The sequence below is a fragment of the Brachypodium distachyon genome, chromosome 1, assembly GCF_000005505.3.
Source record: "Brachypodium distachyon strain Bd21 chromosome 1, Brachypodium_distachyon_v3.0, whole genome shotgun sequence".
Taxonomy (NCBI): Eukaryota; Viridiplantae; Streptophyta; class Magnoliopsida; order Poales; family Poaceae; genus Brachypodium; species Brachypodium distachyon.
Window position 1 is genome coordinate 37,497,777 of NC_016131.3, and position 72,089 is coordinate 37,569,865.

The 72,089-nt window shown below is 44.9% G+C and overlaps 1 protein-coding gene and 1 long non-coding RNA gene across 3 annotated transcripts; one reads left to right on the forward strand and one right to left on the reverse strand.

Moving 5' to 3' along the window:
• Positions 1-23,977: 23,977 nt before the first annotated feature.
• On the reverse strand, positions 23,978-33,087 carry LOC100844962 (TOM1-like protein 9). 2 transcript variants are annotated; one of them, XR_001405482.2, is made up of 11 exons: positions 32,846-33,087; positions 31,635-31,713; positions 30,139-30,237; positions 29,952-30,065; positions 29,261-29,421; positions 28,667-28,748; positions 28,308-28,393; positions 26,273-26,452; positions 25,597-26,096; positions 25,143-25,273; positions 24,430-24,747 (listed from the first exon to the last, which is right to left on the reverse strand). XR_001405482.2 is itself a non-coding variant. In XM_003563789.4 (10 exons), exons 1-10 carry the CDS (start codon positions 32,947-32,949, stop codon positions 24,161-24,163), a joined length of 1,992 nt encoding a protein of 663 aa, XP_003563837.1. In that variant the 5' UTR covers positions 32,950-33,084; the 3' UTR covers positions 23,978-24,160. The 2 variants fall into 2 exon arrangements, 1 of the variants encoding a protein (XP_003563837.1); XM_003563789.4 differs by lacking the exon at positions 25,143-25,273 and having other exon boundaries at positions 23,978-24,747; positions 32,846-33,084.
• Positions 33,088-34,374: 1,287 nt separating this feature from the next.
• LOC112270186 lies at positions 34,375-36,396 on the forward strand. The gene is made up of 2 exons (XR_002962571.1): positions 34,375-35,440; positions 35,782-36,396. It is a non-coding gene; the product is annotated as an uncharacterized LOC112270186 (long non-coding RNA).
• Positions 36,397-72,089: the final 35,693 nt, after the last annotated feature.

Below are 72,089 nucleotides of genomic sequence, written 5' to 3' on the forward strand. Positions count from 1 at the left end.
AAGTGGCTCAAGACCTTTTTCTATGTCAAGAACTCCTCCGACACCGACAAGATCAACTTGCCGGGATTCGTAGTCGGCCCTCCGGAGGAGGAGAAGAATTGGAAGTATGATCCGAAGGACACGCTTCCCGAGATCACGAGATTCACACCGGCCTCCTCGAGCTCAAGGCAGAAGGGATGACGGCCAATGATGATGAGGACATCCCACATGTTGATACAACTGCAGCACCTACAGTCACATTACAAGGACCTATCACAAGAGCTCGCGCACGCCAACTTAATTATCAGGTACTTTCGTTTCTTGGAACGATTCTTCACATACATGAGAATATGATGCTACCTAAATCAGATGTGTTTGTCACACTTAGGAATGATGGACCTAGCATGGATGAGAGGGACAAGCATTGGAGCATGATCATGCATGGAGATGAAGGCAGCAAGCGTGTGAGGATTGAAGATGGCGCCGCAATAGGAGATTTCATAACGTTGAAGCCACCATAATGAGAGATGAACACGTGGGCGAAATATAGAGCTTTTCCCTTCATATTTTCGTCCACACAATTATATGGTGCTGCGTCACCTTTTAAGTTTGGGCTAGGCCCATGTAATTTTCGTCCACATACATGGGCTGGACTTTTAGAGTCCGTATAGGTGAAGGAAACCAACCTAGATGGGTTTCGGCCTTCTTTCCCAAGGCTGGCCGCATACCCCTCTAGTCCTCCATATATACCCCCGTTAGGTCTACGTTTAGACTCGGATTTTGTTTAGTTTAAGACTTAGCTATTTGCTACTCTACGCCATAGGCACAAGTGTCAAATCGACCTTCTGTACTACGGGCTTTCAGGACCTAGCTTGCACCTCAAGGATCAGCGTTGGACAGCAAACCATGGAGGTGGCAGCAAGGTGGCGGGAGCTAGCTCAAGTGATGATTTCAGAACATTGAAACTGCCATAACGAGAGATGAGAAGAAGGCCGCATCCTCTTCATCCATGGGATTTCGGCCAAGTGGAGGATTCTCCCTCCAATGGGTATCTATGGGCCAAAGATGAGGGTTATAACCTTGCTTTATTGGGCCTAAGGCCATATAATAGGGTCCAGCCAATTTTTAGATGTTTTCGTTGTGTTTTAGGAGGATTCCTAGGCCGTTTCGGAGTCCCTCAAGGGCCTGTCCGAAAACCACCTAGTTCCCCTCCTATTTATACCCCATGAGCCCCCCCATGGAGCCTTGGGTTTTGATTAGATAAAGTTTAGCCTTTGCTACTTTCGTGTAATCGCGTGTGTCGGTTAGACCACCTGTTTTACCGTCATCAAGACTCCAACTATATTGAGTATTCAGATTTGTGAACCTTCATATCTCCTATTCGCAATTTCAGATTGCTTTTCATCTTGTTCTTGCTTGTTCTTCGATTGCTTGCAGGAACAAAGACCTTTGTGGTCAGGTTGATCGTGCCCCCGCGGGATAAATAACCTTCTGAAGTTGGTGTATCGATCGCTAAGGCGCTGCCTCCTAGGTTGTAGTCCGATCGTCAACGTCACCTCCTACCAAATCGATAATTAGGTATCTCATCGAAAGATCGAGACACCCTCGAGGCTATCAGATTGATCCTTTGTGATCAGGTTGATCTAGCTCCGGCGTGGTCAATAACCTCGGAAGTTCGTGTAGCGATCGCTAAGGCGCAACGTCTGGGACGTTTGTAGCCGGTTCGTCAACATCGACATCCACCCAAAAATTGATAGTTATCTTCTCATCGAAAGATCGGTGTCGCACCAATGGCACCCGGGGTACCACCGCTGCGCAACGCGTGGGCCCCTCCCCAGGGTTCTCGGGAAGGTCTCATCCCGGGGAGCGCCGACGTGCTTCCCGCCAAGCTACCAGCCCGAAAGGGCTAGCGGGGCTTCGGGGAATATTCCCGCTTGGGCACCTCCCGGGACTGCTTCCCGGGAGGGGGTTCCCGGGTGCGCTGGGCCCGGGGGCTTCCCGAGTCGACTTGCGGGGACTGGGGGCTCCCGGACGCGTGCCCCCGCCTCAGGTCGTGGGGCCCAGTGGACAGCACCGCGCGGGCGCGTGGCGGGCGCGGAACGCGCGGTCCCACCAAGGCAAGGGGTAAGGCGCGCGGCCCAGTAAACAAGCCGACCGACGGGTAGTTACCCGTCCGATCCAAGGAACAGTGATTGTCCAATCCTACCCTGGGGTCTTAGGCCCCTAGCAGCGGAGGTGGCACCCATGCATGCCACCAGCTCACCGGGGAGAGTTGCGTGCCTCCTCGTTGGACACTTGTAGCCCATGCACCATGGCACATGTGGCATCCCCTTGTGTATAAAACGAGGACCCATGCCAACGGTCAAGGGGGTTAGACGGTTCGCGGGACAGACAGTTGGTAGGTTGGCGAGTTGGTCAATTAGTTCCAGTAGACAGCCAGCAGAGAGTAGTGAGGGGTACTTAGACATTGAGAGGAAACCTGGGAACTGGCCCGGGCAAAAAACTTGCAAACGTTTGATCCGCAATCAATATCAGTTCAGACAGGCAGGACGTAGGGTTTTACACCTCCGGGTGGCCCGAACCTGGGTAAAAAACGGGTGTGCATTTGTTCTTACACTAGTGCGCACTCTTAGCACTTTGTCTCACCAGCCCCGTAGGGCCTCATCGGCCGTGCCGGCGATAACCGGGTCTCCGCCCCAGACTCCCCCACCGAACCTAAAAGGGGGACGTGGCTGCACGCCCCCGGTGTCGGAGCACCGAGCGATGACAATCGGGCACCTTTACCCTATCAGATGACTTGCTGGCCACCTTCGTGTACCGGAGGCTGTGCCCGCTCCAACACCGGACGCACAAGATGTGCTTCTATGGCGGTCAGTTCGACCCGAACCGGGTGTCAACCGTCCGGCTTGACTAGGTTGAAGTCCGGCGCCGGGTTAAGGCAATTGCGAAGACCAGTATGCCGGAGCGCTGGGAATGGGGTATGCCGGCATACAGCCGGAAGCACCGTCCGCCCCCTGTAAGTTTTTGTTTATATGTATTTTCTGTTCTCATCTGACATATGGTTATGCCGGCTATCCTTTGACAAAGACTCGTCTCGGTGCAACTTAACTCTTTTGTGTAGAGGTTCACCCTTCAGCGCAAGGAGGACGGGAATTCCCCTGACAAGCGCTTCGGGAGCCAACGCCGGACGATCGATCATGAAGATCCAGACTCAGAGGATCACATGCCGATCGCTCATGCCGGCCCTCGTCGCGCCGAAGGTAACATCTCCTGACATCTCCTCATAGTTATTATGACACTTATCATCAGATTGCTCACACTTGCATTAATCCGGGGACAGCCGACTTGGCCGATCCCGCAGCTGCTGGACACAACCCTCTATGACTTCGCTGTTGTCCACAACCCGGCTTCATGGCAAGCTAGAGATTGGGTACGAGATTGCTGGACACATGAAAAGCGATTGCGGAAACAAACAAAGAAGCGAGCCGAGATGCGCGTTGTTTTACTTAACCCGGCATTTCATTCCGGTCTCGGGTATTTCCAAGCGAATTTGTCGAGTTTAATTTTTTGAAAGGGTTGTTCTATGACTTCGCGATTCATACGTCGAACGCCGACATGGCAGACAAAAGAACCGGAGTCATAAAATTTCACCAACAGAAAAAATAGACTCGGGGACTCGGTTTGGAACTCGGTAATTAAAAGACCTGAATAAATTAAAAGTATGATGCTTCACAAACAAAAGTGTTATAATTCGGTTACATCTGCACCCGGCATCTCGGGGATCTGATAATCTTAAAGTATTTTTTCTAAACATGCCTAAGAAGAAACGAAAGGATTGTTGGCGCCGGAACTCGGCGCATCCGTTGTAGTGGAAGCCGACTCGACGACTATCTCTTCGTCGGCTGCCTCCTCATCTTCTTCTTCAGCCATCTTGACTTCGGCCTCTGAAACCGGGCCCTCCACAAACTTATGCACGTCGGCATATTGGATGAAGGAGTAAGCCCGCTCCTTCCGCTTCGCGATGAGTTCCGGATCTGAGAGGAAGGGGGAGCCGACTCACATCGAGCAGCACGTCGAGGTTGATGCCGTCGTACCAAGAGAGTACGAACGACAACGCCTCGTTGGCGCCTACACGAGCGGCTGACTCCCGCCATTCGTTCAGCCGGTCCTCTACCTCCAGAAGGCGCTTGGCCAGCTCCGGGATGCTGGTTGGGGCTTCTTCTCCCGGCCACAACGCTCGGAAGGCCTAGATCCTAGCATTGAGCATATTCACCTCGAAGGACTTCAGAGGCTTTACCCAGCTCGCAATGCTGACCAAGTAATCCTCCAAGTCATATTCGAAGGGTGCTGCCTCGGCTGGATCCCTCCTTTTGCAGGCCTTGATCACGGCAGCTTGGGCAGTTTCAACAGATTGTGGGAAGAATTCTGACAAAGGCAACCAGATAGTAATGAGTCTCGGCACCCTATTGCTACTTTCGGACATGTGATCATGAAGCGATCCTCCCCGTTACTAGGGTTCGATCTCTGTGCTTACTATGCTAGTCCCTGGATCGACTCACTAGCACACACAGTCTCATGATGAAATATACAGAAACAAAGGTCAAAAGTACTTTATTACATCGCATCATCCAGGATTTAAATGGTACATACAACCTCGCATGAACTCTTGGGCCAGCATAAACAAATACTGTTTCAACATCATAAAACATTGTTTCAAAATACTGCAGCGGAAAAAGGTAGAACATAAGGGCCACAACTACTCCAAGGTGAGAGCATGTTGGAATGTAAGGACATGACCCACAACATAATGACGAACCTCACTCATCGTCGGATCCACCTGCATTGTTAATTGCAGCCACTACGTGGTCAATACATTTGAATGTATTGGCAAGTTCACCAGAGTTATAATGGACCTACCAAGTACATGCATAATTTGGCTATGTAGAGTTTGGCTGTTTGCATAAAAGCATCATAGTCCAATCCTATCATTTTTAATCAAATATTTTTTGAATTCTATTGGACACGGGGTAGAAACACCCATGCTCCTATTAACATAGGCACATTGAGTAGAAACATCAATGCTCCTACCCAGTTCAATCCATTCGTTTTATTATGAAATTGGAATGAGTGAGACATTCCTTACAGCCCCGATATTTAGTTGCTCATAATTGTCCGTAACTGGGGACGCGGCTAAGTACTTAGTTTGACACTTTCGAGAGGTGGTACACTTTACCCACAAGAAATCGACGTGTTAATCCCTTGCTGTCCTTAAGGTAGAGTAGCAACGGCATCGACTACAGGAATTTTCAGAACATAATCCCCCAGACCACCTGAGGGACGTGCCCCCACCTACACTGTTACATACCGATGTCACCTTGGATCCGGGTTCATATTTCTTACATCCATCCTGGCACAGCCCATAATACCATGTGGTTGTACTGGAAGCTACTAAACAGAAAACTAGTCCAGTCTCTGGTTACCCCAGGTGGCATTCCTCGGTTGCAACGCATGCGCTCCCATAGAAATGGCGAGACGACTCATAGAAATGGACCTGACGCCGCATACATCTCCACTTCCTCAAAGCAGCCCACCCAGGACGGTTCATTGAATTACTTGTTTTGCCATACACTAGGAAAACCATATTGTAATTCAATAATATCACATTGTAATAATACCACCCTCGTATATTATCATAGCATAGCATTTTACTACTACGATGGCAATTGGTGGTGAGGTCATGGCAAAGGTATCCTATACTACTAGGAGAATCATAGCATAGCATAGATACAATAATAATCCTAACAATGCAACTAATAAAATCTAGTGCATAATAAGATAATAGGTGAATGATCAAAGTGAACTTGCCTTGATAGTAGTTGGTAATCAAACACTCTTCTCAATCACACAGTTCGCTCTCCGAGAAAACTAAACAATACAAACAATACACATATAAACATACAATACAATCAAATGGAAAAGAGTATGCCATGATGCAATGCAAAACATGTGACATGATTGGGTTTATTTTATTCGAGTGATCTACTGGTCCAAAACATTCATAATTAAGCATATGTACTTAGGGTTTTAAACAAATAGCAAAGGCTAGGATTTAAACCCTAAAATAAGGTTTTATTGGCATCAGCCAAATAAACTAATTCAAAATATTTATTTCTCTGTCCCATTGGATAGAGGACAATAAAAAAAAATTTGGGCACTGGTTTCATTTGAAAAGGACTTCTAAATAATTAGTTATGAATTAAATGGCATAAAACCCTATTTTGTAATTTGAGTGTGATTCAAATATTCGAATTCAAATTTCAACAGTGCCAAAAGATTGTATAGGTTGAGAGCTTTCCAAAAAGGCCAAGTTTGTCAAATTTGGCCAAAGGGTTTAAAAGTTATGATCATTTCAAGTTACAGGGGCTTTATTGCAAAAGTGTCATTTAATTAAACCGGGGGATTAAAATTACATTTTTATTTTTATTATGCAGTGCCACGTGGCGCAATCCTAATTGTGCGTACCCGTTCGACTAAAATGGAAAACGGGATCTAATCTTGACCTCCTTCAACTCCGGCGGGCTCTAGGGTTCCGGCGGCGGCGCAGGCTCAGGCGGCGGCGGCGCGGGCGGTTCCGACGACGCGGGTGGCTCGGGGAAGACACGGGGGCGCGCGGCTCGTCGAGGCGGAGGCGTTGGTGGTGGCGGCGCTCCTCGGGGACGTCGGACGCCACGCCTAGGACGGCGTGAAGGAGGCGGCGAGCGGCGGAGCTCGGGGCGGGTCGTCAGGGGCGCTGCCATGGACCAAAAACAACGGAATTTGCATCAGAAGATGCGCGAGAGAGAGAGGGGAAGAGAGGGGTATGTGGCCTCGAGGTTTACTCACGGAGCTCGGCGGCGGCGACCAAATCAAGCGGCGGTGCGGGTGAACTTCGGCGAAGAATTGGGTGGTGTGGGCACAACGATTTGGGGCGGCAAGAGGGGGGGGGGCAGAAGCGGGGAGCTCGGGCTTTAAACGGATGCAAGCGGCGAATTTAGGGAAGGCCGGAATCACCGGAGACGGCAATGGCGCCGACAAGTCCGGTGCGAACTCGGCGGAGCTTTCCTTCGGGACGAAGCCTGACAGGTGGGCCCCACCTGTCAGCGTCTCAGCGTGCGCGCGGGCGGCTGGGCGGGCTGGGCCAGTTCGGGCGCGGTCGGTTCGGGGCCGGTTCAGCCCAAGCGGTCGGGCCGGTCCGGTTTCCTTTTTTTTTCTTTTCTTTTTCCCTTTTTTCTCATTTCTTTGATAACTTTTGATTTAGAACTCCAAATTGGTCCAAATAAATTCCAGAAAATTTGTAAAATCATGTTCTATCATGATTCAACTTTTGGGAGCAATTTCCCTCAAAATAAATATATAAAAATACATTTGCCCTATAAATGCCTTTAGGGCTATATAACTATTTAAATAAAATACTTTTTCAACTCCAAATAATTATCCAAAAATTATGGGATAGCTTATTTATGCAATAAACCCCTTTATAAATAAACCTTATTGGTTTGAAGATTCAAAACACAAATGGGTGTAAACCCTAGGGTTTAAATTGAAATAAAATCTTTTCAAAGCTTTTTGAGATTCAAAATTGAATTCAAATATGCATTTGTGGCATGATGCTCATGGATGCAATGCATATGAAAGAATTTGAAATTTTGGGATGTTACAGATCAGGGGAAGAAATTTGTATAAGGGCAACTTACTCGTCAGCATTGCGTCAATTTTGATGAGGTCATGCCGGCACACGCGGAGCAGGCGGGCGTTCTCGGCCTTCTCCTTCTCGACAGTACTGGCGCGGGTCTCGACCTCAGCGATGAGATCCTTGAATTTCTGCACCTCGGCTTCTAGGTGGATCTTCTCGTCAGTTTGGGCAGAGAGGGCTGAGGTCAGTTGACCTACCTCGGTCATGTGCGCCTCCGCCTGAGCTTCGAGCTGCGCCTTCAGCCGGGCTACTTCATCCCGGGGCTGCTCTTCCAGCCGAGTTTTCTCATCTGGTTAGCAGACATATGTTACAGAAGCTTGAGTTTAAAATAGATCAAACCCAGGATAAGGACAAGCTTATACCTTGTACTTCAGCAACACGCTTCAGGAGCTCAGATACTTGAGCATTGTCCCCGGCTGTAAACAAGAGCAGGTCTCAGTTCTTGCGGTGCATTAATACTTGGACAAAGTCTTTATGTCGGTGAAAAGGTCGGTAAAAATGTACTTACTCTGGCTCTGGCGATCGGCTACCAAGGCCTTGTGCTCTGCCTCCAGCTTCTTATGCTTTGCCAGCAGCATCTTAAAGGTGGTGGTGCGCTTGTTCATGCAGGTCTACAAGATAATAATCAACAGTTAATTCTATTGCAGTGGGAAGTCAACAGTTTTTAAGCTTCAGGCTGACTATTCTAAACCCGACCTGAACCTCAGGAAATAAGTGTTTGAAGTTTTTAAGCTTCAGGCCGACTATTCTAAACCCGGCTTGAACCTCGGGGATTAAGTGTTTGAAGTTTTTAAGCTTCTGGCCGACTATTCTAAACCCGGCCTGAATCTCGAGGAATAAGTGTTTGAAGTTTTTAAGCTTCAGGCCGACTATTCTAAACTCGGCCTGAACCTCGGCGAATAAGTGTTTGAAGTTTTTAAATTTCAGGCCGACTATTCTAAACCCGGCCTGAATCTCAGGGAATGGTGTTTGAAGTTATTAAGTGTTGCAGAGTGTTTGAAGTTTTCTAAGATAAGCTTCAGACCGACTAATTCTTACTCGCCCTAAACCTCGGGGACTAGGAGTATGGATACTAGAAGTAGAGTAAAAAACTTCAAGAGAATTTTTTCGTGCTTCTGCAGCTCGGCTGGACTCAAACAAGGCCACCCTTGCCTGGAACATCCGGGCCGACACAGACTCCGAGGTTGCCACAGGTGCGGGCCCCACTAGAGGGCTTTGCCGCACCGTCTGGAGGGTGCTAGAGGTCACCTCATAACTGTCAGCGTTGTTCCAGTCCATTACGAACTGGCCCAGCGACCCCCAGCTATGCCTGCTGGTCGTCCTGAGAGGAATTCCCCGGTGCCCCCGGGTAAACTGCGAGCTGGAAGAACTCGGAGGCGCTTGTCCCGCTGGGATAGTGGAGCTCCTAACTTTCTTAGCTTGTGCAGCCGCAAGTTGACTAGCTTGCAGCTGCGGCGGTGATGACGGCAGTGTCAGAGTCGTCTGCGGTCCTTGAGTTTCTTGGGGCCCCGTTGCCAGCTGCTGCGAAGTCTCCATGACCAGCGGCTCCGTCTATGTCTCAGTTGCCGCCGAGGAAGGAGCAGCCCCGACTGCCGAGGTCCCGGCTGCGGACGTCCCGGCTTGGGTGACGCTCGAAGCGTCGATGCTCGGATCCGCAGCAGTCTCGGCCTCTCCCGTGGCCTGAGTGGTGGGTTCAGCACGAGGAGAGGGAGCCGCCGGGATCTCAGACGCGATACACGTTTAAGATTGCGTGGCCGTCAGAGCCTCCCTGCAGGAATGAAAGTTAGTTATTTTCATGAGAATTAAGAAGAAAACCGACATCAAGGGTTGGGATGTTGTAAGCCTTACGCAACGACCATGGGTTTCGGCCTTGGTCCACGAGAGGCAACCTTCTTCTGCTTCATGGTTTGCGGAAGATCCCTCTCGGCTCCGCGTTTTTCAAGGGTCGGTGCAACAGCCGCGGTTGGATCCGATGCCTAAGAGATTGGCAAGATGAGGTACCACATTCTGATAGTGTTGCTCCCAAACAAGAGAGACCCAAGGAACAGAAGCCCTATTATAGAACTTGTAAAGTTGTTTCATCAGAAGAGATTCATTCTGCAGCCGAAGATTCAAGATTCCCAAACCACCTTTATCCTTTGGCCTGCACACCATCTCCCAAGAAGCCTGTTTCTGGAAGAACGACTCCAAAGACAGTGCCTTCTAGCACGATCAATAGTTGGAATAACCCCTTGGTGGCAATTGTAGGAAGCACATAAAATAGGTTGGCAAGGAGGAAAACACAGAGTTCACCAACTGAAGCTTACCACCCTGGGAAAGGAAGCAAGCACTTGCCGTAAGCCTTCGCTCCACCTGATCAATGAGAGGTGAAAAATCCTGAATGCGAGGCTTAGTAACCCCCAAACGTAAGCCCAAATAGGTGAAGGGCAATGTACCCACCACACAACCAAAATTGGATGCAAGCTGACCCACCAGATCATCACCAACATTAATGGGAATTAGAGATGACTTATGATAATTGACCTTTAGGCTAGTGGAAGCAGCAAAATCTTCCAACAGAGACTTCAAGTGATCAAGTTGATCAGGACACGCCTTCATGATCAATAAAGTGTCATCAGCGTATTGAACAATTGGAAAATCATCAAGCATAAGCCCAGGTATTGGCAAAGACAAGTGACCATCTCTAAAAGACTTGTTAACAATACTCTGAAGCAAGTCAGCACCCAACACAAAGAGCAAAGGTGAAAGTGGGTCACCCTGTCTGACCCCTCGTTTGCAAATAAATTGCTTCCCTGGTGTACCATTCAGCAAAACTGAAGAAGACCCAGAGGATAAAATTTCCTTAACCCAGGTAAGCCATTTTGAAGGAAAACCCTTCCTCTTCATCACTTCCAGAATAGCAGAGTGTTCAATGGTATCAAAAGTCTTCTCAAAATCCATCTTCATAATAATGATTTGGCACTTTGACTTGTGGCAGTGAAACAGATATTCAAAAGTCCAAGTGATATGGACATGCTAACCATGGATACAACCTTTGGTGCCCTCAATTCTATAATATTTGACAAAATTTATAATCAGGTGAATTCAAGTAGTAATTGTTTTCATTGTCATATTTATGAAGAGGCGGAGCTACTACTATCTTGTCTCGTTTTATTACGTAGGCATGTTGTCGAGCTTTTCAAGTCCAAGGTGAAGATGAGATACGATGGAGGCGAACGGGAGGGCCAACAAGAATCAAGCATTCATACAGCTGAGAGGGAAGGATTTCAAGTGTACTTTGCAACAAATCAAACGGCACATGATTCGGAGCTTGCTAGAGAAAGATATCACGAATTAAAGTTGAATCCGATTCGGGTTCGAGCTGCCAGGAGACCCGAATTTGTTTTAATCACCCAGGACGTATCCGGAGTCCAAATCAAGCAAACAAGTACTTGTTGGAAAGGTAATTACAAGACCTTTCCAACGGATCTGGCCCCACTAAGAGATTCGACTCGTGCTGACCGTGGCGGACAAAACAAGCTGACGGATCTGTTTTTTTGTTTCCTAAAGAATTGTAGTTTGTTAGGAAAGCTAGAGATAGAGTTGGATTTCGGACTCCTTATTCAAGGTGGACGAAAATATCTCTCCCTCCTCCTTTATATACCCCATGACCCCCCTAAGGAGCCTTGGGTTTTGATTAGATAAAGTTTAGCCTTTGCTACTTTCGTGTAATCGCGTGTGTCGGTTAGACCACCTGTTTTACCGTCATCAAGACTCCAACTATATTGAGTATTCAGATTCGTGAACCTTCATATCTCCTATTCGCAATTTCAGATTGCTTTTCATCTTGTTCTTGCTTGTTCTTCGATTGCTTGCAGGAACAAAGACCTTCGTGGTCAGGTTGATCGTGCCCCCGCGGGATCAATAACCTTCTGGAGTTGGTGTATCGATCGCTAAGGCGCTGCCTCTTAGGTTGTAGTCGGATCGTCAACGTCACCTCCTACCAAATCGATAATTAGTATCTCATCGAAAGATCGGGACACCCTCGAGGCTATCACGTGGTATCAGAGCTTAAGGTTGCTCGGTGAGATTTTTCCAGTTTATCCGTAGTTTAGATCTGTTTTTACCTATCGTCCAGAAAAAGCCAAACAAAAATTAGAATTAGTAACCTTGTCCTAAAACCAATCTGAGCCTTGCAATTTTCACATTAGTATTTGCATTGTTGAATCTTTGCTGCATTAATCGTGTCGAGTTGCTGGATTAGATTGGATCGTTTTTCAGATTTTTTCTACTAGATCAAACTTGCTTTTGGTTTTCTTGTTCTTCGTGTGACGCAAGTTTCCTTCATCAATCTTCCGCCGCCAAACTTCCTGCCACACCACCGCCATAATCTTCCGCCGCCACCATATCTTCCCCCGAGTCCCTCTTCGAGTCCTACACCGAGTCCCTCTTTAAGTCCTACACCGAGTCCTTCTTCCAGTCCTACACCAAGTCCCTCTTCGAGTCCTACATCGAGTCGGGAAGTTATAGTTTTCAGGCGCGAGTTCGACTCCGAGTCCAATCAAGAGTGCTTTTGGAAAGTGTTTCATAATAGATCGAATTTTGTTTAGAGATCAAGTTGTTCGGAAAGTTGTGAAAAAAAAAGAAGGGAAAAAAAAAGGAAGAAAGAAAGAAAAAAAAACGAAAAAAAAAAGAGAAAGAGTTCGAGTCAGTTTCGGACCCGAGTCCGGGTAGAATTTTAGTTTCGGGTGGGTTTGACCCGTGTTCAGTAAAACGGACGTGTCTTTTGCATAAGAACTCGGATTTGAACGTTCTTTGACTTTTTAGAAATCTCACGACGAAGCGCATCAGGAAATATCCAGGGCGTTGCCCTGCACTTTGACCCTAAAATTCGGCCTCTAAGGGGGACTTTTCGAGCTCCAAAGTTTCTGCACCCGTTTTACGGCACCGGGGCAGCGCAGTATATCTCAGTTTTCTCCACCGTCCGACCTCCGTTTCGAGTGATCTTGCACTTGTTGGAAAGCTTGTTTTGATACGCTTCTAACCCATATTTTCTCATATTTTTCTGAATTTTTCTTACTGCAGCCTTTGCTGTTCTTCGACAGACCGACGTACAGTTTTCCGGTTCTTCTTGTGTGTGAGTTTCTGGGGTTAAAAAAAAGAAAAAAAAGAAGAAGAAAAGAATAAGAAGCCAAACAGAAGGCCACAAAAAGAAAAAAGAAGAAAAAAATCTCAGGGATTTACTTGTTGTGCCATCTTTTGATCTTTCTATTCTATCTTCTTCAGTATCTAGGCTTAGATTATTTCTGTAATTCGTTCTTATCGTCTCCAGCAGCTAGGACTAGCATTATTGAGCATATTTTCAACTTTGCATTGCTGATTTGATTATTTGCTATTCCTTGCTACTCACAAAAGCCTTCAAGCTCCACAGATTCTACACCTAGGTTGGTTTGTTACCGAGGCATCGATACATTTAATCTCCGGAGGTGTTGGTTACGCCGCTGGCCATCACCTTTCTGTTTTGCATGGTAAGAACTTGTAAGAACTTGATTTTTAGCTTGAGAGTTGAGCGACTTGTAGCCACATCCTAGTAGTTGATAGGAACATATTACTGTGATTTGTTTCTTGTTTTCTACTAACCATGACAGGACTTACACGAAGCATGGCAACTAGACCGATGCTATCCCGTGACCGCGATGAGTGTTTTTCACCACGGCCATCCTCCACGTCTCTTGTTGATAATGCCACGGCAACGGTACAAAACAATCCTTCTAATACAATTAAATTGTGTGTACGTTTCTTTGAGGGGGAAAATGATGCTGAAACGTATATAGATTGGGAGCTAGCTTTAACTGAACAATTCACATGCTTCCATGCACTAGATAGTCGTAAGGTCCAAATTGCTAGTAGTAAATTTCGTTTTGATGCATTATCATGGTGGTGTGAGATAGTTAGAGAAAACAAAATACCTCACACTTGGATTGATATGAAAAAAAATCATGAGAGAAAAATATGTTCCTCCAAGTTATGCTTATGAGTTGCGTTCCAAATTACGACGTTTGACACAAGATGATAAAACTGTTGATGATTACTACCATGAGTTCAAATTTTAACCTTGCGATCTGGTTTAGATGAAACTGAACAAAGAAAAATGGATAGGTTTTATTGTGGGCTTAACTTTGATATTTCTTACATAATTGAATACGGAAAATACGACTCTCTATTGTGTTTGCTTAATCTTGCTCGTGAAGCGGAGAGGAAATTGGAGAGAAGGTGTACAAGAAACGTGTTGAGCCTACAAGGTAATGATAAAGATGATTGTGTTGCTGAACAAAATATGACATGTGATGAAATAAATGAGATACCCGTTGAATTTTCTGCACCATGTGAAATTGTTGATTTACATGCTGATTTGAGTGCACCTACTGCTGAAATTAATTCTTCTAATGATTTGAGTGCACATATTAATTTTGATATTGATGAGAATGAATCATGTGAGGAAATAACTAATGTTTTGGGAGAAACATGTGATGTATATAAATTTGGTTTAGGTTGTGTCAACTTAATTACAGATGGAGTGATTGAGAACGATCCACCTATTAATTCTTTGTGTTATATTGCACTTTATAGTCCCATGTATTTGTCGCATGCAATGGATAAACTGTGTGAGTTAACCATTTCGAAATCTTTTGCTGTTCACGGATACACAATTCATTTAATTGGACAACATGATGTGAACAATAACATTTTGGTGCATGAGATTTGCATTACTTGTGATAATTTTCCTCTCTTGGGAGAAAAGAAATTTTTGCACATGCTTAATCGTTTTGATAGGACCTCCAATATAGGTGTTGATTATTTGCCAAATAGTTATTTACATGCTTGTTTGAATATTAGTGCTTTGACTTGCTCTAAATTTCAGCATATTGTAGTAACTAATTTGGATACTATTCATTATTATTCTCCAATGTTGGGATGGTGTAATGGTGAGCGGTGCAAACCAAATACAAGAAAACGTTTCGCTTATAAATGCAAACAATATTGTCAATCTTCTTGCTGGAATGTTATTCATCATGATTGTTTTACTAATTATCTCATGAGACTTTGTTATAAAAGATTAATTGTGCAAGAAAGGAGATGTATAAAGATGGATGACATATACATATACCATGCACACACTTTGTCTATTTTGTCAGTCTCTTTACAGCACAAACGACGCCGAGGACGGCTTTCCTTTCAAGAAAGGGAGGATGATATGGACATGCTAACCATGGATACGACCTTTGGTGCCCTTAATTCTATAATATTTGACAAAATTTATAATCAGGTGAATTCAAGTAGTAATTGTTTTCATTGTCATATTTATGAAGAGGCGGAGCTACTACTATCTTGTCTCGTTTTATTACGTAGGCATGTTGTCGAGCTTTTCAAGTCCAAGGTGAAGATGAGATACGATGGAGGCGAACGGGAGGGCCAACAAGAATCAAGCATTCATACAGCTGAGAGGGAAGGATTTCAAGTGTACTTTGCAACAAATCAAACGGCACATAATTCGGAGCTTGCTAGAGAAAGATATCACGAATTAAAATTGAATCCGATTCGGGTACGAGCTGCCAGGAGACCCGAATTTGTTTTAATCACCCAGGCCGCATCCAGAGTCCAAATCAAGCAAACAAGTACTTGTTGGAAAGGTAATTACAAGACCTTTCCAACGGATCTGGCCCCACCAAGAGATTCGACTCATGCTGACCGTGGCGGACAAAACAAGCTGACGGATCTGTTTTTTTGTTTCCTAAAGAGTTGTAGTTTGTTAGGAAAGTTAGAGATAGAGTTGGATTTCGGACTCCTTATTCAAGGTGGACGAAAATATCTCTCCCTCCTCCTTTATATACCCCATGAGCCCCCTAAGGAGCCTTGGGTTTTGATTAGATAAAGTTTAGCCTTTGCTATTTTCATGTAATCGCGTGTGTCGGTTAGACCACCTGTTTTACCGTCATCAAGACTCCAACTATATTGAGTATTCAGATTCGTGAACCTTCATATCTCCTATTCGCAATTTCAGATTGCTTTTCATCTTGTTCTTGCTTGTTCTTCGATTGCTTGCAGGAACAAAGACCTTCGTGGTCAGGTTGATCGTGCCCCCGCGGGATCAATAACCTTCTGGAGTTGGTGTATCGATCGCTAAGGCGCTGCCTCCTAGGTTGTAGTCGGATCGTCAACGTCACCTCCTACCAAATCGATAATTAGGTATCTCATCGAAAGATCGGGACACCCTCGAGGTTATCACCAAGCAATGCAATCCTTAATAGTCCTTGATTTAATGAAACCATACTGATTTGCATGGACACAATCAAGAATCACATTCTGAAGCCTCTCAGCACACAGTTTGGTCAGAAATTTTAGATAAGTGTTGGTCAAAGAAATTGGCCGAAAGTCATTAACAGATTCAGGAGCATTCTTCTTAGGCACCAAGGTGATAAATGAACCATTTATGCTCTGCAAGGACAGATTGCCATCATGGAAAGCATGGCACAGATGCAAAAAAATCATCTCTAATGATAGCCCAGCATTTCTTCACAAACAGACCATTAAAACCATCTGGTCCAGGAGCCTTATCAGAAGGCATTCTCTTTACAACCCCTTCAATTTCCTCAACAGAAAAAGGCACAAAAAGAGCATCAAGCCCATCAACAAGTCGAATTAAGGAATGAAGGTCAAACCTCATCACAGGGTTCATAGAAAGGCCCATCCTCTGCCTATAACAAGTCCAAATCTCAGCAGCTTTCTCATGATGATCAGTGACAACCCTTCCATCAGAAAGGGTCAATTGAGCAATAGAATTATGACGAAACCGCTCAGTAGCCATGGCATGAAAAAACTAGTGTTTTCATCGCCAAGCTTAACCCACCTAATGGTGCAACGCTTCCTCCAATAAGCCTGCCTAATCCGCAACAGATCAGCAAGATGCTACTGGACAATCCTTCTGAAATTCCTCTCAGTAATACATAAAAGACGAATCTACTCAATCGTGTCCAAGAACAACATCACCTTATTACAGAGGTCAATAAGCAGATTGATACGAGTAATACTTTGACACCAATGCTTAAGAGCATATCTTAACCTTTTAAGTTTCTCAAAGAGACTCTTATCAATTGAGAGCCCAAAAGTAGGAGCATGCCAGGAGTTCCTCACCACATCCATAAACCTAGCCTGATTGACCCAATAATTCTCAAAGCGAAAAATATAGGATTTAGGGATGCAAGTATTAACCATGACCACACATGGTACATGATCAGAAGTCTGCTTAGCCAAGGGAAGAACCAAAGTATCAGGGTAAACCGTGATCCAATTACTGGAGGTGAAAAACCAGTCTAGTTGTTCAAGAAGAGGGGAGTCTTGCATATTAGACCAATTAAACCTGCGCCCTTTAATTGGTAACTCAACGCCCTTTAATTGGTAACTCAAGCAACCCAAGATGGCTGATAACCTCATTAAAAATGAACATGTCATTAAAGTTACCACCAGGAAGATTCCTGTTGTCAGCAGACCGGATAAAGTTAAAATCCCCAAGGACCAGCCAATTCTCCATGGGCCTAATGGGGAGATCATACAACCATCTAACAAACTCATCCCTTCGTGGCCCAGAACACGGCCCATAAACATTAACAAGGGTCCAAACATCAAAATTGTGCTTGGAAGCAAACTGAATAACCAAACCATAGCTAAGAATTCTGACCAGGGTCCCGGAGAGAATAGCACTGTTCCAAAGAACAATCAACCCCCCAGAGCTACCAACGGAGGGAGAAAAAGCAAAGCTATCAAACCTCCTCGGACAGAAACGCGTAATGTAAGAGCTATCAAAACTCTCACGCTTCGTTTCCTGCAGTCACACCACAGAACATTGGCTTTCTTCAATTTTGTTATGTATAGCACGATGCCTATCATCAGAATGAATCCCAAGAACATTCCAGCACAACACTCTCCAATTACGATTGTGATTCATTAAGACCCCAAAATAAACGCATGTCCACTGGCAAGCTAGTTACCAGAATAAAAACCAACACAAGCACAACCGGTTTGCAAGTACAACCACACAGAAGGAAGTCCAGACCACACCCAAAATAGTAAAACAACTAAACATTAGGAACATCTGGGTGAGCTTCAGTAGAGAGATCAATCATAAGATAACTTCTCTCCTGGAATGGATAGCAAAGAGCCAATGCGACGAGCTTGATCCACTGTCAGAAAAGGGACAGCCTGCTGAGAAGAACCTGGGGTACTCCTCGATCTCTTCTTGCGTGGAGAGTCAGAAGGCATGACCAGCTTGCATCCACCCATCTTAACAGCTGAGCGTGTGCATCGACGAGAAGCAGGTTGGACCACAGGAGTAGCAGTCCTAGGTTTTCTGCCACGCTTCTTAGGAGAAGGGGAACCAAACACCACATCAGGGAGAGGTGAAGCTGCCAAAGAGGACTAACCAACAACACAGTGACTAGAGTCCTGAAAAAGAGCTCTCACAATCCTTCTCTGAGGCTGGCTCACAAGGTCAGGATTCCAACACATCTAAAAACCAGAGACAAGATCAAAAGCAACATTCCAGGAACGCTTTGGCAGTTTGATTGGCACAACATAATCCAGCAAGGGGATAGCAACAGGAATCCTCATCAAAGACAACTCAGGTAAGAGGAGCCTGAAAGATCTCTCCCAGTAAAGCAGGACCCATCATCACCTTGAGAGAGATACCTGGCACACACTGAACAGGGGCAGGTTGCATAGGAGCATAAGGCACAATATCCCATGAAGGCAGCTTAACAGAACTCCCCGAAGTAGAAATCTCACAGGATGGCCCAGAACCTCTAACAAAAGCAACAGAGCATCGAGAACCATCAGAGGCAGTCAACTGTTGCTGAAGAACCACTCCAGCCAAATCATCATCCTGTCCCTGACCCCAATGACCCCATCCATGATCATGATCAGGTGCAGGTTGCTCCCAGTCAGGCAGAGGAGGGGGTGGGGGAGGAACCACACCAGGGAAAGGGTGAGGATTACCCCCATTGGGGAGGCAAAAGATCCTCTTCTGGAGGCAGAGCATCAGCAAAATCATGGCGAAGAATATAAACTGCAACAGTCCATGATACTACATCCCCTCCATAAGGCATGACCTGACGAATAACAAAATCCCTAGGGACAGTAATGGTGTCCTCATAGATCACTTTAGCGAGGATCCTGACATCAGTGTCATCCCTCTGCACCCAATAAACTAGACGGCCAAAAGTTTCAACCGCTTGTGTGATAAACTGATGAGGACATCCCAACTAATGATACAACCACAGCCCCTACAGCACATACACCTCAAGTACCGGAGATACACGGACCAATTACTAGAGCTCGTGCACGACAACTAAATTATCAGGTACTTTCGTTCCTCGGTACTTCATTTAATATTAATGAGAATATGCTGCTGCCTAAGATGGGTTCTTTTATGTGTTTTAGGAATGAAGGACCTAGCTTGCACCTCAAGGATCAGCGTTGGACAGCAAACCATGGAGGTGGCAGCAAGGTGGCGGGAGCTAGCTCAAGTGATGATTTCAGAACATTGAAACCGCCATAACGAGAGATGAGAAGAAGGCCGCATCCTCTTCATCAATGGGATTTCGGCCAAGTGGAGGATTCTCCCTCCAATGGGTATCTATGGGCCAAAGATGAGGGTTATAACCTTGTTTTATTGGGCCTAAGGCCATATAATAGGGTCCAGCCAATTTTTAGATGTTTTTGTTGTGTTTTAGGAGGATTCCTAGGCCGTTTCGGAGTCCCTCAAGGGCCTGTCCGAAAACCACCTAGTTCCCCTCCTATTTATACCCCATGAGCCCCCCCATGGAGCCTTGGGTTTTGATTAGATAAAGTTTAGCCTTTGCTACTTTCGTGTAATCGCGTGTGTCGGTTAGACCACCTGTTTTACCGTCATCAAGACTCCAACTATATTGAGTATTCAGATTCGTGAACCTTCATATCTCCTATTCGCAATTTCAGATTGCTTTTCATCTTGTTCTTGCTTGTTCTTCGATTGCTTGCAGGAACAAAGACCTTCGTGGTCAGGTTGATCGTGCCCCCGCGGGATCAATAACCTTCTGGAGTTGGTGTATCGATCGCTAAGGCGCTGCCTCCTAGGCCGTAGTCGGATCGTCAACGTCACCTCCTACCCAAATCGAGAGTTACCAATCTCATCGAAAGATCGGGACACCCTCGAGGCTATCATAAACTCATTATTCTGATAATCCATTGGAAGACCAAGTAACATAATCCAACCATTACGAGCAAACCCAGCACTACGAAAGTTTCTAGCCTCATCATGCTTCACAAAGCGCAGAACGCGACCGACGCCAAAAGCGACAGCAGGGCTATTAACCACAGCGTCCCGCGCAATTGGGTTCTGAATGCAGAACCTAGCCAATCCAAGCGGATGCCGTCTCGAACTCACGATAGGAAAACCCAGGATATTCTTAACATGCGCGATGGCTTGAGGAATAAGCAGAGGTACCTCAACAGTAGGCGGAGCCGGTTCGACGACGGCAATGAGGAACGCCTCATGAGAACGAGGAGGAGCTTCCCCAGGCGTGATGAAGGTGCGAAGCAGATGGTGAGGGCCACCATCTTCAATCTCTTGACCCGCCGGAACAAAGGGCAGAGGATCAACCTCAAAGTTCACCATTGTCGCCAGCGACGGAGACTCCGAAACCCCCGCAGGAGAGGAAGGTGGCGGCACAGCAAGGTGGTGAATCTGAGATGACGCCGTAATCTTTTCCGTTAAAGGAGCCGAAAGGGCGGAAGACTTCCCCCCAAGCAAAACGGTATCTTCCTGTGAGATTGTATTGGGCCGCTGCGGGCAGTGTTTCAGAATGTGGCCCGACTTGAAGCAGCCCTTGCAGCGGACCTTCCGAGAGCAGCCCAAAGCCTTATGGCTCATGCGCAGACAATTACCACAGTCCCAGAAGCAATATGCAATATCATCAACAACCTCAGCCAGCCCATCATCAAAAGGACCAGCTTGTCATTTTCCTCTGCCCAAACCCCTGTTACATTCATGAAGAACTGGCATGCTAATGAACAAGCTCATAAGTAATCCAATGCAGCCTGGAGTTTGCATATTTTACCTCTGCAAAGTAAAGTACTCCATCCGATCGGTATTACTTGTCTCAAATTCGCACAAATATGAACGTATCTATGTGTGAAATGCATCTAGATACATGTAATATTTCGACAAATAATTCCGGTCGGAGGCAGTAGAAAAGTAGCATTTAATAATTCACAGCCAAGTCTGATGACAGGAAATAAAATGAAATACTGACATGATTCAGTACTCTTCAAGGAATCCTATGTGGACATTAACATGTATAATAATGTCTAATAGTCCAATACTCCAGTTGCTCGCAACAGGTTCTCTTTACACTTTATCGACAATGGCTTTAATGTCTCAAGAAATAAATACCTGGAACTACTTCTAATATATATGTGACGTTTCTTTGCTGCCTCGTCCCAAAACTTAGAGAACCTGCAATCCCACGCCACCGCCAACCGACCGTTGCTTCTCCGGGCTGCTGCCAGCCGAGCAGCTGCCCTCCTGCGCCGCCGCCTCCGTCGCCGAGCTGCTGCTGCTCCCGTGTCGTGCGCTTCTCAGGATGCCCTCTCAGAAGAGTCGCTGATGAAGAAAAGGAGGTCGGAGAGAGGTCGCGCACTACCTTTTTTCTGTTAGGTTTTTGTGTGCTTCTCGGTGGCATTTTAGCGATGGAGATGCCGTCGTCTAGAAGATTGTTGTTCTGGTTCCTTCCTCGTTCTGGTGTAGGCGTTGCAACCTATGCCATGGAGTCAGTGGTTTTCATGGTACGTCCTTTCGTCTTTTTGGTCTTTTTCCTCGTTGATTCATGGAGAAGCAGTTTTCCAGCTTCTCTTGCAAGGGCGTCTAGAAGATTGTTGTCCTGACTCCTTCCTCATTCTGGTATAGGCGTTGCAACCTATGCCATGAAGTCAGTGATTCTCGTGGCACGTCTTTTTGATCTTTTTCCTCGTTGATTCATGGAGAAGCAGTTTTACAGCTTCTCTTGCAAGGGGTATGACTCCGGCCATGGTGCGTTCATTGATTCTAAGTTCTCACCGTTTGAGGTGGGCGGCTCATGCGACTTTTCAAAACCTCTGAGGTTAGTTCAGATTGTGCAAGTATGGTACTTTGCAATTTTGTCAACGAATACATGGAGAAACATCAAGATGCGAAGGATGAATCAAAAGAAGTTTACTTCGAAGGGCTACAATGAAACTTTTAGTTTTGTTAAGTATCTTTGTTATCGGTGTTATTTCGTGTATCGATCTTTTGTACTTTGTCTCTTAAATCAATAAAACCAGATTGTTGCTCTAAAAAAAAAAGCGTCAGCAATATAAGAATGGCAGAAGTCTCTAAATCAATATTGTCGTGTCCGGATAAAAAGCGTCAGCAATATAAGAAACGTCAGAGATAACACTATCATTTCTAACGTTTTTCATTTAAAAACGTCAGTGACGATTTTTTTGCTGTAACTGCGGCTTGCAGTAGACTTACTACTTGCTCCCTCGGTTCCATAAGGGCAGTCCCGGCGCTCGTCCCTTCACTGTCGTCCCATAGCCGCCAAGTCACCTACGAACGAGTATTCCGCAACGCATCGTTTTTGTTGGCCGTCCCTACATTAAATGATCGTTACGATCTTTTATGCATCCTCTTCCTCCACTCCCAGCTCCCACGTCTGTCTCTCGCAACCACCTCCCCAGCTCCCCCTCCCCCTTCTCTCTATACTTATTAGATCTAAAAAAGCTGGCCTCATGGACGGTGCTAGAATTTGTGAATGGCAAAAATGGATTTCCATTTGCTGCTGGCAGAGTACGAATTGCTGCAGCCTGTTCATGGTTGCCAGCTTCGGTATTCTTACGGAGCTTCGGCACGGCGAGCCCCGAGCTAGCCATCTCCCACAGATTGAGCAGTGTCTACAGCAAGAACTGGCGCACACCATGTGTGGAGGAGAGAAGCTCCCTGCGGCAGCAGAGTTGGTTAGGAGACAAGAGGGGTCGAGGAGCAGGAACGTCGACGGCCGTACGCGGCGTCAACGTGCGGTGACGAACAAGGGAAAAACAACGAACGACTGGGACGGAGGGCGGCTGGGATTGGTGCAGCAGTGGGAGGGGCCCGAAGGAGACCGGCCCGCAGCAAGGTTGGCGAGGTTCCATCGGAGAAGAATAGCCGCACAAGATCGATGGGAATTAATGCGTGCGTGGCTGTGCGGGCTAAGGACCGTCGCTCGCACAAGAAACGGTTTCTTCTTTTTCCTCATTAACTTTTTTTTTAGCAAAACACACGGTATTTATTAAGTAATAACCGGAGGTACAGCTGACTGATCCCACGGCTTAGACAGCCAGAGGAATCGACCGTGTTGGAGAGACAGAGAGCTCCTCACAAGGTTATGTGCATCCTTGTTTGATTCTCTTCCCTAATGGACAAAACAAACGTCTAAACTCACGACTTCTAAATCCTATCTCACGAAGAATAGCACTATAAGAACATTTAGAACTTTCTAAAATTCCTTTAATTACCACGGCAGCATCAGACGCTATATAGATCTTCTGGGCATTCAAATCCTTGGTGAGGGAAAGGGCTTCACAGCAAGCAAGAGCTTCGAGAGTTGGTGGATCAAAAATGCTGTGAAAAATCCTCGCAGAAGACCCTTCGTAGCGGCCGCTTTCATCTCGACAAACCACGGCTGCTACTCCCTTGCTATGCCCCTTCGAGACCCCTCCATCAACATTAAATTTGAGGAAGCCTTGAGGCGGCAGGATCCTTCCCAAGCGAAGGATCGAGCGCTGGGAAAGGCCCAATTCATTAACTATTCTCTAAGTTTCCGAGCCAAGGATCGAGCCCTGGGAAAGGCCCAATTCTTGTCGAAATGTTACATGTGTCTATACATTTTTTTAGAAATAGATACATCTATTTTTTGACAAATTTGAAACAAAAATCATGAAACAAGGGAGGGAGTACGGTTTTTATTTCCACGTGTCAGTGGTAAGTGCTACTACTGACGTGTCTATGGTAATGTGTCACTAGTGTACCGATTCTGTAGTAGTGTGTAGTACCGGACAGTTAGCATTAGTCCACAACAGTAAGGTTACTCATCACAAGCCTAACAAATACAATAATACTTCTGCAAATGCTGTCCAAAACCAAAACAAGATGATAAATTAGAAACTATGTATGTACAAAATAACTCATGGTGATTAAGAAAATATGGGGACTTGCAACAAGTAAACAAAATATAATTGCTTTCAAGTAAACAAAATAGAATTATACCAAACCACACTTGCTATGATTTTCAAAATCTATAACTCACAGATTTCTTCTATGTATTATGAGCAAAAGCTATCTCTGTGACAGATATGGTAACAAGGTTCCATTCATCTTTACAACTCACCAGCCTTATTAGCTGTAGTTTTGCTAGGCGTTGTTTTGGCAATGTTAACCAGATCACCAAAAAGTGAATCTTCAGGTCTTGTTGGTCTATTAGCTTGCTGAAGGGAAGATGTAGGTGTGCCATACAAACTGTTGTTTTGCAAGGCTAGCCCATTCATTCTCTGAGAAAGCTCGTTTGCACCGGCATATGCAGAATTCGGCACATAGTAGCCTCCAGGCTGCTGTCCATAGCCATAACCGGCCATCTGGTCGCCATACATCTGTTGCTGGTAGAGATCTCCAGCCATCTGCTGGGCATACATGCTCGCTGTTTGGTTGCCTTGCATTGGTGGATACATTACCCCGTACTGCATGTTTGGCATGGAATGTGGATGTTGCTGCATTCCTCCTGGTTGTCCGGTCAGCAATGGTTGAGATGGTGAAGCTTCAGCAGGCTGACCAACTTGGACAGGTTGCGGTGGAATGCCTCCAAGTTGTCCTGATGGCATTAGAAGTTGGCCAGCTTCGAATTGATCACTTTGTGCAGGCTGAGTTTCCCATGGTGGTGGTGGGAGGTCGCTGCTCTGATCATCTTGACCTGTCAAGCACAAAATGGCCACAGCTGAGGGATAACCTTGCACATGTGGTAAAACAATGGCAAAGCTACAAATATATTTTGCACACAAACAAAAACAAAAACAAGTTTTCAGATTACTCTCTTGCACACAAAAATGGTACTCCCTCCTCCCGTTTATCCAAGGCCTAATTCCAAATTTCAGAAATCCACAAATGTTAGGCCTAACCCCTGTGCCCATTAACTCCCTAATTTGCAATTAAGCTGTATTTTCACCCCCCACGCAGTATAGACTCCTCAGTAAACAAACAGGCATGATTGCATGCAAGCCCGTGTGAGAAAAAATTGCATGCATGCATAAGTCTGTAAACACAGGAAACAGACCGATCAAATTTCTAACTACCAATGCGTGTGCTTACCAATGCCTAACGGACAGTGCATGTGCTCACGCAGCAAGGTTAATTGGCCATGCACCCATAGTTTTTGGCTGTGCAACAGCGCCCTCATGGAGGAAGTTGGACAAGCGCAGCGCCGGGCGGAGCTCAGCCAACTGAAATCACGCGAGGCAATTAAGGGCTACAGGAATGAGTGAATTACCGCATTAAACAGAAGCACGTGGTGAGATTTCCCGGAATCCAAGATTTCTGAGCAGATGAAAATTACAAGAAATCGCATGTGCTATGCCTTGGTATCTCAAATTTTCAATCCAACCTTAGATTAATTTGAGGGAGTAGTACATAAACAGCGTCTACAAAAACAAATCTAGCCAGAACCATCCACGAGAGCTTTTGAACTAATTAGATAAATCAAGCATAGATGCTACCAAGACATATTAGAAGGCCAAATTATGCATACAGAAGATAGTGTAAGTACCATAGTTTGGTGCCTGCTGTGGTTGAATCATCCCTTGAGCAAACTGACCATCCCATGGACTTGCTGATTTTAGTTCAGAACCTTGAACATAAGTTGGCATTGTATTGGAAGTCAACCCATTAGAAAATGGAGAAGACTGCTGTGGTGGAACAGGACACTGTGCAGCTGGATAAGCTTGTGCTGCTGAGAGATTAGGATTTGAGTTTGATATAGGTGACGAAATGACAGGGTTATGGTTGTTATTGCTACCATTGCTTTGCAAAAACATGTCTACAAGATCTAAGGTATTGTGGCCTGAAGCTGAAGCTGCAGGTGGATTGCCTAAAGGAACAAGAGCTTGGGAATTAACAGGTTCTGGCTTGAAATAATCATCTCCACTCAGTAGGTCAATACTAGGGCTAACAGCTGCTTCTCCACGAGGCTTTGAACTGCTGGATGATGGAGGAGCAGGAAGTGCTAATAGCTCAGATGGAGGAATGTTACCTGGAGCTTCAGAAGACCTGACAGGTTCAGACAGCATGTAAAAAGCAGTCAGTAGGAGCTTAATACAGCATTCTACTATTTTAATTGTTTCGATACTGTTTCAAGAGTTACTAAACCTTCATAACGCATGCACCATTTCAAGAGTATATCACAAATTGATTAAAACTGTATTCTTGGTATAAGACAACACAACCTTTGAGGTGTCTCTTTTGTCCCATCTGGCTTTGTCGGTGGAGTACTATTTTCGGGGGCCTGCAGTGGTTTCGGCTTTTCTGCCTGGACTGCTATGCCTGCAGCAATTGTATCATGTTTTGCTAGAACACGCTGCAAATCATCATTCAATGCAAGGCCCTGGCTTAGTAGCTCCTCATCGCTGTGGCGATTTAATGCATGGAAATAATTAGAGAACCATATCATAATCTGTACCATATGGACACAACAGTCAAGACAACAATTCAATCAGTAAAAGCCGCATTGTGAAGTCCAGTTTATGGAAAAAGCAACCAATAAACATGAGTTTAGTACCCATTTTCAGCAAATAATGTATAGTTGCATGCCTTAAAAAAACACTATTATGTACGATTGTACATAAATGGACTTATATCAAGCAGAAGGCACAGCCAGTATCAGATATAGATGTTGGACTGTTGCATACTAGATGTTGAACTATTGCATACTGAAATATTGTACACAACATTAGTTGCTACATTTTGGGCATGCCATTTTACAGAAATAATTGGTAACTTGAAGATCAGAAAAAGTTAAATTTATTTCCTTCCATTGTGTATTTGTGTTTAAATAGACAAATGGTAGTTCGGTACTGCTACAATGATTCTATATTATTGGTCTGGATGCACCATAAGAATAAGTTACCAATTATTTCTGTAAAATAGCATGCCCAAAATGTAGCAACTAATGTTGTGTAGGAATTAGTTAGATTAAGAGCTATAATGTAAACTTATTTAGATTATTGCATCAAAACTGTTGTATGTATATCACGCTGAGTTTGTTAGTAGTAGTAGTAGGCCCATGCAGGTATGGTGTCACTGTCATATGCACAAAAAGAGTAGAAACAATTAGAGATTCATGTAATCTCTCCCCAAGAAACTTCATTATCAGAGCTGATGATGCTGGCGGTGCTCAATCGGGCTGAGTGGACATGTACCTCGCGGGCTTAATTGAGTTGAGGTAGCAGCTTTGCCAACCAAACCCCAGCTCTCGGCAGCGATTCTACTGAGAGGTCCTGGAGGAGCAACCCCTGTACGGTTACAGCGGTCTGTGTCGTGGGAGTGATGAGCCGCGGTGCAGGACAAAGCTTCCATCCAGATTTGGACTATGTTGGAAGAGTTCCCCATGCAGCCATGGTTTGCATGGGACTGTCTCAAAGATCACCATGCAAGCATGGTTCACAATCTTTGAGAGGAGGTTTAAATGGAGATTACACCTGATTTTGGTGCACATCAAACTAAGGGAAGGCCAGTAATATGGAAAAGTCACCATACGGTCTGAAACAATCTTCAAGAGCATGGTTTGTTCGCTTTTGCCGAGCTGTGTGGCACAGGACATAGCAGCAAAATGGGGTTCACATTGTGTTCTATAGTCACCAAGGAGTCACACCATAATTATAGTATCATGGGGAAGCAAGAAGCAGTCATTGGTGTCCCGATCTACCACCAAAGTAGAATATAAAGCCATGCCAGTGTACTTGAGTGGGATGCTATGGATGAGATGCCTTCTATCGGAGTTGAGGCTATTAACTAAAGGGCCATTGAAGCCTTGGTGTGACAACTAGTCACCAATGAATATGGCAAACAATCCCCACTTTAGAGACCAGATGAACAGTGTGGAGATATATCTTGTTTTCTTCAGAGACCTTCAAATTCCATTTTGGGGGGTAGTATTGTATATTGGATTGTGTATGTTAGTAGTAGCCCTTGTATATAGTGATGTATAGAGAAGAAGAATCAAGAGGTTCCAGAAATTTCACCGACAAACTTAAAAAAAGGGTATGAATGCGTAGTTCTTAGCATGGATATTTGCAGCCTTGTGGCTTGTGCATCGTTTGGTTAGTTTTATCAAAAGGGCACAAGAATGGATGTGGCAGCAAGAGCGGTTTAGTGGGTTATCAAAACTATTAGGTCAGAAAAGTATGCAGATCCTACATCTTTATTAGCGAATTCCCTTAAGTCTACATGCCGTTTGAAAAGCCAAACATCACAGGAACTTACAAGGTTGTGTTGACGAGCTGTACCACCCTCTGCTTGTAAGAACGGCATTGGTCCACAAGGTCCATAATGACCTCCTGCCTTAGACCCTGCATGTATATATATCGATTTGATATCTAAATCGTATACCTAGAAAAAACTATGATTTATGGAATTCAATGTTAAGATTTTTTGGACTATCTGAAATATGGCAATATACATATCCAATTTTAAGTTGGAGAAATCCAGAGAGCAATATAGGAGACTGGTGTCTTTTTTTCCTGGTTTAACTTTTTCACAACAAAGCTGGTCATTTGATCAGCTTAGTGAACAAGAACCACAGAATGTTACAGCATGTGCGTAGGCAATAAGCAGTGAAATACCTCTCTGTTACCAGGATCAATAGCATTTAACATCTCTGAGAGAACATCCATGACACCACGTGCATTCTGAATTTCTGTCAAGCTGGTGAAGAAGTTTTGCAAATTTGAAACTTCCATACAAGAAAGAACTTGAAGGCTTCAAACAAGTAGTACACTGCTAACCATAGGGATGATGAAACTGTGTGATTACAGAATTTGAAAGAAAACTTAAAGCGGTTGCAGGTCCAAATGATCACCCATGCAATAAAAGGGACAAATTTTCAGTATTTAAGGTCTTGTATATTTGTGCATGATCAAAATCCATACATAAATATCTCAGGGTTCTGCTTAGGTTATGCCTTACCAATTCTTTTGAAAATGATCTTAATGGAAATGAAATTGTAATCATGCTGCGATCATATCTATTATCTTACGTCAGTTCTGGAGGGAAATTGCATAGCATAAAGGGTAGAGGGTAGCGCAGTACGACAGCCCTCGATTTTGTCTCAACTCAATGGTGCCCAAGATAATAAACATAGTCTACACTAGTTCTGAACTTCTGATCATCATCCATCCATGGTCGCATGGCATAGTAGGTACTAAAAGGCAATGTACCTCAATGTATGTACTTCTTGTGCCAAAGAAGAATCAGATGCCTCTTGATGATAGTCAGTATTGCGTAAAGCAGGAGGGTAGTTCTGTAGAGGTTGAGTCTGTGGTGGAGTGTATATTGGCACTGAGCTCTCTGATCTTTGAGGAAATACAGCTCCAGTACGCTGATATATCAGAGAGCAAAATAATGATGAGTCCTAGAAAGTTTCATACATCAAAGAGAGACATTTATGATTGTCACTAGAAAAACAGATATATTTAAGTTTCTGAATGCTTGGCTGAAGAAGATGCTCGGTCTGTATTGTATTACATATTCACTAGTTTCTAGCAAATCAGCAAAAAAATAATGAGTTGTAGAAAGTTTAAGGATGTATCAAAGAGAGATATTATGATGGTCACTAGATAAAAAGATATATTCATTTTTTAGAATGCTCGGTTTATTTTGTAGTACATATTTACTGTCCTCTAGCAAATCAATATTTCAGATGGTTACTTTGTTCATACTTTTTGCTTATTGCCTATGCACATGCTTATTGCCTACCCACATGCCGCTAACCATAGCGATGATGAAACTGTGTCGCTCATTATTTGTCAATCCTGCTAGGTTACTTTGTTCATACATTTTGAAACCAGTACTACAGATGGTGAAAATGGGAAGATGAATAAAATGTGAATAGATTTAAGTAAATACTACCAGCAGCTCTTGATAGGCTGCATAATATTGTGGATATCTTGCACGAGCACCACCAAAAGCTTCTTGCCAGGTATCTATCAGACTGAGAATCTTCTCCTTTACATGATAATCAGGCTACAAAACAGAAGATAAATCAAAATCAAAATCTTGCTCATGAAATGGAAGAATGCTAAATGTACAGGCACACCTTTTTCTTAACTATCTTCACCATTTCATGGAGTATATCCCTCTCGGCAACATGCATATGAACAAAATCTCCGCAATTTTTAATCAGCGTCTCCAGCAACTAAAACAAGGAAATAAATAAATTACTTCAGTACAATCTTGCTTAATTTGAGGGTACCCACTTGCATGTATGAACAGATCCAATTCGATCACGGAACCAGTGAACCACAAAACATAACTTCCACTGAACAGTATGCCACAATAGATAAAGCCATAAACAACAAATGCAATAAAACTATAGGTCTTACATTACTTCAAAGATTCAAAGAGGTTAAGGGAACTAACAAGTATCAAGATTACATTACACTGCCCATTCTGTTATCTCTTGCATTTTTTTATTTCCTGTCGTACCCATCTTTTACAAAGTTGTAAGGGTTATCTTGCAACAAGCAAAGAAAATTACAGGATTCTATCACTTGGACCATTCCTAACATCCACAGTCCCAAACAAACTTAGCATTCACCATCACACGGTCACCCCCATGATTTGGATACTAATAAAGCACGAGTCATCTATATAACCTATAAAGTTGATCCCCACTAACTGCAATTATTGTTTGCAAGCTTGCCATGCAAGGTGTACACATCATCATCCACATCATGGGCATTCAAAGGCTCCACATCACCATCCACATCATGTGTTGTTGTACACTAGGAATCCATTTTGATGGTCCATTCGAATTTAATATTTTGATACCTAAGATTTCATCTTCACGTTGCATATAAATATTTCACCAAACACACATATTTTCATGATATGTATGTCAATTTTTCTAAGATCTGCAAATATTCAGGTTGACGAAGCTTCACTTTTCGGTTTCTTCGAAATTATTAATGTTCATGCACATCAAAATTACACATATTGTTTTGTTGCATAGGTGTTATGAATGATAAAATCGTTTTGTCCTACAATATTCATATTTATTTTACATTAAATCATATTATTATCATTTGTCTCTAAAATCATATTCAGACGTGCATATAGAATTTTCCACGGCAACGCGCGGGGAATCACCTAGTTTCAGATATGATGATATTGCAGCTGCTGACAACTTTAACTAACTGCCACTCGTTGTAGTTACATGAAATTCTCCAAGGCATATTAGTATGACTACCATTGGTCGTCTAACCAAGCAGTTAGCAGCTCATTGCTAGCTGAATCATTATTTAGTTTTTAACCAACTAAACAAACATGAATCACCACTAAACCCATGGATCAATATGGTGTCATTAACCAATACGTATGCAGACTTCAATGAGTGCTCAACAGAGAAGCAAAAATATATTTGCTAATTAGAACAAGGAAACTATCACTAAAAGGAGCAAACCATACACATCTAGAATTTTGAAACTGATGGCAGAAAGTAATCATAAGTTTCCAGATAACATGAAAAACTGGCAATTGACGGTCCAAATCTGTATGTAACAGGTTTAAAGTAAATTTCATAATGATACTTACTGTTAGTGAAAGAAGCTGGATCTTTGAATTCTTATGCCCAATTCGTTTCTTGATAGACTTCACTACATCTTTGGCTTGCCTATGTGCATATTGAAGTATGAGAGAATATACTGGTAGTTAAAATGTTTAAGACGGCATGCCAGGCAATAATATAACAAGTAACTGGCACACCAATCAAAATTGCAACAAATCAGATACTGTTTAATTTAAGTATCAGACTGAAATCAAAGTGATTTCTCTAATAAACATTTGGCCTCCATACAGAAAACATCAAAAGTATCCAGTGATTATCTATTTAATGGAACATTAACTTAAAGTGCAAGGTTCGTCAAGAGTTCAAGACTTCCAAGTCATTATATTATTATGATGTCAGAAACTAGAAATGAGTCCTCAAAATCCCATGTTAGCTATTTATCCTTTTATTTTCCAACAGCATTCCAGATTATCAATTATTTGTGTCTTCCTTCCATCTTAGTTTGTCACTTTTGTCAGGTTTGGAAGCTCGGCCACAAATTCCATGAAAGTCAGCAAGACAACACAGCAATTATACTAGTTGTAGCGATTGGAAAGAGCTGGCCATGTCACTTTTTCTAAGCATGACCCTATTCCTCCTTGTTGCTTGACTAGATGGCAATGCATATAGGGTATGCTATGTGACCAAGAAGATGGAGCCAAGGTTCATGAAATCCTAAAGTCATGCCAAAGTGGCATCTAAACTGTAGGTTTAAGTAATCAGGACATGGCATGGACTAATTAATTTAAGTTCCTTCGCATAGTGAATATTAATCTCCCGTTAATCCACAGATTGTCTACTCTTCTGGTTAACTGAATTCTACGACCAAGGTAAACCAAACCACAAAAATAGATTGAACCTCTGCTAAATATCACAGGACGACGACGATTGATATTCAGCTCCGAACCCTCAACCCAAGTTTACAAAAAGCGTGAGCAGAACCTCCTGCCTACGAAATCGACGATTGATATTCAGCTCCGAACCCTCAACCCAAGTTTACAAAAAGCGTGAGCAGAACCTCCTGCCTACGAAATCATGACGAGACTACACCAAACTTCGCAGTGGACACGCCCCGTCCCAGTTGCGCATGGAACCTCTCGTCAGAAGAACCTCCCGAACGATGCATCAGTAAAGACGATGCCGTGCACAATCAATATAAAAGCATAGATAGAAGAGGGGAGGGGGAAGAATGGCTCACGAGGGGTCGTGATTGAGGATGTCGCAGATCTCCAGGTTGAGGGACCAGTCGGGACCGATGAGCGATTCACTGGTCGCGCGATCGACATGGACCGATTGCGGCATCACGGCGAGCCCCTGGTCGGAGTCGACGGGGACGGGAAAGAACAACGGGCGGAAACCCTAGCCGGCTAGCCTCTCGGTTCTTCCGTCCGTGTTTGCTTGGGCATGTCCGGTCGGTCGCACAAGGTTTGAGGAAAGAGTTTTTTTTTTAAGAACTACCCCTGATGCGGGTGCGTCGCAACTGAGGTTATGGGTGCGTTCTTTTCGGCTTCTAGTCTAGCTTTCCGGAGAAGCCGCATCAAAAATTTGATTAGACTTCCAAAATAGTTTGGCCTAATATATTTTGAAAATCTAGCTAAATTTCGGATGCGGCTTCTCCAGGAAGCTGGGGGAGGGCAGCTTCTCAGAAAAGCCGCTTCAGGAAGCCGAAAAGAACTGGCCCTATATCTGGCCATTGGGCCGACCCGGCACCGCCCGGGCACGAGGAGACGGCGGCCCGGCACGGGTCGGCACGAAATGGATCCGTGCCTTGCCGGTTTGGCCCGTGGGCCACATTCCTCGAAAAAGAAGCAGCTCACCTGTTTTCGTCCCGTTCGGAGCTTCGGGCTACTTTCGGCCGTTCGGGCGCCCCCAGTGCGCGCTGGCGACGTGGAGAACTGGAGACTGAGCCGCCTGTGCGCGCTGGCGACGTGGAGACTGGATTAGTTCATGCGTTGCTTTGGCTCAAAAAAAAAGTTGCCTTCCTGGTGTTCCGTCCGAGCTGATGTCCAATTTTGTCTCAAAAAAAGCTGCTGTCCAATTTGAAAGGCAAAAATAAATAAAGTTGAGACAAAGAGAGCAGGTGCCATAAGGATAAATAGTGAGACAAAGAGACCATGGGCCGCATCTAAGAAAAAAGCCTGGCACGTGACGGGCTTCGTGCCTGGCCCGGCTCGATTTGCCCGTGCCGTGCCATTCTATGGGCCGTGCTTGTTCTGCGTGCCTTGGGCCAGCCCGAAAAAATGCGACCCGATGGCCAGATATAGACGAACCAAATTTGCGATGCCACGGCTATTTTAAACGGGCTTGTTTGGTGTAGGGGGACAGATTCATGTACCTGGGCATGGGCAGCCCGGCCCGGGCCGAAACCCGTGACCATTTTCGGGCCAGGCTCCAAATATATAGTTTTCGACTTACGAGATTCAAAAGTAGGAGATCTGGAAGTGCTAAACCAAATATTTCTTTTTCGGGAGATACCTTCCATCGATCTGCCTTCTGCTTCTTATATACCTAATGACTTATGTGGATACCAATTGGCTATTTCCTTGTCCTAGTGTGGATCATGCCCCCGGGGCTAACTACTTACCCTTTTATAATAAGTGAATCGGGCTTTGATTTTCAGCCCGGAAAAAACCCGGCCCGGCCCGGCCCGAGACCAACAGGCCACCGGTCGATCCCACACTATCCCGCTGGCCCAGCCCAACAAGCCGGCGCATATAAGCTGGCCCCGAGCCGCAACTCCCTTGACCCGAACCCTAACTCCAATCACGCTCCATCTAATTCCTTTCTCCAACCTCCTGGCGGTGCGACGGTCTTCCTCTTCCGCGACCGCGTGACCCAGCCATAGCGGCACAACCTACGGCGCTGGAGCTCGAGGCAGCTGCTGCTTCCTCTACGACCAAGCGACAGCCTTCCTCTCCTCTGGCCGCTGCAAATCTGAATCCAGCCTCGTTTTCCCTCTCAGATCTGAAGTCACCCACCCAACCCTGTATCCCACATCTGACATCTAATTGATGCGTGTTGGTTCATCTCCCATCTCGTTCATGCGTGCGTGTTTTTTTAGATGCTGCTACTGTTGCTTGGTTCTTGGTTGTAGCCTGGAGGTCAATTAAAATTGATAATGTTGGTTCTTGGTTGCACGCGCCCAGCAGGCAGCAGCAGCGCACGCGAGAAGCAAGCAGCGGCGACACCAACCAGCAGGTAGCGACGACGCACTCGGCCAGCAAGCAGCGGCGCAGTCTATGGCCTGATGCTTTCACTGCAGCTTCCTGTGCCTCAGGTCCGTCGGCGAAGCCAACCTCATTCCCTCTCAGATCTGAACTGAAGTCCATGTCCAAGTCTCCAACAACTTCCAAGCCACCGACGATGCTGGTGTTCTTTCTAATGTGTATATCTAAGTGTTGTCGTTCTCTGCATGAGTGGATCTCCACCGATCTTCTGTCTGGATGTTGATTGAAATTGTTTATTGAATTTGTGCATTTTTAAAGGGAATTTGTGTTATTATTATGTGTACAATTTATTAATTGTTGGGCCTCGGCCTTTCGGGCTTTTCGTCAGGCCGGGCTCAGGCTTTAGGTTTACTGCTCGGGCTTTTACAAGCCCCGCCCAAAACTGGGCCCGGCTCGAGAAATACCCAGGTATAGGACAGAACATGGCGCTTGATGAGGGGCTACCTCGGCAATACCTTGACTCAAGGGTTTTCGACTGAGGGACAGCACGGGGTGCACCAACGATCTCGTCGATTAAAAAGACTAGAGGAACCGCAAGGTTTATCTAGTTTCGGGACCCTCGGAAGGTAATACCTCTACGTATTGCTTTTGATGTATTCAATTGATCGAGATTACAGATAAGTTATGAAGCTATGGTGAGCAGATGAATCTTGCGTACGAGTCGAGGTTTGTGAAATCATAGGTGATGTGTAACATTTGTGTTTTAGATGGAACATTTATGTGTATATTTTGGATAATATAGATACTTATGTGATCACATGTATCATGTTTTGGACTTAGTGATTTGCTATTGCCGTGTTGATCCATTAGTTTCTTATGTGAAAAACATGGCGTGAATGTGTGAAACTTACCCTGAGTCAAGTCGTGGACTTATGCTCGTACTGGCTATTTGTGTGTTCGTTTTTAGGTGTTGCCGGAGCTAGAGGAACGTGGTCGATGACGGGATCGAGGACGAACCTTGGGAGAAGCTGAGGTCGAGAGATCAAGGTCATGCGTGACGTTCGTGCGAAGACACAATGGAAGTAAAGGCTACGATGATTCGGGAGGGCACCGGTTTGTCGTACGTTGTTTATACCGAAGATGTAAGATATTGGAGATGTTCGACACGTGATGGTCGAGTTTTGAAGACATTACAAGAAGAGTTGATGACATGGAGTGGCATTGACGTGAAGACATGAAGGTCCAGCTGTGGCTAGATGAGGGTTGTTTAAATATTAAACAGTAGCGTCATCAAGATGGTGTCCGATGGAAAAGTGGTCCACATGAAAGTTGTGTGCGTCGTCGAGGCAAACAACTTTGCTTTTGAAGTCATCTCAATCGGAGATTGTATGTGGGCCGCACAGACAGAATACCGACCGGGACAGAGGAGTTCGTGTTGGATTCAGACTCGGTCTAGTGTCGTGAATTTTCCTTTTTAAATAGAAAGCGTCCTAGTAGGGTTTTAGAAAGGACGTGAGGAAACTCGGAGCTTTGGATCTAGATCAATTTTTGGAGAGTTATTTGATGCATGGTTGCATCTTTTGTAATCAATCGACATCGTTGCAATAAAGAAATTCGTTGGCGGTGTCATATCTGTTCTTCTCGGATCTTCGTGTAATCTTCGTGCTAGATCTTTCTAACACTTTGGTGCAGTTTTATCACAAGATCATAACGCGTTACTGCAGGTTTCTCACGAGATCAAGTGAAGATTGCGATTAATTCATCTTTCTTGTTATTCCTCGAAATTGATTTTAGATTAATCCTCGTAACTTTCTGTCAGCTGTTACTGTTTTAATCATATCTTTTTATTGGTACGTCCGATTGAGCGGATTCTTATTGCATTGGTTAGATAATTTCAATACTTTTCTTTTGCATACTCATACGTAATTTTTGGTCCAGCCGATCTAAACTTACATTGGATTTACTATCACGAACAGATTAGGGTTTCAGGGATTGAATTTTCGGAAAAAGTTTTAATTTGCTTCCGCGCAATCATTCACCCCCCCTCTGATTGCCTATCTCGATCTCACAATTGGTATCAGAGCAAGGTCTCTCTAATTTATCTTAACCGGTTGATTAGACTTGCTAGATATGGAGAGGTATTCTACAAAACCCTGTGTGTTCGATGTTGTTGATTTTCAGTTTTGGAATGCGAAGATGAAGGCATACATCATGGCACAAAGCTACGCCATATGGGAGAAGGTCGCCAAGCCCTATGAGCTTCCCGCGGACAATGCGATCACACCAACAAACTTGGTCCATGTGAAGAACAACTACAAGACGAGGAAGTACATCATCCAAAGTCTACAACGAAGTGACTTCGACCGTGTCGCTCACCTTGCATCCGCTCATGAGGTATGGAACGCACTTTGTAGTTATCATGAAGGATCAAACTCTGTTAATGATAGCCTCGAGGGTGTCCCGATCTTTCGATGAGATACCTAATTATCGATTTGGTAGGAGGTGACGTTGACGATTCGACTACAACCTAGGAGGCAGTGCCTTAGCGATCGATACACCAACTCCAGAAGGTTATTGATCCCGCGGGGGCACGATCAACCTGACCACGAATGTGGTGACCCAGACCCGTAAGGATCCGGACCTCTGTGTAAACTGTGCTAGTCCCTGGATCAAATGCTAGCACACACAGTTCCATTGATGAAATACCAAACACATGTCTATTACATCGGTTCGATTAACAAATCCAGAGTACTTAATACAAGCCAAGCGGAAGTTCAAATAAAACACACTGATAAAGAGGGAGTCCCATCAACGCCACAGGCAAGTTGAGTGTAGACTCGCGACCCTGCGTCTTCTTCTTAAGCGTCACTCTCTGCACATGATAGGTGCAGGTCAGTACATTGAATGTACTTGCAAGTTACACCTGTGTGGTTAGGAGGAATGCATGGAAATGATGAAGGGTTTCCTAGTTTGGCTGCTGGGGTTGTTTTTGCAAAATGATGCTTTTGGGGTTTCGAAATACTCATAGTATTTTGTTTTGAAAATCTCTATCCTAGAGTTTTGATAAAACAGGGTTTGATCAATAGTATGGTCATTCTGTGGATGTTCACTCCACGACCTAGCTATGCACTCTGGGTCAACTGACACTCACATAGCATCCTTTTTCCCTGACTCATTCTGTGGAACCTTCCAGCGAGTCAAACAGTTTTGGGGTTTTTGAAAACAAAACTTGAAGATCTCCACTTCTCCTGACTTAATGACTCAAAGTCGCCCGTAACCAGGGGCATGGCTAATCGATTAGATTGACACTCTCAAGAGGTTTGTACACTTTACCCACTTGACACAATCAGTCCAAAGTGTTGCCTGACGACAAGCGTGCGCAACAGGTAAAGATTGTGACGAAGTCTTTCACTAGAAGCCCCCTGATACCTAATTCTGGCACCGCCCGCCCCATATGAGCACATTGGCTCCTCTCCGGATGGCGATACCCAAGTAAGGGTTTCCCGCTAGTTAGTCGACCAAACCAGAGCCCATAATAGCAAGTGGTTGCACATGAAGCCTTTGCATACATGAGAAGGTTTGAACTCTTGGATTTCTAGACAGCGGTCCCCACCTTCTCCTGAGCGTGTACCCGTTACGGGGCTACAACACTTGCCGACAGCCAACTGGCCTCCATCATACCACTCCATCCAGATAAAACATTTTGGTTTTGTTTCGAAAACATTTTTCCAAAAACATACTCGCTCATAAAGAGCACTTAGTACTTTGCAATATAGTTTGGGTCCCGTCCCGTTATAATAGTATAGCATGTTTTGTAAAAATGTATATACATAACCTATGGTATTTGGTGGCATGGCAATATATCCTATAAGCAATCTACTAGGAATAACTAAACATGTTGAAAACGCATTTGATAAATACTTCATAAAGAAATAACTCTAACATGCATCCCTATGATGTTGTAAACAAAATAGCATAAGCAAAAATATAGGTTCTACATGGTCAATAAGTGTAACTTGCCTGGATCAGAGAAGTTGTTGCAGTCGTCCACTCCCTGGCACTCTTCGCAATCGCAATCCGAATAATCTAACGCGTAGAACGAACGACAATAAATGCATAGTTCCAAACATCTCTCAAAATCCAAATATAACTCCAAATGAACTTCGGATAAAGGATGTATCACAAGCATACAAAACAGAACCTAAACATCATCTAAGTAATACCATAGTATTAACAATTCAAGTTCTAAAGCCTAAGGTTAAGGCTAGTGTGGCTAAGTCTGAAAATTCAGAAATATGCTACTGTTAACAGATAGCAACTAGGATTGACAGGTAATAGGTGCTAAAGTACATAACATGACATGATACCTATGCTACAGTATAGTTCTAAGTTTGTACTAACTAACGCAAGAGGTTTCAGGTTAATTGAATAAACAGATTAAAAGTTACTGGCTTGCAAAGGTGGCTAGTCAGATTCTGACAGACAAAGAATACTAACTTCTACTGAAAAGCTACTGGTGCTAAACTATTCCAATGACAGAGAACTAAACAAAGAAATCCAAGAATATGATCTACTCTTTCAAATGGCTCTGGTTTCACTAACTATGGAGATATGAGGACGTAGCTATGAACAGGTGAATGTGGCTACTCTAAAACAGAACATAATAGGATATGAACTTCTACCGTCGTGCTGCTAGTGAAGGTGGAGTTGAAATGGTCCAACTAGGAAATGGATGTGAAGGGGTGTTCCTAAAGTTCAATCTACAAAAAGAAACAACTAAAATGATGCTACGGCCAACAACGGGAACTACTGCGAATAAGGCTACCCCCTAAGAATGATGCTGCAACTTTCTGCCGCGGCAGAGATACGGCAGAGAAACTGATTAGAATACCATTTTGCAACGACGATGCAAAGCACGAGATGAACCATCTATGGCTAATGTCTACAGAGAAATTGTAGAGGAACATTCACTCTACACAATGATGAAATCTAGAGCACATAATGATCATTGGTTTGGTAGCAAACGATGCCTAAACAGAGCTAACCGAAGAACAAAAGCTGCAGTGAACTTGAACAAGTTCATACCCAAATCTTCCCGGAGATGAACGGAAACGAAGAATCGAAGCGCGGGAAGATAGGAAGAAGAAGGGTTGGGGGAGATTCACGGCGTCGCGGGAAGTCCAACGGTGCAAGCGGATTCGCGAAACGTCCGGCGAATCTCCGGCGATTGCTCGCCGGAGTTGGGCGGCGGCGGCGGCGGTTTTTGGCCGGAATTTGAGGTGCGTGGGCGGGCTGGGAGCGCGGGCAGGCGGGCGCGGGCGTGCGCGGCGCCGGCGGCGGTTGGAGACGGCGGAGGTGAGGGATGACAGGTGGGCCCCACCTGTCAGAGAGAGAGAGAGAGGCTGAAAGCGTATTCTCCCGAGAATATGTTTTCCGCAGATTAAAAGCGTATTCCCTCGAGAATACGTTTTCCTACGGAGAAAGCGTATTTTCAGAGAAAAAGAATAAAAGAAAAAGATTATAAAATACTTTTCAGAATCTATAATTCACCCGAAATTCCATTTAAATCATTTAAAATATCAAAAGGCTTCAGAAAAATTCCCAAAAATTCTGTAAAATAATATATTTCATTTAGACTCCAGTAAAATTATTCTCACTAAAAAATAAATTTGTAAAAATAGTTTTAATGTTTCTAAGTTTTAAATAAATCCAAATAAAATCCTAGAATGCATTTTTAGACTCTAGAAAAATCTCGAATCAATTTCTAACAACCTATCACGTTCCAAAACACCATTTCAAACACTTTCAATAATGCATCATAACAAACACCAATATTTTAAGATATGATCAAGGTGATATGCATAAGAAATGTACAGGTGCGAACATCCGAATTTGAAAAATTTGGGATGTTACAAACCTACCCTCCTTAAGGTGAATCTCGACCCCGAGATTCGGATTGGCTGGTAAAAAGGTGCGGGTAGTCCTTCTTCAGATCCTCTTCTCGTTCCCAGGTTGCTTCCTCCTCACTGTGATGACTCCACTGAACCTTACAAAACCTGGTAGTCTTTGATCTGGTGATTCGTTCAGTAGTCTCAAGAATCTTTTCTGGTTTCTCCTCATAAGTCAGATCTTCCTTCAGCTGTATTGCTTCCAAAGGTACTGTATCCTTGAGTGGTACCTCTGATTCCTCTGCATGACACTTCTTCAACTGTGATACGTGGAAAACGTTGTGCACACTAGACAATGCTTCAGGTAATTCCAACTGATATGATACTTCTCCTCGTCTTCCCATAATCTTATAAGGTCCAACAAAACGAGGTGCTAACTTTCCCTTGATTCCAAACCTCTTCACTCCTCTAAGAGGCGAAACTCTCAAATATGCTCGGTCTCCTGTTTCATATGTGACTGCCTTACGTTTAGGATCTGGATAACTTTTCTGTCTCGATTGGGCTACCTTCAGCCTGTCCTTGATCAACTTGACCTTTTCCTCGGCATCCTTGATTAGGTCTGGCCCAAACAACTGTTTCTCGCCTACCTCATCCCACATGAGTGGCGTCCTACACTTCTTTCCGTAAAGGGCCTCAAACGGGGACATCTTCGAACTAGCTTGGTAACTGTTGTTGTAAGAAAACTCCGCGTATGTAGATTATCATCCCAACTCGATCCATAATCCAAAGCGCAGGCTCTGAGCATATCTTCCAAAATTTGGTTCACTCTTTCAGTCTGACCATCTGTCTGAGGATGAAAAGCTGTGCTGAATTCTAACCTGGTTCCTAGGGCTTCATGTAACTGACCCCAAAATTTGGATGTGAATTGGGTTCCACAATCCGATATTATTTCCTTGGGTACTCCGTGCAAACACACAATTCTAGACATATACAACTTTGCTAATTGGGCACTACTATAGGTTGTCTTGACTGGGATAAAGTGTGCGACTTTGGACAGTCGATTCACTACTACCCAAATGGAATCATACCCGGAACGGGTCCTTGGTAGTCCAGTGATGAAGTCCATCCCAATACTATCCCACTTCCACTCTGGTATAGGAAGGGGTTGCAGCAAACCTGCTGGCTTCTGGTGCTGTGCCTTAACTCTCTGGCATACATCGCACTTCGCGATATACTCAGCAATATCTCGCTTCATACTCGGCCACCAAAACTTCTCCTTCAAATCCAGATACATCTTGGTATTTCCAGGGTGTATAGAGTATGGTGACTCATGGGCTTCCTGAAGTATCAGCTTCTTAATCTCAAGATCCTGGGGTACACAAATACTGATATGGACATACTAACCATGGATACGACCTTTGGTACTCTCAATTCTATAATATTTGACAAGATTTATAATGAGGTGAATTCAAGTAGTAATTGTTTTCATTGTCATATTTATGAAGAGGCGGAGCTACTACTATCTTGTCTCGTTTTATTACGTAGGCATCTTGTCAAGCTTTTCAAGTCCAAGGTCAAGATGAGATACGATGGAGGCGAACAGGAGGGCCAACAAGAATCAAGCATTCATACAGCTGAGAGGGAAGGATTTCAAGTGTACTTTCCAACAAATCAAACGGCACATGATTCGGAGCTTGCTAGAGAAAGATATCACGAATTAAATTTGAATCCGATTCGGGTCCGAGCTGCCAGGAGACCCGAATTTGTTTTAATCACCCAGGACGCATCCGGAGTCCAAATCAAGCAAACAAGTATTTGTTGGAAAGGTAATTACAAGACCTTTCCAACGGATCTGGCCCCATCAAGAGATTCAACTCGTACTGACCGTGGCGGACAAAACAAGCTGACATATCTGTTTTTCTGTTTCCTAAAGAGTTGTAGTTTGTTAGGAAAGTTAGAGATAGAGTTGGATTTCGGACTCCTTATTCAAGGTGGACGAAAATATCTCTCCCTCCTCCTTTATATACCCCATGAGCCCCCCCATGGAGCCTTGGGTTTTGATTAGATAAAGTTTAGCCTTTGCTACTTTCGTGTAATCGCGTGTGTCGGTTAGACCACCTGTTTTACCGTCATCAAGACTCCAACTATATTGAGTATTAAGATTCGTGAACCTTCATATCTCCTATTCGCAATTTCAGATTGCTTTTCATCTTGTTCTTGCTTGTTCTTCGATTGCTTGCAGGAACAAAGACCTTCGTGGTTAGGTTGATCGTGCCCCCGCGGGATCAATAACCCTCTGGAGTTGGTGTATTGATTGCTAAGGCGCTGCCTCCTAGGCCGTAGTCGGATCGTCAACGTCACCTCCTACCCAAATCGAGAGTTACCAATCTCATCGAAAGATCGGGCCACCCCGTCCGTATCAAATACGCTTTTCAAACCAAATGGTTCCATGCTCATCTTCTGAGAACTCCAATGATCTTCCTTCGCTCATACTTTGTTTGACCTTTCCAATATTGTCATCCTTCTTCTGGGCTTCTCTTATCTGATCCAACATAGTGGGTTTTACTTCCAATGCTGCAAGAAATCCTTTAGGTACTACCTCAATACTTAGGCTCCTGATCTGCTCACAGAGCTTGGGTGATATCACTTTCGATGTGATGGAATTGCAATGACTCTTGCAACTCAAGGCATCAGCCACTACATTAGCCTTTCCAGGGTGATACTGTATGTTTAGGGTATAATCCTTGATTAGTTCTAACCATCTCCTTTGTCTGAGGTTCAACTCATTCTGAGTGAAAATGTACTTCAAACTCTTGTGGTCCGTGAAGATATCACAATGATTTCCAATAAGATAGTGTCTCCATATCTTCAGTGCATGAACCACAGCTGCTAACTCCAAGTCATGGGTGGGGTAATTCATCTCATGAGGTTTGAGCTGTCGTGATGCGTAAGCAACTACTTTGCCTTCTTGCATCAATACACAACCCAAGCCATGGCGAGAGGCGTCACAATAGACCTGAAAGTTCTTGTGTATGTCTGGCAAAATCAGAACAGGGGCTGACACAAGCTTCTTCTTTAATTCCTGAAATGCTGCTTCACATTCCGGGGTCCAACTGAACTTCTTTTCTTTCTTCAAGAGGTTGGTCATAGGTCTAGCTATCTTTGAAAAATTCTCAATAAACCTACGGTAATAACCCGCAAGTCCTAAGAAACTCCTGATCTCCTTCACTGTCTTGGGAGAATCCCATTCGGTCATAGCTGTTACCTTAGATGGGTCTACAGCTACTCCTTTTCCTGACACAATGTGTCCCAAAAATGCTACTTCTTCCAACCAAAACTCACACTTGCTCAACTTGGCATACAGTTGGTGCTTCCTAAGTTTCTCCAATACTTTCCGTAGATGAACCTCATGTTCACTTCGGGATTTGGAATAGATAAGGATGTCATCAATGAAGACAACGACAAACTTGTCCAAGAACTCCATGAACACCTTGTTCATCATGTTCATGAAATAGGCCGGGGCATTGGTCAAACCAAATGACATAACTGTATACTCATACAATCCATATCTGGTGGAAAATGCCGTCTTGGGTATATCCTGGGTTCGGATCTTCAACTGATGATAACCTGATCGCAGATCTATCTTTGAAAACACCGTGGCTCCTTCCAATTGATCGAACAAGTCATCGATCCTTGGCAAAGGGTATTTGTTCTTGATGGTGACCTCGTTGAGGGAACGATAGTCAAAACACATCCTTTGTGTTCCATCTTTCTTCTGGACAAATATAACTGGTGCTCCCCATGGTGATGAACTAGGTCGGATGTATCCTTTCCCTTGCAACTCTTGCAACTGCTTCGGCCATATCGGAGTCGGTGCTAAACTTTGATCCGGAACGGGTCCCTTTGGCGTTATAAGATGAACACACCAGACAAAGCTACTCATCGAAGCGAAACAAGACTAGACCACTTGTACGGACTCGCTAATCATGGTCCCTCACTAGGACGGACAATCCGGCCAAATCGGAGTCGGTGCTACACTTTGATCCGAAACATGCCATTTGAGGTACTAGGATGAGCACACCAAACGAAGCTACTCATCGAAGCGAAACACGACTAGACCACTTGTACGGCCCCGCTTGGCATGGTCCCTCACTAGGACGGACAATTCGGCCAAATAGGAGTCGGTGCTAAACTTTGATCCAGAACGGGTCCGTTCGGCGTTATAAGATGAGCACACCAAAGAAAAAGCAAGCTACTCATCGAAGCGAAACAACACTAGACCACTTGTACGGACTCGCTAGGCATTGTCCCTCACTAGGATGGACAATCCGGCCAAATCGGAGTCGGTGCTAAACTTTGATCCGGAACATGACATTTGAGGTACTAGGATGAGGACAACAAACAAAGCTATTCATAAAAGCGAAACAAGACTAGACCACTTGTACGGACTCACTAGGCATGGTACCTCACTAGGACGGACAATTCGGCCAAATCGGAGTCGGTTCTAAACTTTGATCCGGAACGGGTCCGTTTGGCGTTATAAGATGAGCACAACAAACAAAGCTACTCATCGAAGCGAAACAAGACTAGACCACTTGTATGGACTCGCTAGGCATGGTCCCTCACTAGGACAGACAATGCGGCCAAATCGGAGTTGGTGCTAAACTTTGATCTGGAACGGGTCTGTTTGGCGTTATATGATGAGCACACCAAACAAATCTACTCATCGAAGCAAAACAAGACTAGTCCACTTGTACGGCCTCGCTAGGAATGGTCCCATACTAGGACGGAAATTCGGCCAAATCGGTGTCGGTGCTAAACTTTGATCCGGAACGGGTCGTTTGGCGTTATAAGATTAGCACACAAAACAAAGCTACTCATCAAAGCGAAACAAGACTAGAGCACTTGTACGGACTCGCTAGGCATGGTCACTCGATAGGACGGACAATCCAGGCAAATTAGAGTCGGTGCTAAACTTTTATCCGGAACGTGTCCATTTGAGGTACTAGGATGAGCACAACAAACACGCCTACTCATCGAAGCGAAACAAGACTAGACCACTTGCATGGCCTCGCTAGGCATGGTCCCTCACTAGGACGGACTATTCGGCCAAATCGGAGTCGGTGCTAAATATTTATCCGGAATGTGTCCATTTGAGGTACTAGGATGAGTACACAAAACAAAACAACTCATCGAAGCGAAACAAGACTAGACCACTCTTACGAACTCGCTAGGCATGGTCCCATACAAGGACGGAAATTCGGCCAAATCGGAGTCCGTGCTAAACTTTCATCCGGAACGGGTCATTTGGCGTTATAAGATGAGCACACGAAACAAAGCTACTCATCGAAGCGAAACAAGACTAGAGCACTTGTACGGACTCGCTAGGCATGGTCACTCGATAGGACGGACAATCCGAGCAAATTAGAGTCGGTGCTGAACTTTTATCTGGAACATGTTCATTTGAGGTACTAGGATGAGCACAACAAACGTAGGTACTAAACTTTTATCTGGAAAATGGTCCCTCACTAGGACGGACAATTCGGCCAAATTAGAGTCGGTGCAAACATTTTGATCCGGAATGTATCCATTTCAGGTACTAGGATGAGCACACCAAACAAAGCTACTCATAGAAGCGAAACAAGACTAGAGCACTTTTACGGACTAGCTGGCAAGATCACTCCCTAGTACGGACAATTCGGGCAAATTAGAGTCAGTGCTAAACTTTGATTCGAAACGTGTCCATTTGAGGTACTAGGATGTGCACACAAAACATAGCTACTCATCGAAGCGAAACAAGACTAGACCACTTGTACGGACTCGCTAGGCATGGTCCCTCACTAGGACGGACAATCCAGCCAAATCAGAGTCGGTGCTAAACTTTGGTCCGAAACGTGCCATTTGAGGTAGTAGGATGAGCACACATAACAAAGCTACTCATCGAAGCGAAACAAGACAAGACCACTTGCACGGCCTCGCTTGGCATGGTCCCTCACTAAGACGGGCAATTCGGCCAAATCGGAGTCGGTGCTAAACTTTGATCCGGAACGTGTCCATTTGAGGTGCTGGGATGAGCACACAAAAAAAAGCAACTCATCGAAGCGAAACAAGACTAGACCACTCTTACGGACTCGCTAGGCATGGTCCCATACTAGGACGGAAATTCGGCCAAATCGGTGTCGGTGCTAAACTTTGATCCGGAACGGGTCGTTTGGCATTATAAGATTAGCACACCAAACAAAGCTACTCATCGAAGCGAAACATGACTAGAGCACTTGTACGGACTCGCTAGGCATGGTCACTCGATAGGACGGACAATCTGGGCAAATTAGAGTCGGTGCTAAACTTTTATCCGGAACGTGTCCATTTGAGGTACTAGGATGAGCACAACAAACGTAGCTACTCATCGAAGCGAAACAAGACTAGACCACTTGTACGGCCTCGCTAGGAATGGTCCCTCACTAGTACGGACAATTCGGCCAAATTAGAGTCGATGCAAACACTTTGATCCGGAATGTGTCCATTTGAGGTACTAGGATGAGCACACCAAACAAAGGTACTCATAGAAGCGAAACAAGACAAGACCACTTATACGGACTCGCTAGATATGGTCCCTAACTAGGACGGACAAACCGGCCGAATCAGACTCGGTGCTAGACTTTGATCCGGAACGGGTCCGTTTGGCTTTATAAGATGACAACACAAAAGAAACAAACAAAGGTACTCATAGAATGTGTCCATTTGAGGTACTAGGATGAGCACACCAAACAAAGGTACTCATAGAAGCGAAACAAGACAAGACCACTTATACGGACTCGCTAGGCATGGTCCCTCACTAGGACGAACAATTCGGCCAAATCAGAGTCGGTGCTAGACTTTGATCCGGAACGGGTCCGTTTGGCTTTATAAGATGACAACACAAAAGAAAGCTACTCATCGAAGCGAAACAAGACTAGACCACTTGTACGGACTCGCTAGGCATGGTCTCTCACTTGGACGGACAATCTGGTCAAGTCGGAGCCGATGCTAAACTTTGATCCGGAACGTGCTATTTGAGGTACTAGGATGAGCACACCAAACGAAGCTACTCATCGAAGCGAAACAAGACTAGACCACTTGTACGGACTCGCTAGGCATGGTCCCTCACTAGGACGGACAATCCGGCCAAATCGAAGTCGGTGCTAAACTTTGATCCGGAACGGGTCCGTTTGGCGTTATAAGATGAGCACACCAAACAAAGCTACTCGTCGAAGCGAAACAAGACTAGACCACTTGTACGGACTCGCTACGCATGGTCCCTCACTAGGACAAACAATTCGGCCAAATCAGAGTCGGTGCTAGACTTTGATCCGGAACGGGTCCGTTTGGCTTTATAAGATGACAACACAAAAGAAAGCTACTCATCGAAGCGAAACAAGACTAGACCACTTGTACGGACTCGCTAGGCATGGTCTCTCACTTGGACGGACAATCTGGTCAAGTCGGAGCCGATGCTAAACTTTGATCCGGAACGTGCTATTTGAGGTACTAGGATGAGCACACCAAACGAAGCTACTCATCGAAGCGAAACAAGACTAGACCACTTGTACGGACTCGCTAGGCATGGTCCCTCACTAGGACGGACAATCCGGCCAAATCGAAGTCGGTGCTAAACTTTGATCCGGAACGGGTCCGTTTGGCGTTATAAGATGAGCACACCAAACAAAGCTACTCGTCGAAGCGAAACAAGACTAGACCACTTGTACGGACTCGCTACGCATGGTCCCTCACTAGGACAAACAATTCGGCCAAATCAGAGTCGGTGCTAGACTTTGATCCGGAACGGGTCCGTTTGGCTTTATAAGATGACCACACAAAAGAAAGCTACTCATCGAAGCGAAACAAGACTAGACCACTTGTACGGACTCGCTAGGCATGGTCCCTCAGTAGGACGGACAATCCGGCCTAATCGGAGTCGGTGCTAAACTTTGATCCGGAACGGGTCCGTTTGTCGTTATAAGATGAGGACACCAAACAAAGCTACTCGTCGAAGCGAAACAAGACTAGACCACTTGTACGGACTCACTAGGCATGGTCCCTCACTAGGACAGACAATCCAGTCAAATCGGAGTCGGTCCTACACTTTGATCCAGAACGGGTTCGTTTGGCGTTATAATATGAGCACACCAAACAAAGCTACTCATCGAAGCGAAACACGACTAGACCACTTGTACGGCCCCGCTTGGCATTGTCCCTCACTAGGACGGACAATTCGGCCAAATCGGAGTCGGTGCTAAACTTTGATCCGGAATGGGTACGTTTGGCGTTATAAGATGAGCACACCAAAGAAAAAGAAAGCTACTCATGGAAGCAAAATAAGACTAGACCACTTGTACGGACTTGCTAGGCATTGTCCCTCACTAGGATGGACAATCCGGCCAAATCGGAGTCGGTGCTAAACTTTGATGCGGAACATGACGTTTGAGGTACTAGGATGAGGACAACAAACAAAGCTACTCATAAAAGCGAAACAAAACTAGACCACTTCTACGGACTCACTAGGTATGGTCCCTCACTAGGATGGACAATCCGGCCAAATCGGAGTCGGTGCTAAACTTCTATCCGGAACGGGTCCGTTTGGCGTTATAAGATGAGCACACCAAACAAAGCTACTCATGGAAGCGAAACAAGACTAGACCACTTGTACGGACTCGCTAGGCATGGTCCCTCACTAGGACAGACAATGCGGCCAAATCAGAGTTGGTGCTAAACTTTGATCTGGAACGGGTCTGTTTGGCGTTATATGATGAGCACACCAAAGAAAAAGAAAGCTACTCATCGAAGCGAAACAAGACTAGACCACGCTTACGGACTCGCTAGGCATGGTCCCTCACTAGGACGGACAATTCGGCCAAATCGGAGTCGGTTCTAAACTTTGATCCGGAACGGGTCCATTTGGCGTTATAAGATGAGCACACCAAACAAAACTACTCATCGAAGCGAAACAAGACTAGACCAATTGTACGGACTCGCTAGGCATGGTCCCTCACTTGGACGGACAATTCGGCGAAATCGGAGTCGGTGCGAAACTTTGAACTGGAACGGGTCCGTTTGGCGTTATATGATGAGCACACCAAACAAATCTACTCATCGAAGTGAAACAAGACTAGACCACTTGTACGGACTCGATAGGCAAGGTCCCTCACTAGGACAGACAATCTGGCCAAATAGGAGTCAGTGCGAAACTTTGATCTGAACGTGTCCATTTGAGATACTAGGATAAGCACACCAAACAAAGCTACTCACTGAAGCGAAACAAGATTAGACTGCTTATACCGACTCGCTAGGCATGGTCCCTCACTAGGACAGACAATTCGGGCAAATTAGAGTCAGTGCTAAACTCTGATCCGAACGTGTCCATTTGTGGTACTAGGATGAGCACACCAAACAAAGCTACTCATCGAAGCGAAACCAGACTAGACCACTTGTACGGACTCGCTAGGCATGGTTCCTCACTAGGACAGAAAATTCTTGATATGGACATGCTAACCATGGATACGACCATTAGAACTCTAATTGTTGGTGTCTCTAATAATTATAATCAGGTGAATTCAATTACAAAATGTTTTCAATATGTTACTTGCAAAGAGGCGGAGCTACTATCTTGTGTAATCTTATTATGCAGGCATCTTATTGAACTTTACAAGTCCAAAGTGAAGATGAAGTGTTATAGCCTGCAAAAGGAGATTCAAAGTGAAGCCTATCAAGTCTACTTTCCAACAAATCAAACGGCACATGATTCGGAGTTTGCTAGAGAAAGATATCACGAATTAAAATTGAATCCGATTCGGGTCCGAGCTGTCAAGAGACCCGAATTTGTTTTAATCACCCAGGCCGCATCTGGAGTCCAAATCAAGCAAAAAAGTACTTGTTGGAAAGGTAATTACAAGACCTTTCCAACCTATCTGGCCCCATCAAGAGATTCGACTCGTGCTGACCGTGGCGGACAAAACAAGCTGACGGATCTGTTTTTCTGTTTCCTAAAGAGTTGTAGTTTGTTAGGAAAGTTAGAGATAGAGTTGGATTTCGGACTCCTTAGTCAAGGTGGACCAAAATATCTCTCCCTCCTCCTTTATATACCCCATGAGCCCCCCTAAGGAGCCTGGGGTTTTGATTAGATAAAGTTTAGCCATCTTTGCTACTTTCGTGTAATCGCGTGTGTCGGTTAGACCACCTGTTTTACCGTCGTCAAGACTCCAACTTATCGTCTCGTTGAGACATTGGTTTGATATAGTATATTCGCAATTTCAGATTGCATCTGCTATTTATCTTGTTCTTGCTTGTTCTTCGATTGCTTGCAGGAACACAGACCTTCGTGGTCAGGTTGATCGTGCCCCCGCGTGATCAATAACCCTCTGGAGTTGGTGTATCGATTGCTAAGACGCTGCCTTCTAGGTCGTAGTCGGATTGTCAACGTCATCTCTTACCCAAATCGAGAGTTATCAATCTCATCGAAAGATCGGGCCACCCCGACCCATATCACGTGTGTCGGTTAGACCACCTGTTTTACCGTCGTCAAGACTCCAACTTAACGTCTCGTTGAGACATTGGTTTGATTAGTATACTCGCAATTTTAGATTGCATCCGCTATTTATCTTGTTCTTGCTTGTTCTTCGATTGCTTGCAGGAACAAAGACCTTCGTGGTCAGGTTGATCGTGCCCCCGCGTGATCAATAACCCTCTGGAGTTGGTGTATCGATTGCTAAGGCGCTGCCTCCTAGGCCGTAGTCGGATCGTCAACGTCACCTCCTACCCAAATCGAGAGTTATCAATCTCATCGAAAGATCGGGCCACCCCGACCCGCATCACGTGGTATCAGAGCTTAAGGTTGCTCGGTGAGATTTTTCCAGTTTATCCGTAGTTTAGATCTGTTTTTACCTATCGTCCAGAAAAAGCCAAACAAAAATTAGAATTAGTTACCTTGTCCTAGAACCAATCTGAGCCTTGCAATTTTCACTTTAGTATTTGCATTGTTGAATTTTTACTGCATTAATCGTGTCGAGTTGCTGGATTAGATTGGATCGTTTTTCAGATTTTTTTCTACTAGATCGAACTTGCTTTTGGTTTTCTTGTTCTTCGTGTGACGCAGGTTTCCTTCATCAATCTTCCACCGCCAAACTTCCTCCCACACCACCGCCATAATCTTCCGCCGCTACCATATCTTCCACCGAGTCCCTCTTCGAGTCCTACACCGAGTCCCTCTTCGAGTCCTACACCGAGTCCCTCTTCGAGTTCTACATCGAGCCGGCAAGTAATAGTTTTCAGCCGCCAGTTCGAGTCCGAGTCCAATAAGGAGTGCTTTTGGAAAGTGTTTCATCATAGATCGAATTTTGTTTAGAGATCAAGTTGTTTGGAAAGTTAAAAAAAAAGAAAGGAAAGAAAAAAAAATGAAAGAAAGAAAGAAAAAAAACAAAAAAAAGAGAGAAAGAGTTCGAGTCAGTTTCGGACCCGAGTCCGAGCAGAATTTTAGTTTCGGGTGGGTTTGACCCGTGTTCAGTTTTCTCCACCGTCCGACATCCGTTTTGAGTGATCTTGCCCTTGCTGGAAAGATTGTGTCGATACCCTTCTAACCTATATTTTTCCATATTTTTCTGAATTTTTCTTACTGCAGCCTTTGCTGTTCTTCGACAGACCGACGTACAAGACTAGACCACTTGTACGGACTCGCTAGGCAAGGTTCCTCACTAGGACAGACAATTGGCCAAATCCGAGTCGGTGCTAAACTTTGATCCGGAACGTGTCCATTTGACGTACTGGGATGAGCACACCAAACAAAGCTACTCATCGAAGCGAAAAAAGAATAGACCACTTGTACGGACAAGCTAGGCATGGTCCCTCACTTGGACGGACAATTCTGCCGGCATGGTCCCTCACTAGGACAGATAATTCAGCCAAATAGGTGTCGGTGCTAAACTTTGATCCGGAACGTGTCCATTTGAGGTACTAGGATGAGCACACCAATCAAAGCTACTCGTCGAAGCCAAATCGGAGTCGGTGCGAAACTTTGATACGGAACGTGTCCAATTGAGGTAATAGGATGAACAAACCAAACAAAACTACTCATCGAAGCGATAAAAGAATAGACCACTTGTACGAACTCGCTAGGCATGATCCCTCACTAGGACGAATAATTCGGGCAAATCTGTGTCGGTGCTAAATTTTGATCGAGAACGTGTCCATTTGAGGTACTAGGATGAGCACACCAAACAAAGCTACTCATCGAAGCGAAACCAGACTAGACCACTTGTACGGACTCACTAGGCATGGTCCATCACTAGGACGGACAATCCGGCCAAATCGGAGTCGGTGCTAAACTTTGATCCGGAACGTGTCCATTTGAGGTACTAGAATGAGCACACCAAACAAAGCTACTCATCAAAGCGAAAGAATACTAGACCAGTTGTACGGACTCGCTAGGCAAGGTCCCTCACTAGAACGGATAAGTCGGCCAAATCCGAGTCGGTGCTAAACTTTCATCCGGAACGTGTCCATTTGACGTACTAGTATGGGCACACCAAAAAAAAGCGACAGATCGAAGGGAAACAACACTAGACCGCTGTTACGGCCTCGCTAGGCATGGTCCCTCGCTAGGACGGACAATCCGGCAAAATCGGAGTCGGTGCTAAACTTTGGTACAGGACGTGTCCAATTGAGGTACTAGGATGAGCACACCAAACAAAGCTACTCATCAAAGCGAAAGCAGACTAGACCACTTGTACGGACTCGCTATGCATGGTCCCTCACTAGGACGGACAATTCTGCCGGCATGGTCCCTCACTAGGACAATTCTTCACCAGGGTTCGGCTTATATAAAGAGGAGGGTGGAAAGGTGATAGCCTCGAGGGTGTCCCGATCTTTCGATGAGATACCTAATTATCGATTTGGTAGGAGGTGACGTTGACGATCCGACTACAACCTAGGAGGCAGCGCCTTAGCGATCGATACACCAACTCCAGAAGGTTATTGATCCCGCGGGGGCACGATCAACCTGACCACGAAGGTCTTTGTTCCTGCAAGCAATCGAAGAACAAGCAAGAACAAGATGAAAAGCAATCTGAAATTGCGAATAGGAGATATGAAGGTTCACGAATCTTAATACTCAATATAGTTGGAGTCTTGATGACGGTAAAACAGGTGGTCTAACCGACACACGCGATTACACGAAAGTAGCAAAGGCTAAACTTTATCTAATCAAAACCCAAGGCTCCATGGGGGGGCTCATGGGGTATAAATAGGAGGGGAACTAGGTGGTTTTCGGACAGGCCCTTGAGGGACTCCGAAACGGCCTAGGAATCCTCCTAAAACACAACAAAAACATCTAAAAATTGGCTGGACCCTATTATATGGCCTTAGGCCCAATAAAGCAAGGTTATAACCCTCATCTTTGGCCCATAGATACCCATTGGAGGGAGAATCCTCCACTTGGCCGAAATCCCATTGATGAAGAGGATGCGGCCTTCTTCTCATCTCTCGTTATGGCGGTTTCAATGTTCTGAAATCATCACTTGAGCTAGCTCCCGCCACCTTGCTGCCACCTCCATGGTTTGCTGTCCAACGCTGATCCTTGAGGTGCAAGCTAGGTCCTTCATTCCTAAAACACATAAAAGAACCCATCTTAGGCAGCAGCATATTCTCATTAATATTAAATGAAGTACCGAGGAACGAAAGTACCTGATAATTTAGTTGTCGTGCACGAGCTCTAGTAATTGGTCCGTGTATCTCCGGTACTTGAGGTGTATGAGCTGTAGGGGCTGTGGTTGTATCATTAGTTGGGATGTCCTCATCATCCTGCCCTTCTTGAATCGAAGTCGTCCTCGACGGTAGTTCATCTTCTTCTCCCAAATAAGGCTTCAAATCTGCAATATTAAACGTGGGACTAACCCCAAAATCTGCAGGTAGCTCAAGTTTATATGCATTATCATTAATTTTTGCTAACACCTTAAAGGGACCATCAGCTCGTGGCATTAACTTAGACTCGCGCAAATCAGGGAAACGATCTTTGCGCAAATGCAACCAAACAAGATCTCCAGGTTCAAACACAATTTGTTTTCTGCCCCTATCTCCCGCAAGTTTATACTTAGAATTCATGCGCTCAATGTTCTCTTTAGTCGTCTCATGCATTTTTATTATAAGTTCAGCACGTTCCTTAGCATCAAAGTTAACTTTTTCAGAAGTTGGCAAAGGTAACAAATCAATTGGTGCACGAGGCATAAAACCATAAACAATTTCAAAAGGGCGCAATTTTGTGGTTGAATGCAGTGAACGATTATAAGCAAATTCAATATGAGGTAAACATTCTTCCCACATTTTCAAGTTCTTCTTTAAAACAGCCCTAAGCATAGTAGATAATGTTCTATTAACAACTTCAGTTTGTCCATCTGTTTGGGGATGACATGTAGTACTAAAAAGCAGTTTAGTCCCCAACTTAGCCCATAAACATCTCCAAAAGTGGCTAAGAAATTTTGTGTCACGATCTGAAACTATAGTATTGGGCACACCATGCAAGCGAACAATTTCACGAAAGAATAAATCAGCAACATTTGTAGCATCATCGCTCTTATGACAAGGTATAAAATGTGCCATCTTAGAAAATCTATCAACAACAACAAATATGCTATCCCTCCCCTTCTTAGTTCGAGGCAATCCCAAAACAAAATCCATTGATATATCTTCCCAAGGAACATTAGGAACAGGGAGAGGCATATATAAACCATGAGGATTGAGTCGTGACTTAGCTTTTTGACATGTAGTGCAGCGAGCGATAAATCTCTCAACATCCCGTCTCATCCGAGGCCAAAAGAAATGATCAGCGAGCACATCTTCGGTCTTCTTCACGCCGAAATGACCCATCAACCCTCCTCCATGTGCCTCCTGTAACAACAAAAGACGAACGGAGCTATCTGGGATGCATAGCTTGTTAGCACGGAACACAAATCCATCATTAATGACGAACTTGTTTCATGTTCTGCGCTCTTTACAATGCTGCAAAACATCCTTAAAATCTGCATCATGTTCATATTGTTCTTTTATAGTCTCCAATCCAAATATCCGAAAATCAAGCTGAGATAACAAGGTATAACGACGTGATAACGCATCAGCAATAACATTATCTTTACCCTTCTTATGTTTAATAACATACGGAAAAGACTCAATAAATTCAACCCATTTAGCATGACGACGGTTCAGCTTTGCTTGACTACGAATATGCTTCAAAGATTCATGATCAAAATGTATAACAAATTCTTTGGGCCATAAATAATGTTGCCATGTTTCTAAAGTCCGAACGAGATCATATAATTCCTTATCATAAGTAGAATAATTCAGACTAGGCCCGCTCAATTTTTCACTAAAGTATGCAACAGGTTTTCCGTCTTGTAACAACACACCTCCTAAACCGATTCCACTAGCATCACACTCCAACTCAAAAGTCTTATTAAAATCAGGAAGTTGGAGTAAAGGAGCATGTGTCAACTTATCTGAGATATGAGAAAAGCTTCTTCTTGTGCAGCGCCCCATACATATGGAACGTCCTTCTTTGTGAGCTCATTAAGCGGTGCAGCAAGGGTGCTGAAATCCTTTACAAAACGGCGATAAAACCCAGCGAGTCCAAGAAAGCTCCTCACTTGGGTGACCGTTGTTGGAGTTGGCCAGCTTTGAATAGCGTCGATCTTGGCCTTATCAACTTCTATGCCCTGTGGAGTGACAACATAGCCAAGAAACGAAACTCGATCGGTGCAGAAGGTGCACTTCTCAAGGTTACCAAACAAACGTGCATCTCTCAAAGCATCAAAAACAGCACGTAAATGATTCAAGTGGTCTTCTAAAGAGCTGCTGTAAATCAATATATCATCAAAATAAACCACCACAAATCGTCCTATGAAAGCACGTAAAACTTCGTTCATTAACCGCATGAAAGTGCTAGGTGCGTTAGTAAGACCGAAAGGCATGACTAACCACTCATATAGCCCAAACTTAGTTTTAAATGCTGTTTTCCATTCATCGCCTAATTTCATTCGAATTTGGTGGTAACCACTACGTAAATCAACTTTAGAGAACACGGTAGAGCCACTTAATTCATCTAACATATCATCAAGTCTAGGAATTGGGTGACGATAGCGAATAGTAATGTTATTAATAGCTCTACAATCTACACACATACGCCAAGAACCATCTTTCTTTGGTACCAAAATAACAGGAACAGCACAAGGACTAAGGGATTCACGAATATAACCTTTGTCGAGCAATTCTTGAACTTGTCGTTGAATCTCCTTCGTCTCCTCTGGATTGGTACGGTAGGGCGCACGGTTGGGCAGCGAAGCACCAGGAATTAAATCAATTTGATGTTCAATCCCTCGAATAGGTGGTAATCCTGGTGGTACGTCTTGTGGAAAGATGTCGGAATACTCCTGCAAAACGTGAGTAACAGCAGGGGGCAAAGAGGGAGGCATATCCTCAAATGAAAACAAAGCCTCTTTGCAAATGAATGCATAGCAAACAGAATTATTCGTATCTAACTCAGAAATATCGGATTTACTTGCAAGCAAGCATGCACCTTTCAATTTAATTTCATTAACATGTTTCGGTTCAGATTTGCTAGTAGACGCTTGGTGCTTAAATTCTTTAGCGACACTATGGTTCTCACTCTTATTCTTCTCTTTGCTCTTTGCTCTACTAGCTCTAGCAAGATCATCTTTCACAATTTGTTCAGGAGTCATAGGTTTCAAACCAATTTTCTTACCAGCATGCATAAAAGAATAATGATTAGTTCTACCATGATGAACAGAATCTGTATCATATTGCCATGGACGACCGAGTAACATAGAACATGCTTGCATAGGTACCACATCACAATCCACAAAATCAGAATATGTACCAATAGTAAAGTGTGCACGGACTGTTCTAGTTACCTTGAGCTTACCGCTGTTGTTAAACCATTGAATGTAGTAAGGGTAGGGGTGCGGCCTGGTGGTAAGAACAAGTTTTTCCACCATCTCCGTGCTGGCCAAATTATTGCAACTTCCCCCATCTATGATGATACGAACAGCGCGCTCCTTGATGACCCCTTTTGTTTGGAACAAGTTATGCCGCTGATTTTGTTCGGCGTGGCTCATTTGGACACTCAAGGTGCGTTGTGCAATCAAACTCAAGTACTGATCAGCGGCTTCAGCTCCCATTAACTCCTCGTCATGGTGGGCAGCGGGGTCTTCTTGCTCTTCCTCGGCAATGAGAGCATAGGTAGCTTCGTCAAAATCACTGGCTGAATCATATACTCCGTCTTCACGTATGATCATAACGCGTTTGGTTGGACAGTCCCGCTGAAAATGCCCGTATCCTTTGCACCTACGACATTGGTTATCTCCGGTCCGTCCGGTGGAAGCAACGGACGCTGCTGAACTTTGTGCAGAGGCAGCGGGTGTATTTCTTGTTGCTGCTGGTCCAACCTTTGCGGATGTAGGTGTAGAGGTACTTTGCTTGTTGGTGGAAGTAGTCGGAACAGCCGGACGTGTAGGGGGTGCAGCTGGGCGTGTGGAAGGGGCAGCGGGGCTGCGTGCTGCCCATGAGGAAGTACGACCTGCAGAAAAGTTAGTCCGCGCGTTCGCGTGTCGTCCCTGCACTTCCCTTGCAGCTTTGCAAGCAATGTGAAACAATCGATTGATAGAATTATACTCCTTATAATCAACAATGTCAGCAATTTCACGATTTAAACCACCAAAGAATCTAGCCATAGCAGCTGCCTCATTCTCAACTAAACCACAACGTAACATGTTCTTTTGCATTTCTTGATAATAATCTTGGACAGAATTACTACCTTGCCTTAATTGTTGTAGTTTCTTTAACAAGTCACGCGAATAGTATGAAGGAACATATCTAGCGCGCATAATTCTTTTCAAATCATCCCATGTTGGTGGTATAGCGTTAGGATGTGCAATACAATACTCATGCCACCAAACAGAAGCAAAATCAGTAAACTCACTAGTAGCAGCCCTAACCCTCTTATTAGCAGGAAAATCATGGCAAGTAAATTTTTGACTCAATTCTAATTCCCATGTAAGGTAAGCATCAGGGTCATATTTTCCATCAAAAGGAGGAACCTTAAGTTTAATAGAATGCAGCGAGTCATGATCCTCTCTGTGAGGTCGTGTCGGTCCCATACCTCGGCGGTTGAAACGAGTTCGGCGATGATCACGGTCGTTGTGATGGTTTACGGCCCCGTCGTGTTCCGTATCCGCGGAGTAGTCGTCGTCGTTCTCCTCAACCTCGCTTGCGAAGGTACCGTTATTAGCGGTCCGCTGGTTGTGTGTATTGTTTCCTCCCGGTGTAGCGATGGTCGTTGCAGCAATTGCCGCCAGTTGCGTCGTGATTTCTGCCAGAGAAGTACTAATGGTAGCAACAGAATTCTGTAAAGATGTTAGCTTGGTATTTGTTTCGATGTGCGCGCTCTCCAAGGTTCCAAGTCTCTCATTCGCAACCCGAACGTCCTCATCCAGCTCCTCGTTACGGAGCCTAAGCTTGCGATCAAAATGTGAAATAATGCCCTTTCTGCGTGGAGTGTGGCCTTGTAAATCATCGTCAGAACCTGCCATCGTTAGGAGAAAACAAGAAACAAATCACAAGGAAAAGTCCCTATGTACTACTAGGATGTGGGGTTCCAAAGATCACTCCACTCAACTTTTAATCAAGTTCTTACTCCTTCTTACCCAGCAAACAGGAAGGTGATGGCCAGCGGCGAGAACAAGCCCTCCGAAGATTAGTGTATCGATGCCTCGAGGCAAACCAACCTAGGTGTAGAATCTGTGGAGCTTGGAGGCTTATGTGAGTAGCAAGGAAAAGCGAATAATCAAATCAGCAATGCAAAGTTGAAAATATGCTCAAAAATGCTAGTCCTAGTTGCTGGAGTCGACAAGAACGAATTACAGAAATTAACTAAGCCTAGATACTGAAAAAGGAAGAAAGAAAAGATCAAATGAAAGGTAAAACAAGGAAATCTCTGGGGAATATTTTTTTTCTCTTTTTTTTTTCTTTTTTTTTTTGGCCTTCTGTGTGGCTTCTTATTCTTTTCTATTTTTTTTTTTATCCCCAGAAACTCACGCAAAAGAAGTTAAGACCGGAAAGCTGCACGTCGGTCTGTAGGAGAATAGCAAAGGCTGTAGTAAGGAAAACTCAGAAAAATATGAGAAAATATGGGTTAGAAGCGTATCAAAACAAGCTTTCCAACAAGTGCAAGATCACTCGAAACGGAGGTCGGACGGTGGAGAAATCTGAGATATACTGCGCTGCCCCGGTGCCGTAAAACGGGTGCAGAAACTTTGGAGCTCGAAAAGTCCACCTTAGAGGCCGAAATTTAGGGTCAAAGTGCAGGGCAACGCCCTGGATATTTCCTGATGCGCTTCGTCGTGAGCTTTCCAAAAAGTCCAAGAACGTCCAAATCCGAGTTGGTATGCAAAAGATACGTCCGTTTTACTGAACACGAGTCAAACCCACCCGAAACTAAAATTCTACTCGGACTCGGGTCCGAAACTGACTCGAACTCTTTCTCTTTTTTTTTTTTCGTTTTTTGTTTCTTTCTTTCTTCCTTTTTTTTTTCTTTCCCTTCTTTTTTTTTCACAACTTTCCGAACAACTTGATCTCTAAACAAAATTCGATCTATTATGAAACACTTTCTAAAAGCACTCTTGATTGGACTCGGATTCGAACTCGCGGCTGAAAACTATAACTTCCCGACTCGATGTAGGACTCGAAGAGGGACTCGGTGTAGGACTGGAAGAAGGACTCGGTGTAGGACTTGAAGAGGGACTCGGTGTAGGACTCGAAGAGGGACTCGGTGGAAGATATGGTGGCGGCGGAAGATTATGGCGGTGGTGTGGCAGGAAGTTTGGTGGCGAAAGATTGATGAAGAAAACCTGCGTCACACGAAGAACAAGAAAACCAAAAGCAAGTTCGATCTAGTAGAAAAAATCTGAAAAACGATCCAATCTAATCCAGCAACTCGACACGATTAATGCAGCAAAGATTCAACAATGCAAATACTAATGTGAAAATTGCAAGGCTCAGATTGGTTCTAGGACAAGGTAACTAATTCTAATTTTTGTTTGGTTTTTTCTGGATGATAGGTAAAAACAGATCTAAACTACGGATAAACTGGAAAAATCTCACCGAGCAACCTTAAGCTCTGATACCACGTGATAGCCTCGAGGGTGTCCCGATCTTTCGATGAGATACCTAATTATCGATTTGGTAGGAGGTGACGTTGACGATCCGACTACAACCTAGGAGGCAGCGCCTTAGCGATCGATACACCAACTCCAGAAGGTTATTGATCCCGCGGGGGCACGATCAACCTGACCACGAAGGTCTTTGTTCCTGCAAGCAATCGAAGAACAAGCAAGAACAAGATGAAAAGCAATCTGAAATTGCGAATAGGAGATATGAAGGTTCACGAATCTGAATACTCAATATAGTTGGAGTCCTCATGACGGTAAAACAGGTGGTCTAACCGACACACGCGATTACACGAAAGTAGCAAAGGCTAAACTTTATCTAATCAAAACCCAAGGCTCCATGGGGGGGCTCATGGGGTATAAATAGGAGGGGAACTAGGTGGTTTTCGGACAGGCCCTTGAGGGACTCCGAAACGGCCTAGGAATCCTCCTAAAACACAACAAAAACATCTAAAAATTGGCTGGACCCTATTATATGGCCTTAGGCCCAATAAAGCAAGGTTATAACCCTCATCTTTGGCCCATAGATACCCATTGGAGGGAGAATCCTCCACTTGGCCGAAATCCCATTGATGAAGAGGATGCGGCCTTCTTCTCATCTCTCGTTATGGCGGTTTCAATGTTCTGAAATCATCACTTGAGCTAGCTCCCGCCACCTTGCTGCCACCTCCATGGTTTGCTGTCCAACGCTGATCCTTGAGGTGCAAGCTAGGTCCTTCATTCCTAAAACACATAAAAGAACCCATCTTAGGCAGCAGCATATTCTCATTAATATTAAATGAAGTACCGAGGAACGAAAGTACCTGATAATTTAGTTGTCGTGCACGAGCTCTAGTAATTGGTCCGTGTATCTCCGGTACTTGAGGTGTATGAGCTGTAGGGGCTGTGGTTGTATCATTAGTTGGGATGTCCTCATCAACGTGTCCATTTGAGGTCCTAGGATGAGCACACCAAACAAAGCTACTCATCGAAGCGAAACCAGACTAGACCACTTGTACGGACTCGCTAGGCATGGTCCCTCATTAGGACGGACAATTCTGCCGGCATGGTCCCTCACTAGGACAGATAATTCGGCCAAATAGGTGTCGGTGCTAAACTTTGATCCGGAACGTGTCAATTTGAGGTACTAGAATTAGCACACCAAACAAAGCTACTTATCGAAGCGAAACAAGACTAGACCACTTGTACGGACTCGCTAGACATGGTCCCTCACTAGGACAGACAATCCGGCCAAATCGTAGTCGGTGCTAAACTTTGATCCGGAACGTGTCCATTTGAGGTACTAGGATGAGCACACCAAACAAAGCTACTCATCGAACCGAAACAAGACTTGACCACTTTTACGGATTCGTTAGGCATGGCCCCTCACTAGGACAGAGAACCCGGCAAAATCGGAATCGGTGCTAAACTTTGATCCGGAACGTGTCCATTTAAGGTACTAGGATGAGCACACCGAACAAAGCTACTCATCGAACCGAAACAAGACTTGACCACTTTTACAGATTCGCTAGGCATGGTCCGTACTAGGACGGACAATCTGGCAAAATCGGAATCGGTGCTAAACTTTGATCCGGAACGTGTCCATTTGAGGTACTAAGCTGAGCACACCAAACAAAGCTATTCAACAAAGCAAAACAAGACTAGACCACTAGTACGTACTCGCTAGGCATGTTCCCTCACTAGGACGGACAATCCGGCTAAATTAGTGTCGGTGCTAAACTTTTATCTGGAACGTGTCCATTTGAGGTTACTAGCATCAGCACACCAAACAAAGCTACTCATCAAAGCGAAACAAGACTAGACCACTTGTACGGACTCGCTAGGCAAGGTTCCTCACTAGGTCGGACAATTCGGCGAAATCGGAGTCGGTGTGAAACTTTGATACGGAACGTGTCAATTCGAGGTAATAGAATGAACACACCAAACCAAGCTACTCATCGAAGCGAAACAAGTTTAGACAACTTGTACGGACTCGCTAGGCAAGGTCCCTCACCAGGTCGGACAATTCGGCGAAATCGGAGTCGGTGCGAAACTTTGATACGGAACCTGTCCAATTGAGGTAATAGGTTGAACACACCAAACAAAGCTACTCATCGAAGCGAAACAAGACTAGACAACTTGTACGGACTCGGTAGGCAAGGTCCCTCGCTAGGTCGAACAATTCGGCGAAATCGGAGTCGGTGCAAAAACTTTGATACGGAACGTGTCCATTTGAGGTAATAGGATGAAAAATCCAAACAAAGCTACGCATCGAAGCGAAACAAGAATAGACCATTTGTCCGAACTCGCTAGGCATGATCCCTCACTAGGACGAATAATTCGGGCAAATCGGTGTCGGTGCTAAACATCATCGGGAACGTGTCCATTTGACGTACTAGGATGAGTTCACCAAACAAAGTTTCTTATCGAAGCGAAACAAGACTAGACCACTTCTACGGACTCGCTAGGCATGGTCCCTCACTAGGACGGACAATTCTGCTGGCATGTCCCTCACTTGGACAGATAATTCGGCCAAATCGGTGTCGGTGCTAAACTTTGATCCGGAAATTTGAGGTACTAGGATGAGCACATCAAACAAAGCTACTCATCGAAGCGAAACAAGACTAGACCACTTGTACGGACTCGCCCTCACTAGGACAGATAATTCGGCCAAATCGGTGTCGGCGCGAAACTTTTATCCAGAACGTGTCCATTTGAGGTACTAGGATGAGCACACCAAACAAAGCTACTCATCGAAGCGAAACAAGACTAGACCACTTGTACGGACTCGCTAGGCATGGTCCTTCACTACGACGGACAATCCGGCCAAATCAGTGTCGCTGCTAAACTTTGATCCGGAACGTTCCATTTGAGGTCCTAGGATGAGCACACCAAACAAAGCTACTCATCGAACCGAGACAAGACTTGACCACTTTTACGGATTCGCTAGGCATGGTCCCGACTAGGACGGACAATCCGGCAAAATCGGAATCGGTGCTAAACTTTGATCCGGAACGTGTCCATTTGAGGTACTAGGCTGAGGACACCAAACAAAGCTACTGAAGAAAGAGAAACAAGACTAGACCAGTTGTAAGAACACGCTAGGCATGGTCCCTCACTAGGACGGACAATTCTGCCGGCATGGTCCTTCACTAGGACAGATAATTCGGCCAAATCAGTGTCGATGCTAAACTTTGATCCGGAACGTGTCCATTTGAGGTACTCGGATGAGGACACCAAACAAATCTACTCCTCGAAGCGAAACAATACTAGACCACTTGTACGGACTCGCTAGGCATGGTCCCTCTCTAGGACGGACAATTCTGCCGGCATGGTCCCTCACTAGGACAGATAATTCGGCCAAATCGGTGTCGGCGCTAAACTTTTATCCAGAACGTGTCCATTTGAGGTACTAGGATGAGCACACAAAACAAAGCTACTCATCGAAGTGAAAGCAGACTAGACAACTTGTACGGACTCGCTAGGCAAGGTCCCTCACTAGGTCGGGCAATGGGCGAAATCGGAGTCGGTGCGAAACTTTGATACGGAACGTGTCCACTTGAGGTAATAGGTTGAACACACCAAACCAAGCTACTCATCGAAGCGAAACAAGACTAGACAACTTGTACGGACTCGCTAGGCAAGGTCCATCACTATGACGGACAATCCAGCCAAATCGGAGTCGGTGCGAAACTTTGATACGGAACGTGTCCATTTGAGGTAATAGGATGAACAAACCAAACAAAAGTACTCATCGAAGCGAAACAAGAATAGACCACTTGTACGAACTCGCTAGGCATGATCCCTCACTAGGACGAATAATTCGGGCAAATCGGTGTCGGTGCTAAATTTTGATCAGGAACGTGTCCATTTGAGGTACTAGGATGACCAAACATAACAAAACTACTCATGGAAGCGAAACAAGAATAGACCACTTGTACGAACTCGCAAGGCATGATCCCTCACTAGGACGAATAATTCGGGCAAATCGGTGTCGGTGCTAAATTTTGATCGGGAACGTGTCCATTTGAGGTACTAGGATAAGCACACCAAACAAAGCTACCCATCAAAGCGAAACAAGACTAGACCACTTGTACGGACTCGCTAGGCATGGTCCCTCACTAGGACGGACAATTCTGCCGGCATGGTACCTCACTAGGACAGATAATTCAGCCAAATCGGTGTCGCTGCTAAACTTTGATCCGGAACGTGTCCATTCGAGGTACTAGAATTAGCACACCAAACAAAGCTACTCATCGAAGCGAAACAAGACTAGACCACTTGTACGGACTCCCTAGCCAAGGTCCCTCACTAGGTCGGACAATTCGGCGTAATCGGAGTCGGTGCTAAACTTTGATCCGGAACGTGTCCAGTTGAGGTACTAGGATGAGCACACCAAACAAAGCTACTCATCGAACCGAAACAAGACTTGACCACTTTTACGGATTCGCTAGGCATGGTCCCTACTAGGACGGACAATCCGGCAAAATCGGAATCGGTGCTAAACTTTGATCCGGAACGTGTCCATTTGAGGTACTAGGCTGAGCACACCAAACAAAGCTACTCAAGAAAGAGAAACAAGACTAGACCACTTGTAAGTACTCGTTAGGCATGTTCCCTCACTAGGACGGACAATCCGGCCAAATCAGTGTCGGTGCTAAACTTTGATCCGGAACGTGTCCATTTGAGGCTACTAGCATGAGCACACCAAACAAAGCTACTCATCAAAGCGAAACAAGACTAGACCACTTGTACGGACTCGCTAGGCAAGGTCCCTCACTAGGTCGGACAATTAGGCGAAATCGGAGTCGGTGCGAAACTTTGAGACGGAACGTGTCAATTCGAGGTAATAGAATGAACACACCAAACCAAGCTACTCATCGAAGCGAAACAAGACTAGACAACTTGTACGGACTCGCTAGGCAAGGTCCCTCACTAGGTCGGACAATTCGGCGAAATCGGAGTCGGTGCGAAACTTTGATACGGAACGTGTCCAATTGAGGTAATAGGTTGAACACACCAAACAAAGCTACTTATCGAAGCGAAACAAGACTAGACAACTTGTACGGACTCGGTAGGCAAAGTCCCTCGCTAGGTCGGATAATTCGGCGAAATCGGAGTCGGTGCAAAAACTTTGATACGAAACGTGTCCATTTGAGGTAATAGGATGAACAAACCAAACTAAGCTACTCATCGAAGCGAAACAAGAATAGACCACTTGTACGAACTCGCTAGGCATGATCTCTCACTAGGACGAATAGTTCGTGCCAATCGGTGTCGGTGCTAAACATGATCGGGAACGTGTCCATTTGAGGTACTAGGATGAGCACACCAAACAAAGCTACTCATCGAAGCGAAACAACACTAGACCGCTGATAGGCCTCGCTAGTCATGGTCCCTCACTAGGACGGACAATCCGGCAAAATCGGAACGTGTCCAGTTGAGGTACTAGGATGAGCACACCACACAAAGCTACCGGCATGGTCCCTCACTAGACCACTTGTACGGACTCGCTAGGCATGGTCCCTCACTAGGACAGACCATCTGGCAAAATTGGAGTCGGTGCTAAACTTTGATCCGGAACGTGTCCATTTGAGGTCCTAGAATGAGCACACCAAACAAAGCTACTCATCGAAGCGAAACAAGACTAGACAACTTGTACGGACTCACTAGGCAAGGTCCCTCACTAGGTCGGACAATTCGGCGAAATCGGAGTCGGTGCTAAACTTTGATCCGGAACGTGTCCAGTTGAGGTACTACGATGAGCACACCAAACAAAGCTACTCATCGAAGCGAAACAAGACTAGACCACTTGTACGTACTCGCTAGGCATGTTCCCTCACTAGGACGAATAATTCGGGCAAATCGGTGTCGGTGCTAAACTTTGATCGGGAACGTGTCCATTTGAGGTGCTAGGATAAGCACACCAAACAAAGCTACTCACCGAAGCGAAACCAGACTAGACCACTTGTACGGACTCGCTAGGCATGGTCCCTCACTAGGACGGACAATACTGCCGGCATGGTCCCTCACTAGGACAGATAATTCGGCCAAATCTGTGTCGGTGCTAAACTTTGATCCGGAACGTGTCCATTTGAGGTAATAGGTTGAGCACACCAAACAAAGCTACTCATCGAAGCGAAACAAGACTAGACCACTTGTACGGACTCGCTAGGCAAGGTCCCTCACTAGGACTGATAAGTCAGCCAAATCCGAGTCGGTGCTAAACTTTCATCCGGAACGTGTCCATTTGAGGTACTAGTATGTGCACACAAAAAAGCTACTGATCGAAGCGAAACAAAACTAGACCGCTGTTAGCCCTCGCTAGGCGTGGTCCCTCACTAGGACGGACAATCGGGCAAAATCGGAGTCGGTGCTAAACTTTGATACGGAACGTGTCCAATTGAGGTACTAGGATGATCACACCAAACAAAGCTACTCATCGAAGCGAAAGCAGACTAGACCACTTGTACGGACTCGCTAGGCATGGTCCCTCACAAGGACGAACAATTCTGCCGGCATGGTCCCTCACTAGGACAGATAATTCGGCCAAATCGGTGTCGGTGCTATACTTTGATCCGAAACGTGTCCATTTGAGGTACTAGGATGAGCACACCAAACAAAGCTACTCATCGAAGCGAAAGCAGACTTGATACAGGTGCGGGTGGCCCGATCTTTCGATGAGATTGATAACTCTCGATTTGGGTAGGAGGTGACGTTGACGATCCGACTACGGCCTAGGAGGCAGCGCCTTCGCAATCGATACACCAACTCCAGAGGGTTATTGATCACGCGGGGGCATGATCAACCTGACCACGAAGGTCTTTGTTCCTGCATGCAATCGAAGAACAAGCAAGAACAAGATAAATAGCGGATGCAATCTAAAATTGCGAGTATACTATATGAAACCAATGTCTCAACGAGACGATAAGTTGGAGTCTTGACGACGGTAAAACAGGTGGTTAAACTTTATCTAATCAAAACCCAAGGCTCCTTAGGGGGGCTCATGGGGTATATAAAGGAGGAGGGAGAGATATTTTCGTCCACCTTGAGTAAGCAGGCCGAAATCCAACTCTGTCTCTAACTTTCCTAACAAACTACAACACTTTAGGAAACAGAAAAACAGATCCGTCAGTTTGTTTTGTCCGTCACGGTCAGCACGAGTCGAATCTCTTGATGGGGCCAGATCCGTTGGAAAGGTCTTGTAATTACCTTTCCAACAAGTACTTGTTTGCTTGATTTGGACTCCTGATGCGGCCTGGGTGATTAAAACAAATTCGGGTCTCCTGGCAGCTCGGACCCAAATCGGATTCAACTTTAATTCGTGATATCTTTCTCTAGCAAGCTCCGAATCACCTGCCGTTTGATTTGGTGGAAAGTACACTTCAAATCCTTCCCTCTCAGCAGTATGAATGCTTGATTCTTGTTGGCCCTCCCGTTCGCCTCCATCGTATCTCATCTTGACCTTGGACTTGAAAAGCTCGACAAGGTGCCTACGTAATAAAACGAGACAAGATAGTAGTAGCTCCACCTCTTCATAAATATGACAATGAAAACAATTACTACTTGAGTTCACCTGATTATAAATCTTGTCAAATATTATAGAATTGAGAATACCAAAGGTCGTATCCATGGTTAGCATGTCCATATCAAGACTAGACCACTTGTACGGACTCGCTAGGCAAGGTACCTCACTAGGACAGATAAGTCGGCCAAATCCGAGTCGGTGCTAAACTTTCATCCGGAACGTGTCCATTTGAGGTACTAGTATGTGCACACCAAAAATAGCTACTCATCGAAGCGAAACAACTCTAGACCGCTGTTAGGGCCTCGCTAGGCATGGTCCCTCACTAGGACGGACAATCCGGCAAAATCGGAGTCGGTGCTAAACTATGATCCGGAACGTGTCCATTTGAGGTACTAGGATGAGCACACCAAACAAAGCTACTCCTCGAAGCGAAACAAGACTAGACCACTTGTACGGACTCGCTAGGCATGGTCCCTCTCTAGGACGGACAATTCTGCCGGCATGGTCCCTCACTAGGACAGATAATTCGCCAAATCGGTGTCGGTGCTAAACTTTGATCCGGAACATGTCCATTTGAGGTACTAGGCTGAGCACACCAAAGAAAGCTACTCATCGAAGCGAAACAAGACTAGACCACTTGTACGGACTCCCTAGGCATGGTCCCTCACTAGGACATATAATTCGGCCAAATCCGAGTCGGTGCTAAACATTGATCCGGAACGTGTCCATTTGAGGTACTAGTACGTGCACACCAAGCAAAGCTACTCATCGAACCGAAACAAGACTTCACCACTTTTACAAGCTCGCTAGGCATGGTCCCTCACTAGGACAGACCATCCGGCATAATCGGAGTGGGTGCTAAATTTTGATCCGCAACGTGTCCATTTGAGGTACTAGGCTGAGCACACCAAACAAACAAGACTACACCACTTGTACGTACTCGCTAGGGATGTTCCCTCACTAGGACGAATAATTCGGGCAAATCGGTGTCGGTGCTAAACTTTGATCGGGAACGTGTCCATTTGAGGTACTAGTATGAGCACACCAAACAAATCTACTCATCGGAGCGAAAGCAGACTAGACCACTTGTACGGACTCGCTAGGCATGGTCCCTCACTAGGACGGACAATTCTGCCGGCATGGTCCCTCACTAGGACAGATAATTCGGCCAAATCAGTGTCGATGCTAAACTTTGATCCGGAACGTGTCCATTTGAGGTACTCGGATGAGGACACCAAACAAATCTACTCCTCGAAGCGAAACAATACTAGACCACTTGTACGGACTCGCTAGGCATGGTCCCTCTCTAGGACGGACAATTCTGCCGGCATGGTCCCTCACTAGGACAGATAATTCGGCCAAATCGGTGTCGGCGCTAAACTTTTATCCAGAACGTGTCCATTTGAGGTACTAGGATGAGCACACAAAACAAAGCTACTCATCGAAGCGAAACAAGACTAGACCACTTGTACGGACTCGCGAGGCATGGTCCCTCACTAGGACGGACAATCCGGCAAAATCGGAGTCGGTGCTAAACTTTGATCCGGAACGTGTTCATTTGAGGTACTAGAATGAGCACACCAAACAAAGCTACTCACAAAGCGAAACAAGACTAGACAACTTGTACGGACTCGCCAGGCATGGTCCCTCACTAGGACGGACAATTCTGCCGGCATGGTCCCTCACTAGGACAGATAATTCGGCCAAATCGGTGTCCGTGCTAAACTTTGATTCGGAACGTTTCCATTTGAGGTACTAGGCTGAGCACACCAAACAAAGCTACTCATCGAAGCGAAAGAACTCTAGACTGATGTTAGGGCCTCGCTAGGCATGGTCCCTCACTAGGACGGACAATCCGGCAAAATCGGAGTCGGTGCTAAACTTTGATCCGGAACCTGTCCATTTGAGGTACTAGAATGAGCACACCAAACAAAGCTACTCATCGAAGCGAAACAAGACTAGACCACTTGTACGGACTCGCTAGGCATGGTCCCTCACTAGGACGGACAATTCTGCCGGCATGGTCCTTCACTAGGACAGATAATTCGGCCAAATCGGTGTCGATGCTAAACTTTGATCCGTAACGTGGCCATTTGAGGTACTAGGATGAGCACACCAAAGAAAGCTACTCCTCGAAGCGAAACAAGACTAGACCTCTTGTACGGACTCCCTAGCCAAGGTCCCTCACTAGGTCGGACAATTCGGCGTAATCGGAGTCGGTGCTAAACTTTGATCCGGAACGTGTCCAGTTGAGGTACTAGGATGAGCACACCAAACAAAGCTACTCATCGAACCGAAACAAGACTTGACCACTTTTACAAACTCGCTAGGCAAGGTCCTTCACTAGGTCGGACAATTCGGCGAAATTGGAGTCGGTGCTAAACTTTGATCCGGAACGTGTCCAGTTGAGGTACTAGGATGAGCACACCAAGCAAAGCTACTCATCGAAGCGAAACAAGACTTGACCACTTTTACAAACTCGCTAGGCAAGGTCCCTCACTAGGTCGGACAATTCGGCGAAATCGGAGTTGGTGCTAAACTTTGATCCGGAACGTGTCCATTTGAGGTACTTGGATGAGCACACCACATAAAGCTACTCATCGAAGCGAAACAAGACTAGACAACTTGTACGGACTCGCTAGGCAAGGTCCCTCACTAGGACTGATAAGTCAGCCAAATCCGAGTCGGTGCTAAACTTTCATCCGGAACATGTCCATTTGAGGTACTAGTATGTGCACACAAAAAAGCTACTCATCGAAGCGAAAGAACACTAGACCGCTGTTAGGCCTCGCTAGGCATGGTCCCTCACTAGTTCATCTTCTTCTCCCAAATAAGGCTTCAAATCTGCAATATTAAACGTGGGACTAACCCCAAAATCTGCAGGTAACTCAAGTTTATATGCATTATCATTAATTTTTGCTAACACCTTAAAGAGACCATCAGCTCGTGGCATTAACTTAGACTCGCGCAAATCAGGGAAACGATCTTTGCGCAAATGCAACCAAACAAGATCTCCAGGTTCAAACACAATTTGTTTTCTGCCCCTATCTCCCGCAAGTTTATACTTAGAATTCATGCGCTCAATGTTCTCTTTAGTCGTCTCATGCATTTTTATTATAAGTTCAGCACGTTCCTTAGCATCAAAGTTAACTTTTTCAGAAGTTGGCAAAGGTAACAAATCAATTGGTGCACGAGGCATAAAACCATAAACAATTTCAAAAGGGCGCAATTTTGTGGTTGAATGCAGTGAACGATTATAAGCAAATTCAATATGAGGTAAACATTCTTCCCACATTTTCAAGTTCTTCTTTAAAACAGCCCTAAGCATAGTAGATAATGTTCTATTAACAACTTCAGTTTGTCCATCTGTTTGGGGATGACATGTAGTACTAAAAAGCAGTTTAGTCCCCAACTTAGCCCATAAACATCTCCAAAAGTGGCTAAGAAATTTTGTGTCACGATCTGAAACTATAGTATTGGGCACACCATGCAAGCGAACAATTTCACGAAAGAATAAATCAGCAACATTTGTAGCATCATCGCTCTTATGACAAGGTATAAAATGTGCCATCTTAGAAAATCTATCAACAACAACAAATATGCTATCCCTCCCCTTCTTAGT

Coding starts and splice junctions, on each gene's coding strand:
- LOC100844962 (XM_003563789.4), bottom strand. CDS start 32,949: ATGCCGCAATCGGTCCATGTCGATCGCGCGACCAGTGAATCGCTCATC. Junction 30,066..30,138: donor TGAAGATAGTTAAGAAAAAG/GTGTGCCTGTAC, acceptor TCTGTTTTGTAG/CCTGATTATCATGTAAAGGA. Junction 26,097..26,272: donor ACAAAAGAGACACCTCAAAG/GTTGTGTTGTCT, acceptor TGAACCTGTCAG/GTCTTCTGAAGCTCCAGGTA.